The sequence below is a fragment of the Amblyomma americanum genome, chromosome 1 (genome assembly GCF_052857255.1).
Source record: "Amblyomma americanum isolate KBUSLIRL-KWMA chromosome 1, ASM5285725v1, whole genome shotgun sequence".
In the NCBI taxonomy this organism is placed as follows: domain Eukaryota; kingdom Metazoa; phylum Arthropoda; class Arachnida; order Ixodida; family Ixodidae; genus Amblyomma; species Amblyomma americanum.
This window is the reverse complement of record NC_135497.1, coordinates 179,472,412-179,533,359: the sequence shown is the minus strand read 5'-3', so window position 1 is coordinate 179,533,359 and position 60,948 is coordinate 179,472,412. Positions and strand designations below refer to the sequence as shown.

The window sequence follows — 60,948 nt, the reverse complement described above, 5'->3', positions numbered from 1 at the left end:
TGTTTTCCTTAAGATCACCTTGCGCTCGCTCTAAAAGTGGTTCGATGAGAAGATTTTAACAGATTTCAGAGTTTCGTCAAAATGCCGAAAACGCAAGTCACACGGCTATTTACAGATGTGCGCACATTGCAATACAGTAAGGTTTAGCTGCTCTGCGTGACCATCCTTGTGACGCAGTCCGGGCCTACGACATAACTAAAGTGCACAAGCACCTGGCTCAAAAAGAAGGATCCATGACAAACAAACACTTTATTGTAAACCAAAAAAAAGGCACTGCACACAAACTAGGCCTCTGCCTGGGTCTCCTCGAATTCCCCCTCGTCCTCATCTGGGGCCTCCTGGTACTGTTGGTATTCTGACACCAGTTCGTTCAAGTTGGACTCTGCCTCGGTGAACTCCAACTCGTCCATGCCCTCTCCGGTGTACCAGTGCAGAAAGGCCTTGCGGCGGAACATAGCTGAAAAAATAATAATATATCAAGCAGGCGGGGTCACACTCCTAGAACTGTCCCCGAAAATGCGCTGTTCCAGAAAATCGACAGCAATGGGTCCCTACAATGAAAGCATGTGCTTTTAAGAAGCACTTTCAAATCAAACACGATGGTCACCTGTAAACTGCTCGGAGATCCGCCTGAAAAGCTCTTGAATGGCTGTGCTGTTCCCAATGAAAGTAGCCGACATCTTCAGACCTCGAGGCGGTATGTCACAGACAGCTGTCTTTACATTGTCCGGGATCCATTCAACGAAGTGACTCGACTGCTTGTTCTGGATGTTGAGCATCTGGTCATCGACTTCCCGCATGCTCATTCGGCCTCTGAAGACTGCAGCAACTGTCAGGTAACGACCGTGGCGGGGGTCGCAAGCAGCCATCATGTTTTTGGCATCGAACATCTGTTGCGTCAGCTCCGGCACAGTCAGAGCCCGGTACTGCTGGCAGCCGCGGGACGTGAGTGGAGCAAAGCCAGTCATGAAGAAGTGGAGGCGAGGGAAGGGCACCATGTTAACGGCCAGCTTGCGAAGATCAGCATTCAGCTGCCCAGGAAATCTGTGAGGAATGGGACGGTGTTTGATTAGAAGCCCGCTTAATTCACAAGGGGAGAGAGAATTTATGTTGGGCGCTCTTGTTTGGGAGCAGTCAGAACAAGATTGTGGTAAGATTATGGAGCAGCTACAATGGTCAGTGGAGGCATCTTGTAGAATGTCGCGATTGTTGCCGCTGTTCATTCAAAGCTTTTGAATATCGGGTCATCAAATTTGAAATTCAGTTCTCTTCACGCCAGTGCAGACAACGAAGCCCAATGAAAGAACGAACTCATGGAAATTTCAGAAGTGACATAGTTTACACTTTGCCAGTCTGTTCTAGAGAACATTGAAACTGCATGCCTCTTATTTGCCTCAGCCAAATTACAACGGCGGAGAAGCAAACCAGCCCCAGTCAGATAACAAGATTTCTTCTGTTGCTGTTTCGATTCATTGGCAAAATCACAAAAAATAAAAATGGATTCTTCACATGGTCCCTGCTTCGTATCCAGCTTCAAAGGTTATACAAATTACTACATTAGGAAAACATCGATGGGTATTAACTTCACCGGTCTGCCGGTTGTCGTGGCACTTTAAAATTATGTGATCGTTCTGCAGGCCCTAAAACACCATCCCCCAACAATGGCAACCAGTATTCCATACTGACTGCTCAGCAGGCTAATGTGGCTCCCAACTTCCTCAGAAAGTGCCACTATTTATCGAAGAAAAAATTCCATACCAAAACGTGGGAATTTGTATTCCCTTTTCCCGAAGAGAAAACGGGGATAAATGATTTCACTGTACGTGAGGCTTTATATAAAGGTCCTGTACTCTAGGATTAAGGAGCTGAACGAGATAAATGTGCGCTTTATAAATGAGAAACAGTTCAATAAGCATTCTCCACTGACACACACCTAAATTATTTCCAAGAGATTTGAGATGTTTGCTTTGTGAACAGAGTAGTTTTTAATCATTTACAGCGCGAGGCCTTAATTTACCTTTTCGCCTCATGAGTTTCTGAGGTACAGTGGTTAAACACGGACATTTTATTCCCAATGTGTGCAATCGCATGCCATAGATTAGGCGCCACTCCATTATTCCCGACGACAGCCGCCTTCTCGTTATTGCTGCCGTTGCCAAATTCACTTTCCTTGAAGTGCTTTTCAAAGCTTCCTTGAGCAGCTGCTTGGCTGGCTATAGCAGTTGCGGTGTTTGTTAGTTTTTATGCGGACGGTGAGGGTGCTTTTATTTGCTTTCTTGCTCGTCATTGTGTTTTCTGAAAATATCGCCACCACATGCACTTTATACATGGAGATTAGCTGTAGTGTATTACTCTAAATATTTTGTAAAAGACCTTAGCGACCGCAGTCTTTGCAGTGCTTGTTCCATAATGAACCGATCACTACCGTCGGAACTAGCAATTCGGCGGATGCTGTCGACCTCTTTGGGCTCTTTATGAACATGCATGAGGCGCTTAAGTTACCCCTTGAACGAAGCTGCGAAATACTTACCTCAGGCATGTGGTCACACCCGACATCGTTGCAGAAACCAAGTGGTTAAGGTCTCCGTAGGTGGGAGTCGTGAGCTTAAGCGTCCGGAAGCAGATGTCGTAGAGTGCTTCGTTGTCGATGCAGTAGGTCTCGTCGGTGTTTTCCACAAGCTGATGCACTGACAAAGTAGCATTGTAGGGCTCGACGACAGTGTCCGAAACCTAGAGGTAGCCGCAGGAAGAGAATGAGAACTTTGTGCATAGCGACTAATCATCAAAATTCAAGGAAGACGCCTTATAAAGCAAGGCCAAAATGTCATGTTTGATTTGTTTCAAAGATGCTGAAATTGGGTCCTGCAGATAATGTCACACACCTTTGGAGAGGGCACTACATTGTAGGTGTTCATGATGCGATCGGGGTACTCTTCACGGATCTTCGAGATGAGCAGTGTGCCCATGCCAGATCCAGTACCACCGCCCAGGGAGTGGGTCAGCTGGAATCCCTGCAGGCAGTCACAGGATTCCGCTTCCTTGCGCACAACGTCGAGCACCGAGTCCACTAGTTCAGCACCCTCGGTGTAGTGGCCCTTGGCCCAATTGTTGCCAGCGCCATTCTGACCTGAAGGGGCGGGTTGTGAAAGGCGTATACTTGCACAAACTGTATCCTGAAGAAAATCAGTACTGGAATAGGCAATAAAGGCAAGCCACTCAGAGACAGAGATCTCCACCGAGGCACTCTTTGTAAACATAGAGGGTGATGGCTGCGTTGTGAGTAGACGCACGACCTGGACAACATTATCATTCGTCATCATCTGCAAAACGCGGCACCTACAAAGCCATAACCTTCATCGCCTTCTCGGTTTGGCGGAGATCCCGGAAGGTTATTTTGAAATAAGAGATGCTTTTCGGGATTTGATAAAAGAAATTAATGTTGTCGCACGAAGGAGTAGCATATCTGTATTGGACCACGAGATTCCGATTCGCATCTGTCTAGGGTCAGATTTGAAATTTTTGCTTGTTGTTCAGGGTCTGCAGTCTGCTGCATCACACTATCCTTGTCCATTTTGTCGAGCAAACCCACAGACAAGGTGCTCAGTTCTGACAAGTAACAGGAGCTTTAATGAGCCTCCTTTGATCCGCACTCTCGAGAACATGAAAGCTGATTGCTGCGCAGAGGCGAACGGGATGAAAAACGTGCCATTGTTTAACTTCGGCTCTAATTTAGTAATTCCTGATGTATTGCACATGAAGTTAAGAATAGTTAACTGCCTTGTAGATGGATTGCTTTCAGAAGCAGAAGACAGATTACCGTGAAAAAGTCCGCAACCCACGTTGTATGACCATACACGTTCAGGACATCGTTGACGCCATAAATAACTGTGGGATTAAATTTCACGTCTGGGAAACCAATGAAGGAAACAAGGGAAAAACATTCACGTCGGTATCGGGGGGCGATTGTGAGCGCCTGCTGAAAGCTTTGCCTGAAAAACTGGCCGGGAAATTGCACCCTCAGAGGAAAAAACTTTGCTCCTTTGGAAGCTTATGCGGAAAATTTTGTACCACCTGGAAAATGATATTGAAGGTCGCTGCATAGAAAGAGAAATCTCAGAATTATTTCACACGTTCTTAGAATTAGGGGCCCAAGGTTGCAAAGGCTATGGTGGCGATAGAGTTACGCCGTACATTCATATTCTGGCGCACCACGCTTCCGCAAAGCACGAAAGGTTCAATTGCCTTGGTTGAATTTCAAGACAAGGGTTAGAGGAAAAAACGACGTCCTAGAGCATCTACACCATGGGAAGTCTAACATGTGGAATGCAGCCGCTGACGCTCTCAAGCTGGCGAAAAGGCTTGAAGTGAGTGAGAATATCAGACTAAGCCGTGCATATAAAAAGCGGGACCAAGAGTACTGGTTTGAGGGACGTATTCAAGAGACACGGGCGAAGAGGCTACGCTGTGCAGATGAAAAAGTGAGCGAAGGAAACTGTCTACAAAATGTGGACGACATGAATGAAGGAGAATTGCGCACGGAGCTTCGGGCTATGGGAATGTCGACGAAAGTCAAATCAATAGAAAAACTTCGCAACCTTGTAAGGAAAGAAAGAGAAAAGCAATGATTGTAGTCATAGGAGGAGGTAACTGTTATGTGGTGAGATGTGCCTTTTAGTTTTGCGTGTTTCCTCCTGTATTTATAGTGCTGTGTTGTACCTCTAGTTTAGAAAGTGCATCACTGCTTGAAGATGAAGAGTAATGTTCCTGATGCCTTATGTAACCTGCTTCTAAAGGAGTGTTCGGTGTGTACTAAAAATAGTGTATTTGTATTATGTGACTGTTTACCTGCCATATATGCCCTGAGCAATTTTTTGGTGTAATATAAATGTGATATGTGTGTTTTGTAAGTATTCCCGTTGTCACTTTTAAACTGATCTTTTGGCTTGTCTTTTGCGTAAAAAAATTCTTTTATGTAAACAAACCATGGATAACAGATTTATAACGCAATCAGTACAGCTAGAAAAAGTACTTGGGGGGGTGTGCTTTGAAAATGAACATGCACACACGCCTTTAAGTTCTGCGGGGCAGCAGGAAAAAATTTTGCAGCGAATTTAAGAAAACTGATTGGTCGTATCGGGCGTAGATCATATGATACTGGCATCAAGTGCACAATGCGCACAAACAGGCTCGAGAAAAGTGACGACAGCAGTACTACGCACATTCAATGCCATCGTTTATGTTCATTTGTATGTCCTTCTTTGCTGACTCATTTTGTTTGGCAACCGATTAAAAGTTTGCCTTGTTCTTTATTCTTTTCGCAAAGTGTTGCTTCTTTTGTATGCCATGTTGCTGTGAAGTGTGTTTAGTTATATTCATATTCGTTACGTTTGGAGTGCATCGTTCTGGTTGTACATGTAACATGAACACAAGGTAATCACGCTATGTGATTCTGACTGTACACATTCTGTTTCCAAATGTTGTATAAAAAGTGTATAATAAAATATTTTATGTCGGCACTATAGCCCTTGTCCTTGCCTTTTTGCGGGGAAGTTATAACCCTTCCGCACCAGCTATCAGATAGTGTGACAAGTGCAAGTTTATTGACAGCGACGCCATGAAAATAGACCTATTACATTTGCTCGATTTCCTCCCCAAGGTGCAAAGGAGAAAAGAAATATAATCTCCAGTGCTTCGAATATTACTGTAAACGTAACAGATCACTTCCCATGAGTGTTATCGTTATGAAGGCTTCCCCTTCATTCATGGTAATTTGCTGACATTGTGCTTTCCGCTACGTGCTATAATGACATCCCCGCCTGCTATAATGACATCCCCGCCTATTTGATATTCTCATTAACTTTGTAACATAGAATACAATTCGTGACTTATATTATTGGTATACATTCCTTTTTAGCGTCTGGTTATTTTTGTTGCGCTCTACCTCTCTATTACAATTGTATTTGGTTTGATTTACCAAACGCTGCTGCTTCCAAAGTAAGCGATAGTATTGTTCAGTGCAGTATAATTAGTTTTTCACCTGACCACAGAAATCAAAGCTGCTGCAGGCAGAGTAACCTGGGAACTGGGAAAAGCTACAATGAAATTATACAAATTAGTTCCATTACAGGCTATGAGGCACAGCGCACTGGAGCGCTTCGAACTAATTCGACCCCCCGGGGGTAAACAGCCGGAGCGTTGTTGCATTTCGCGTACGCTGAAATGTGGGCATAGCGGCTGGGTCCTGAGCCGGCCTCACATCACCCGGCACCCTGTGCAAGACTTTGCCACCCCCCCACCCGCCCCTCTCTCTCTCTTTGAATGTATTTGTGGGGGTGTTTCTCTTGATTTTTATTGGCCGTCCTAACGGGGGGCACTTCTAGTTTTCATTCTTTTAACAGTCTCAATGTAGTATTTGTACTGGCGTGGGCAGGACACTTAGTTGTTTTTTATTTTTCTTCCCCCTCTAATTTATACCCCTTGACATCCTTTGATCTTGCTATTGGCGGTCAATTTTTTACACGTTTTCATAGCATTTTGAAGAAGATGAATCTTAAAAGCATGCTGCTTGCGATAACGCAACTCATCTATTATACTGGTGAAAAAGAAAAATTTATTGCTTAAAATTATTACAGCCCAGCCTCAAAGGACAGATGCAAACGTTCTTCAAAGGAGGCTGTCAAGACAGTCGCTTCAGACGATTGATATGACATCGCGACTAACCCTGTTAATCCGTGGTTAACACTCTTGCACCTGGCGGCCCCTTGCGATGTCACTCTGGGAGGTGCGGGAGAATTAAATGCGATATCATGACAATCGGCCGACGAAGCAGCGTAGCAGCGACTGGCAGCGTAGCGGCTGGCAGTGCCGCAAACTGCGACAGCCACCATATTTACCATTTATATATACCGTTATGAAATGCTTCCTTGATGACGTCCATGTAAAAGCGCTTTTACGTAGCCCAGAAGTGGACACAATTAAATTCACCAATTTGTTTGCAAAAATGAAAAAAAGTTGGCGGTATCTTGCGGTATCTTTAAAAGCGAAGTTTCGTACCTCAAAAGCGAAGCCTCACTTTTTCAGTTGTGTTACACAGGATGGATCCCGGCAATACATCATGCATGCATATTACAGAAGTCGGAATGAAAGAACAGCAAAAAAAAGTCGCCAATAGCTGCAGCAATAAAAGTATGAATAGTGATCATGCGTGAAATTTTTCATTCATACATTCATACAAATATATTTTCTATAGAAACGAGCACATTTATTAAAATTAGTTGACCAAAACAAAAGGTTCTGAACCCAGGTTAGAACTCTAAGTGCAAACTCGAGTCACCATATTCGGACAACGCTAGAGTAACTAATTTGAAAGCATTACAGGTGAACGTGACAGTAACAACCTGAACGTCTATCTAGACGCTATTTGCTTCTAGACTCCGAATTCTGTGTTCGGCCCGACAACAGCTGAACAGCTTCAGAATGTTTCTGAGTAAAGCTGTATCAAATTTTCTTAAATAAGTATTAAAAGAATAAACTTAAACATTTATATCCGCGAATACATTTTAATGTCGGCCGTTTGAATGCCGCTACGCTCTTTAAAAGTAACAAGAATAGCTAAAATTCAGGCGAGCTAGCTCTTATACCCTAATATATTATGATCACACGCCCCAATAAACATTTTAGATAATAGCAAAGGGCTGACAATTTGCAAAGTCTCTCCACGACAAGCATATATGAACAGCCACGAATATTTTATGTAGCTGCGTTAATGCATGGTCATCGTAACAACCTTCTTTATTTAAAGTTCCGGTCGAGACACTGGGTTTGAGCTCTGACATGTTTTCTTGTCTGCAAGGCAAAAGTCACCCGATAAAAAGGTAAGCGTCGAAATGGACGCAACTTCAGCAGTCCGAACCATTTCTGCAGCGTAGCACGGTGCCGGGCGCCATCTTTCATATTTTAGGCAATATCACGTTTCAATTAAAAGGCCTCAGGAAGCTTCTCGATCAAAGCTATGCCAGATCGTTGCACACCATTTTAAACACCATATATTTGGGTACCTAAAGCTGGGAAGCATTTTCGATATCTATCCGTGTTACGGTGCTATACAGTTTCAAAGTCTGGAAAAATGCCAAACTTTGGCCCCCTCCCGTAGGCAGCATCGTATAATATTCAAACGCGCTGGGAAGCTCGTGTATTAATAGCACAGGACAGAAACTTCGGCACATTCCTCAGCTAAATGTATATTACACAAATCCCCGAAGCATTTTTGTAGGTGATTTTGTTCACATTTTACGACTTTTTTGTACCCCTTCCCATTCAGTTACGCTCCCTGTTGCCGCCACTGCCGGTAGATGGCACAAGTAGTAGATGTCCCAGAAAGCTGGGCATGAAAGAAAGCCATGTCCTGGGCGGAAAAAACAATACCTATGCTGCGTGGTGGAGGTAGCGAGAAGAGAGATAAACAACGCTCAACACAGTTGAAGTTAACAGCTTGCGGAAGTTCCCGATAATGCGACGGGTGAAAGAAGTTGAAAATATATGTTCACGTCTGCAAACAATTCAACAAGTCATGACTCGCATTGTACTAGGCTACAGAACACAATCTCTCCAGCGAGTCCCTATGTAAAACGGGTGACAAATGACAATACCAGTTGTTGGGCGAGTTGGTGCTGACGATGATCCATAACAGCGCGACAGACGGGACAGAGAAGAGGAGACACAACACACAGCGCTGTGTGTTGTGTCTCCTCTTTGTCCCGTCTGTCGCGCTGTTATGGATCATGACAAATGACATGAACACAGGGGAGGGAGAACCGCCAGTTGTGCTCATATCCTGTGTTATATCTGTCTGTAATATTTTGTTTTATGCCGGATTGTCCCCGCAGACGGCCGCCTTCCTTCCTTGTGTAATGCGCCACCTATGCGTTTTGCTGAGTGATGTGGTGTTGTGTCAAATGCGGATGGAATTTTTTGTAGCGAGAGCTACGCTAGGCTATAGCCAGCGGCCCATTTCGGGTAAGCGTGTCTAGTCACTACTGCGCTTGAGCCACTAGTTGCACCGAGCAATAGGTGTTCCGCCGCTGCGTCGCGCCACACCTTTCCTTAAATTCGATTTTCATGTTTTCTTTTTTCTGGTTTCCATCCCGCCTTTATCCATTCGATCTAGTGTCCACCGAGACATATGAGACAGTTGCTGCTCCATTTCCTTTCCTAAAAAAAAAAATGAGCCGCCGGCGCTCATTTGGTGCATTGGTGTTGACAACGTAGAGGCCGTTCATTTTTACGAAAGGAAAGGCGCACAACTGGCTCCCTGGGTCAGTGGACACCTCACTTTCGCTTTCATGCAACATGGCGTTGGCATGCAACTGGAAAAAATTAATGTGGATTAGCTCAGTTAATCTAGGGTATACAAAGCGAAAGGTGTCGGCGTTCACTGTGTTCTTGGCGTTGACGATGTTCTAGACGACGATGGAGTTGTACAAAGGAAGGGCGCATAACTGGCTGCCTGGATATGCGGACGCCTCATTCGTGATTTGATGCACGTGGCAGTGGTGGGAGAGAGATGGGGCCTGAATGCAATAGCGCTGACAGCGTTGTGGCTGACATGCGGCACTGCAGCAATAGCTAGGCCGCTGCGTTCGTTTGCTGATCAATATCTCGCGATCAACCATTAACTGCGTGCCACCTCCAAGGGTGGCAGGGAGGGCACGCTGCCTATCCAGTGTGGGGAACCCACGTGCATGAATGCGAGATTTAGGTCTCCACTGACCCACGGAGCCGGTTTTGCGCCGCGGTGGCTCAGTGGTTAGGGCGCTCGGCTACTGATCCGGAGTTCCCGGGTTCGAACCCGACAGCGGCGGCTGCATTTTTATGGTGGAAAAACGCTAAGGCGCCCGCGTCTTGTGCCATGTCAGTGCACATGAAAGATCCCCAAGTGGTCGAAATTATTCCGGAGCCCTCCACTACGGCACCTCTTTCTTCTTTCACTCCCTCGTTTATCCTTTCCCTTACGACTCGGTTCAGGTGTCCAACGATATACGGGACAGATACTGCGCAATTTCCTTTCCCCAAAAACCAATTATTACATTTATTATTACGTCATTCCTTTCGTGAAAATGAACGGCCTTTTCAAAGTTGTCAACGCCAATGAACTATGAACACCGTCGGCTGACTAGTTTTGTTTGGTTTTTGAGGAAAGGAAATGACACAGTAACCGTCTCACATATCTCGGTGGACACCCGAACCGAGCCGTAAAGGAAGCGATAAAGGAGGGAGGGAAAGAAAAAAGAGAAAACTGAAAATTGAAAGTTGGATTTTGAGGAAAGGCGTGGCGCTGCGCAGCGGCGGACACATGTGGCTCGATGCTACTAGTGGCGCATGCTCAGTAGTGACTAGGGAGCGAGAACGAGAGAAATATGCGCGGTGAGCCGCGCGTTGTGACGTTATGTACTTCCTCGGAGCACCGCCACGGCGAAATCGCAAGTTTGCGGCCAGTAAAGCCATCACTTTCAAACCCCATTTGATTGCCTTCCGCACTTTGGATATGCAGCGCGTTCACCCTGCCTCTGTGGCAGGTTGCAGTTGATGATCGCGAGAGGTTGATCACCCAATGAACGCTGCGGCCTATTACTGCAGTGCCGCGTGTCTACCACGAAGTTATCAGGGCTAATGTATGCAGAGACCCACCGCGATGACTTAGTGGTTAGGGCGCTCAGCTACTGCTCCGGAGTTCCCGGGTTCGAACCCGACCGTGGCGGCTGCGTTTTTACTGAGGCAAAACGCTAAGGCGCCCGTAGGCTGTGCGATTTCAGAGCACGTTAAAGATTCCCAGGTGGTCGAAATTATTCCGGAGCCCTCCACTACGACACCTCTTTCTTCCTTTCTTCTTCACTCCCACCCTTATCCCTTCCCTTACAGCGCGGTTCAGGTGTCCAACGATATATGAGACAGATACTGCGCCATTTCCTTTCCCCAAAAACCAATTATTATTAATGTATGCAGCCCACATGTCTTCACCATCGTCACGTACCTCGAAGGGCGAGTGAAGCGTCCACTGACCCGGGGAGCCAGTTTACGCACTTCCTTAAGCGTCTAGAACGGTGTCCACGTCAATGAACACATTGAACGCCGACAGCTTTTGCCTTGTATATCCTCGATTCCAATTCATTTTATTTTCGAAATGGCCCATGTGTTCCCTCTCTCGTAATATGCTCTTTTCACGGCGCACTACATTCTTGATGAACCACCAAGCTTGCGTCTCAATCTTGGCGGCCTAGGTTTCGCAAGGAACTGATGAGAATGTTCATAGATCAAACTCAAATTACTTGATTGCGTGGCTTTATTAAACTGACTGCCACTCGGACTGGATTATACTGAGCGAGGATTCGCTGTGCGTACAGAGATGTGGGTACAAATTTAGCCAGTTGTGCGCTTTAAAGATTAGTCTATACTGTGCGCTCTTGTGGGAGTGTTTATGTAGTAGGTTTTAAGCCGAGAAGCCCCTTACCGAACACAAAGTTATCCGGCCGGAAGAGTTGTCCAAACTGTCCCGAGCGGACGGCGTCCATGGTTCCCGGCTCCAAGTCAACCAGGATGGCCCGAGGCACGTATTTACCTCCTCAAACAAAAAACAAATATCACTTAGCGGCAGCAAAGATACCGTGCAGTTATTACAAGTACCTGCGTCACAACAAAGCCAGTTAAAGAAATGAAAATGGAGCGCGCCAACTGTAGGCGTCATAGCAAATAAAAGCGGCACTACTAGGTCCTTGCGCCACCCTCCGGCCTTTAAACAGCAGATCCAGTTATATTTAATAATAAAATATTTAAATATCTTTCAGCAGAAAAACATAAGGTGAAATGTTGATAGATAAATTGAGATGGATCAAAATGATGTCACTACATTAACGTCCTGTTGCGACTCCTGTTTCGATTCTGTTCCGTATTACTAAAATTACAGTGTCCTATATGGGATTAACATTCCGAATTCTGTACATGGGCTGTCATCAACGCAGTAGTGCCGGCCTCTGGATAAATTTGCACCACCTCGGGTTACTTTACGCGCAATAAGAGCGCAGAACACACGGCTCTTTATGATCTCGCCTCCATAGAAATGCGTCCGCCGAATCATGGATGTCATGATCGAGCCCCTTCCAAATGAAGCACAGCGGCAGTATTAGCAAACATAGAGTTAAAAACTCCTTACAAACTCACTGCAGCAAGAGGAAACGTAGTAGAGGGGAGACGTACTATGTCTTCGTCAAACCTGACGAGGGAATTCAGAACCCGGGTTCGAACCCGACCGCGACGGCTGCGTTTTTATGGAGCGCCCGTGTGCTGTGCGATGTCAGTGCACGTTAAAGATCCCCAGGTGGTGGAAATTATTCCGGAGCCCTCCACTACGGCACCTCTCTCTCCCTTTCTTCTTTTACTCCCACCTTTATCCCTTCCCTTGCGGCGCGGTTCAAGTGTCCGCCGATATATGAGACCGACACTGCGCCATTTCCTTCCCCCAAAACCAATTATTATTATTATTATTAAAAACTCATTCGCGTTGTGAACATTCATTGCCTATGAGAAAAAAGCTTCTGGTCAAGAACCTTCAAGCTAATCCCTGCGGGACATGGGGCAATGCAACCTGAAAAGCTGCAATAGCCTAACATAACGTGCCGCAAGCAGAAGAGGTCACTAGACTTGCACTTCGACCTAACTAGGTTTGCGCGATCGGTTGTAGAATTTAAAGCTTGAAGAGCAAAGGCCTGCCGTTGAAGAAGCTCCATTGACAGGCCAGATGTCAGCTTAACAGCACAAACACCGCTATTAAGGCAGGACCGAGAATAAGGGACAACCATAGACACAGCGTTCGGTTTTGTCTTTCGTTTGCTGTTTCCGTTGAAGTCATGTGCCAAACGGCCCGGAAAATTTCCGTAATGCTTAGCAGTGCGAAACAGCCGCAAGGCAAGATCAACTCGACAGGGAAGCTTAAAAGTGAAATTATCAACCGCAATACAGCCAGATGCGTACCGGAGGCCTCATTGTAGTAGACATTGATGCGCTCCAACTGGAGGTCCGAATCGCCATGGTACGCCCCGCTTGGATCGATGCCATGCTCATCGGAAATCACCTCCCAAAACTGCAGACGGGAAAAGATTTCAGTAATCAGAGTGGCGTCACATCGTGCAGTGGCGGCAGTCAAAGCATATTTAGAGGCTGTAATTCACAGCGAAAGCAACATAACTGCTACAGTTCCACTTGTCAACTGGTTTTTGTAGTCAAATCTTCAACCGCCATCGATTCTCACCCGCCATGTGTCTTGCTGATGGCGGAAACCCGGCAGGGCCTAAGATCACTTGAGGCCTTTGAATTGCATCATACGCGAAAACTAGGTCGTGCGAAAAAAAATTCCGGCAAAGAATCCTCGCCCGTCGCTTTGCGGCAGTCATTTGCCATAAAACTGTTCCATGTCACCTCTCTGCCAAGACCTATTGTCTCGAATTTTTTACAACCGGGAATAAAGTATGAGCTATATGCCATAAAACAACAACAATATCTCAACGCTCTCAAAGCGCGAGCAGTAATTAAAAGGTCAGAGCGAAAGGAGTGGTCATGAACAAGAGATTCGATGAGCATTAGCTAGGGCTCAACATTGTCCAACGCAAAGAGGCCACAGCTTAGAACGAAAGCAGTACGTCTGGTAAAAGCCGCGACTGCTTTACAGGCGATTGCTTTCGCCCGTATCCTGAAACGAGATTCTAGTACGTGGCGTTTAGGACACAACGTAATCACCAACGTAAAACGCGCCGGGACCGGCACTGGGACAGAATGGCAACCGCGATCCCCTGAGCCGTGAAATAACCCGCGAGGTGGTAGAGGTGGCTTACCTTCGCCCCAATCTGGTTGCCACACTGGCCTGTCTGGATGTGTACTATCTCGCGCATGTTCGATGCCACTCCGAAACTCAGCTGTCAAGATGCCGACTGCCTGCCCGGGTCAAGGGTCCACGTATTTGTAGCCTTGCGCCGCATCAACGCTCACTTCTTCCTCAACTCTGTTCATATGTGTACGCGTGTCGACTAAATAGCGCATAAAGTAGTTCCGCAGCCTGTTCCTGCCATGGTAAATGCGTTTGAGAGCTTATATATAAGGCCTTCAGTTCACGTACAGGATGCCGTGTAAAGGATATGCGCCGTACAACGCGAACTATTTTTCGTTTCGCAAAGCTTCCGGCACAACGGGGTTCTCTCAACTGGCTGCAGGGGCAAACTCGGCCTCTTCAACTTTCTTTTCTCGGTGCTCGAAACTGGTTTCGCTCGAAAGAACAACGTGCATTCTGCAGCATAATTTTTTCAGTTTTCTAACCTTTCGATTTGTGCGCGTGCGGTCGGTTCTAAAGTTTGAATGTTACCGACCGATTGGAAAACTTTATTTTATCAACATCATCATCAGCAGCAGCAGCCTGACTGTAGCCCCAAGAGGTTAGAGACCTGACTCCAGGGCCTCATTATCTGTTCCAATCGGGGTTGCCTGGTCGATCAGTCTGCGCTGGTCATCCTGGTTTGTGCTCTCGAAACAGTGGCTTCCCATTGGGAGGAAGGGGTTGGGTGTGGGTATGGGAGGTTGGGTTGGGGGTTTGGGTGGGTCATTATCATCATCGTCGTCATCAGCCCAAACTACGCTCACTGCAGGACAAAGGCTTCTCCCATGGCTCTCCAATTATTCCTGTCCTTTGCCAGCTGCGCCCACCTTATGCCTGCAAACCTCTTAATCTCATCCGCCCACCTAACCTTCTGCCAAACGTTGCCAGGTTCAGATTGGGTGGCTATGTGCCAATATATGCATGGTGAACAGCAAGCTATTAACACAGACAATTTGCGCAGAAATTGTTCATCCGGGCAGTGATTTTACTAGGTATAATAATCGATACTTTTGATGGATCATGGAATTCTTTAGTAAATGTGGATTCACAATACGGGCCTCTTGCCGTTCCTTGGTCCGGGCGGCGTTCTGCTTTCGGTGCGTTAGGTATGCACACTGCCCGCGGACAATTGTCTGATGTTGGTGAACGTAGCACGGCGACTGGCCGTGCGTATGCCTAATCCACTTACAGCCGCTTGCTCCGACCTCCAGCACCACAGGTGCTGATAACAGGATTAGACATGCGCATCAAATTTCACTGTGCGACGTTCACCAACATGGCAGCCAAGGATCCGGGGTCCGCCGTAAGAAAAAAGGATATCGGAATTTCTGCTGGAACCCCTGGTGCGCAGATAACCGGGGCCAATGTACCCTGTCCAATCCCCCACCGTGGGTACGTACCATTCAACCAGAGGCCAAAATCATCATCATTATCATCATCATCATCAACCGGGGCCAGGCCAGATACGGGCCAGGCGCGAACTCAACGAACTGAAAGGAGAACGTCACGCGAAGCCTGTTTCGCGACACAAAAACTGGTCTCCAGATTTTCTTTTTTGTAATTGTCGAGTTTAACATCTCGAACCGACACATGGGGTATGAGGAACGCTGCAGTGGAGGGCTGCAGAATAATGTAGCCCAAATGGGGATCTTTAACATGCGCCACTTGTCGCTGCAGCACACGGGCATTTTTGTATTACGCCTCCATCGAAATATGGCCGCCGCGGCAGGAATCGAACTGGCGACCTTGGTATCAACAGACGACCGCCAAAGGCACTGCGGCGTCTCCGATATGGGGTTCATTGTGTAAACAGACCTTAACATAACGTAAGAGGAACAAAATTAGAGCCTTCCTCAATAGCCATGGATATCCGCATACCTAGTGTACAAAACTAAGAGAAAAATGCTTGCATTTGAGCCTTCTCCGTGCTGTGCATCAAAACAGGTGTTTAAAAACACTTCCTGTGAATTAAACATCAGGCCCCAGCAGCAAAACAGACAATTCCTTACCAGCATTTGTAACGGTGGCAAGCTGAGTGCGATTTGGTACGGGCCTCCTTACGCTCGAAATTGTTCATTAACTGGATTAAATATGCTGAGGATTTTTTGTGAGAGCATGACTGTGACCCCTATCTCGCGAAATTCAGTACATACAATTTTAACAGCTTTTCAGAGTATGTTGCACAGCTTGCGCGTTGCTTGCCGCGTTAAGGCTTCCAAGATGCCCGCAGCATCGAGCAGGCGTTTCCATTACGCTCGTTCAACCAGGATCTGTTGTAACGATACTCACGCATTGTAAAAACGAAGTGAGTACACAAAAAGAGACGCGACTACAGTGAGGAGAGCAATGGATTTGTCGTAATGTCTTCCCTTCTGCCGTAACATGGGCTTACGTTTTGCGCTTGTATATTTACAAATGCGACACCTACCCCAAACCCGATCTGCGCTGAATAATAATAATAATTGTTTTTTTGGGGAAAGGAAATGGCGCAGTATCTGTCTCATATATCGTTGGACACCTGAACCGCGCCGTAAGGGAAGGAATAAAGGAGGGAGTGAAAGAAGAAATGAATAGGTGCCGTAGTGGAGGGCTCCGGAATAATCTCGACCACCTGGGGTTCTTTAACGTGCACTGACATCGCACAACACACGGGCGCCTTAGCGTTTTTCCTCCATAAAAACGCAGCCGCCGCGGTCGGGTTCGAACCCGGGAACTCCGGATCAGTAGTCGAGCGCCCTAACCACTGAGCCACCGCGGCGGGCACCTGCACTGAAGGAGTAGGTGATTTGTAGTCAACCGTGTTTGGTTGTCGTTGGTCTCGCAAGGTTAATGACTAACTCCCATAAAGAGGGATCAGCTCAGAATCCGGCGAAGGCCAAGAAGTGCGTAAAAAGTGTGCCTTATATTATTTAAAGGAAATTTGAGTTTTTAGAGATGAACACATCGCGGAACGTCGCAAACCTCGTCTTCCTCATCTTTGGGTGAATCATGAGCTTGCCGTTAAAAAATATAAACACTGATCGAACTGTTCGTTTATGCGGTTGAATGTAAGTAAATAAATGTTATTTGACTCATTCATTCGTTGTGCTTACCCAAATGAAGCTTTAGAATTTGCATACGCTCGGAGTGCCTTGTGCTTGTAAGTAAATGGAACGAGGAAAACTCTACGGACGAGGATGATGAGCGCAGTGTAGGTCGTAATTTCTAATCTGTAGCATATTTCCTTGCCCCATGTGATGCCTAGCATTTCCTGTATACTGAGAAAGAATTTGATATATATATATATATATATATATATATATATATATATATATATATATATATATATAGCAAGCGGCTCTTTTAGGGGGAGGGGCAGAAATTCTGTAACATATACTATTGTTTCTGGTATACAGTCTGCGAGTTATACATGCTAAAAAATTTATATTTTGCGCTTTGCGGACCATCTGTATATATGCACTGCACAGCATTTTTTCTTTTTCAGCATCGCTGAATGTGGCACAAAGTTCGCGAAGCTTACTCTATTGCCACGTTTTGTGATACTTGAACTGCGCCAAATATAATTTTATGTGCTGTTCGCACGCCTGATTCTGATAGTGTATGTAACGAGTGCGGAAAGTCTAGTATTTTTTTTTTCTCATCAGCCTTCTCCAGACTCATACGTTCCAGAACCCAGGTATGTGTAGTCTTTATTATCCGTCACACTATTCAAATGTGTGCAAGCTATGTCACCACAACGCGGATCTCAACCATATATATTGGAAATGCCCTTTTGCCCCCCTGGAGGGAAAAAATTCTGTCGCTTGACCAATGGGAGGCTCTCCTATTCAGCACCGATCTGATGATTCAGACAAAGGTCGTACAACTGGCCGAAGACGCTGCCACAAGCCAGGACATTCTGGCTGTCGTTTAGGCGAGGGGCCTAAAGCCTCTCAAACTGTTGGAAATAAAAGTTTTACAATCCATATGCAGCCAAAATTGTGTGTTGCGGACTATACACTGCGTGCGGACTGTATACCGGATATTACGGTAAGGCGATAAAAATGCAACGAGTTCCACTCCAGTAGTGCACGAGTTGTCGCCGAATTTCGCGTTACACTGCCGCGACCTGGATGCTATTTGACCACGAAAATCCTCGCAGTCGCCGACGGCAACAGATGGCACAGATCCTTGACAGTAACCTCGACTCGCAGACAATCAGTCGTAATTACACCAGCGGTAGCCCCATCGAGAAGGCTTCCCAAATATTCCGCCATGGGGGTACCAGCTGAGAACCACTTACCATGACATGGGCTCTACACACCGGGAATCAAATCACGAACGCCACAGCTCGCGGTCATAAAACCAAGCGGTAGTCGACGAAATGGGAACCTATCCTGTAATGAAAACGTACTACGGAGACATACTTGAGCCCCTCGGGGACATCAGGAAGCGCTTTCCTACCTGCCATGCAAAACTTGGAATGATCACTTAAGCTCCGCCCTAAGGGTATAACGCGGTAATGCAATCGGTTAATTACCATATATGCAGACGGTCGTTCTCTACTTTGCATCCAAAAATACCTGGGCATTCTACCTGGGCAATCAAGAGCTTGCGATTTTTCACTCGCAACACCGAAAACACGAACATCGGTACTGGATTTTCGGGTGAACGGGGCCTTTACCGCTATCGCGTTAAGAGCTGGTGATGCTGACGCTAAACTGCTATAGAGACAAAAAGCTGTTTACCCCAGGCCCTAGCCGGAAAAATCGCTCCCGCCTCCAACCATAGGGCTTTCAGATCACGAAATCTCGCGTGGCTTCCAAAGCACCTACCCTCCGTTTCTGTGGACACCACGCTAAGGGATTCTGAATCAATAGCGCAGAATTCAACACGGACAATGTTCGTTGAGTGTTAAGGGTTGAGGGCTCCTCACAGTGGCGAATCGCCAAAGCCTTTGACGACGAACCTTTCTGCGCAGCGTCCCGGGTTAGGGCTATGCCGCTCACAGAAGGACGAGATATGGGCCTTGTGGTTCGATCGCTACAGGTTCAGCAGCCCCGAGGAGCTGGACTATTGCTGAACAATGAATTGGTCAAGCAGCCTCAAATGCCACTTGATGTCCTGTCGGCGTCTTCTCAACGTGTTTTCCTTCCAATTAGAAGAGCCTCTCAAGGAAAGTGATTCGATCGTCCTAGTATTGACGAAGATCCCGTCACTGAAATTTTTGTTCAAGATCGTAAAAATGTGAGACAAAAGATGATGGCTAGATAATACGCCAAAAACCTCAGTCAAGTAACACTGAGAATAAGCAAAATGTATTCTCCGTAGCGATGTTCTACAAACCGGCTCGTCTCATATCTGTTTCGACAGCACAGAGAATTTGCCACATCATCAGAGAGGAAGTATCCGAGAACAATAATAGCTCATCAAAACTTGTTTTCCTTAAGATCACCTTGCGCTCGCTCTAAAAGTGGTTCGATGAGAAGATTTTAACAGATTTTAGAGTTTCGTCAAAATGCCGAAAACGCAAGTCACACGGCTATTTACAGATGTGCGCACATTGCAATACAGTAAGGTTTAGCTGCTCTGCGTGACCATCCTTGTGACGCAGTCCGGGCCTACGACATAACTAAAGTGCACAAGCACCTGGCTCAAAAAGAAGGATCCATGACAAACAAACACTTTATTGTAAACCAAAAAAAAAGGCACTGCACACAAACTAGGCCTCTGCCTGGGTCTCCTCGAATTCCCCCTCGTCCTCATCTGGGGCCTCCTGGTACTGTTGGTATTCTGACACCAGTTCGTTCAAGTTGGACTCTGCCTCGGTGAACTCCAACTCGTCCATGCCCTCTCCGGTGTACCAGTGCAGAAAGGCCTTGCGGCGGAACATAGCTGAAAAAATAATAATATATCAAGCAGGCGGGGTCACACTCCTAGAACTGTCCCCGAAAATGCGCTGTTCCAGAAAATCGACAGCAATGGGTCCCTACAATGAAAGCATGTGCTTTTAAGAAGCACTTTCAAATCAAACACGATGGTCACCTGTAAACTGCTCGGAGATCCGCCTGAAAAGCTCTTGAATGGCTGTGCTGTTCCCAATGAAAGTAGCCGACATCTTCAGACCTCGAGGCGGTATGTCACAGACAGCTGTCTTTACATTGTCCGGGATCCATTCAACGAAGTGACTCGACTGCTTGTTCTGGATGTTGAGCATCTGGTCATCGACTTCCCGCATGCTCATTCGGCCTCTGAAGACTGCAGCAACTGTCAGGTAACGACCGTGGCGGGGGTCGCAAGCAGCCATCATGTTTTTGGCATCGAACATCTGTTGCGTCAGCTCCGGCACAGTCAGAGCCCGGTACTGCTGGCAGCCGCGGGACGTGAGTGGAGCAAAGCCAGTCATGAAGAAGTGGAGGCGAGGGAAGGGCACCATGTTAACGGCCAGCTTGCGAAGATCAGCATTCAGCTGCCCAGGAAATCTGTGAGGAATGGGACGGTGCTTGATTAGAAGCCCGCTTAATTCACAAGGGGAGAGAGAATTTATGTTGGGCGCTCTTGTTTGGGAGCAGTCAGAACAAGATTGTGGTAAGATTATGGAGCAGCTACAATGGTCAGTGGAGGCATCTTGTAGAATGTCGCGATTGTTGCCGCTGTTCATTCAAAGCTTTTGAATATCGGGTCATCAAATTTGAAATTCAGTTCTCTTCACGCCAGTGCAGACAACGAAGCCCAATGAAAGAACGAACTCATGGAAATTTCAGAAGTGACATAGTTTACACTTTGCCAGTCTGTTCTAGAGAACATTGAAACTGCATGCCTCTTATTTGCCTCAGCCAAATTACAACGGCGGAGAAGCAAACCAGCCCCAGTCAGATAACAAGATTTCTTCTGTTGCTGTTTCGATTCATTGGCAAAATCACAAAAAAATAAAAATGGATTCTTCACATGGTCACTGCTTCGTATCCAGCTTCAAAGGTTATACAAATTACTACATTAGGAAAACATCGATGGGTATTAACTTCACCGGTCTGCCAGTTGTCGTGGCACTTTAAAATTATGTGATCGTTCTGCAGGCCCTAAAACACCATCCCCCAACAATGGCAACCAGTATTCCATACTGACTGCTCAGCAGGCTAATGTGGCTCCCAACTTCCTCAGAAAGTGCCACTATTTATCGAAGAAAAAATTCCATACCAAAACGTGGGAATTTGTATTCCCTTTTCCCGAAGAGAAAACGGGGATAAATGATTTCACTGTACGTGAGGCTTTATATAAAGGTCCTGTACTCTAGGATTAAGGAGCTGAACGAGATAAATGTGCGCTTTATAAATGAGAAACAGTTCAATAAGCATTCTCCACTGACACACACCTAAATTATTTCCAAGAGATTTGAGATGTTTGCTTTGTGAACAGAGTAGTTTTTAATCATTTACAGCGCGAGGCCTTAATTTACCTTTTCGCCTCATGAGTTTCTGAGGTACAGTGGTTAAACACGGACATTTTATTCCCAATGTGTGCAATCGCATGCCATAGATTAGGCGCCACTCCATTATTCCCGACGACAGCCGCCTTCTCGTTATTGCTGCCGTTGCCAAATTCACTTTCCTTGAAGTGCTTTTCAAAGCTTCCTTGAGCAGCTGCTTGGCTGGCTATAGCAGTTGCGGTGTTTGTTAGTTTTTATGCGGACGGTGAGGGTGCTTTTATTTGCTTTCTTGCTCGTCATTGTGTTTTCTGAAAATATCGCCACCACATGCACTTTATACATGGAGATTAGCTGTAGTGTATTACTCTAAATATTTTGTAAAAGACCTTAGCGACCGCAGTCTTTGCAGTGCTTGTTCCATAATGAACCGATCACTACCGTCGGAACTAGCAATTCGGCGGATGCTGTCGACCTCTTTGGGCTCTTTATGAACATGCATGAGGCGCTTAAGTTACCCCTTGAACGAAGCTGCGAAATACTTACCTCAGGCATGTGGTCACACCCGACATCGTTGCAGAAACCAAGTGGTTAAGGTCTCCGTAGGTGGGAGTCGTGAGCTTAAGCGTCCGGAAGCAGATGTCGTAGAGTGCTTCGTTGTCGATGCAGTAGGTCTCGTCGGTGTTTTCCACAAGCTGATGCACTGACAAAGTAGCATTGTAGGGCTCGACGACAGTGTCCGAAACCTAGAGGTAGCCGCAGGAAGAGAATGAGAACTTTGTGCATAACGACTAATCATCAAAATTCAAGGAAGACGCCTTATAAAGCAAGGCCAAAATGTCATGTTTGATTTGTTTCAAAGATGCTGAAATTGGGTCCTGCAGATAATGTCACACACCTTTGGAGAGGGCACTACACTGTAGGTGTTCATGATGCGATCGGGGTACTCTTCACGGATCTTCGAGATGAGCAGTGTGCCCATGCCAGATCCAGTACCACCGCCCAGGGAGTGGGTCAGCTGGAATCCCTGCAAGCAGTCACAGGATTCCGCTTCCTTGCGCACAACGTCGAGCACCGAGTCCACTAGTTCAGCACCCTCGGTGTAGTGGCCCTTGGCCCAATTGTTGCCAGCGCCATTCTGACCTGAAGGGGCGGGTTGTGAAAGGCGTATACTTGCACAAACTGTATCCTGAAGAAAATCAGTACTGGAATAGGCAATAAAGGCAAGCCACTCAGAGACAGAGATCTCCACCGAGGCACTCTTTGTAAACATAGAGGGTGATGGCTGCGTTGTGAGTAGACGCACGACCTGGACAACATTATCATTCGTCATCATCTGCAAAACGCGGCACCTACAAAGCCATAACCTTCATCGCCTTCTCGGTTTGGCGGAGATCCCGGAAGGTTATTTTGAAATAAGAGATGCTTTTCGGGATTTGATAAAAGAAATTAATGTTGTCGCACGAAGGAGTAGCATATCTGTATTGGACCACGAGATTCCGATTCGCATCTGTCTAGGGTCAGATTTGAAATTTTTGCTTGTTGTTCAGGGTCTGCAGTCTGCTGCATCACACTATCCTTGTCCATTTTGTCGAGCAAACCCACAGACAAGGTGCTCAGTTCTGACAAGTAACAGGAGCTTTAATGAGCCTCCTTTGATCCGCACTCTCGAGAACATGAAAGCTGATTGCTGCGCAGAGGCGAACGGGATGAAAAACGTGCCATTGTTTAACTTCGGCTCTAATTTAGTAATTCCTGATGTATTGCACATGAAGTTAAGAATAGTTAACTGCCTTGTAGATGGATTGCTTTCAGAAGCAGAAGACAGATTACCGTAAAAAAGTCCGCAACCCACGTTGTATGACCATACACGTTCAGGACATCGTTGACGCCATAAATAACTGTGGGATTAAATTTCACGTCTGGGAAACCAATGAAGGAAACAAGGGAAAAACATTCACGTCGGTATCGGGGGGCGATTGTGAGCGCCTGCTGCAAGCTTTGCCTGAAAAACTGGCCGGGAAATTGCACCCTCAAACAGAGGAAAAAACTTTGCTCCTTTGGAAGCTTATGCGGAAAATTTTGTACCACCTGGAAAATGATATTGAAGGTCGCTGCATAGAAAGAGAAACCTCAGAATTATTTCACACGTTCTTAGAATTAGGGGCCCAAGGTTGCAAAGGCTATGGTGGCGATAGAGTTACGCCGTACATTCATATTCTGGCGCACCACGCTTCCGCAAAGCACGAAAGGTTCAATTGCCTTGGTTGAATTTCAAGCCAAGGGTTAGAGGAAAAAACGACGTCCTAGAGCATCTACACCATGGGAAGTCTAACATGTGGAATGCAGCCGCTGACGCTCTCAAGCTGGCGAAAAGGCTTGAAGTGAGTGAGAATATCAGACTAAGCCGTGCATATAAAAAGCGGGACCAAGAGTACTGGTTTGAGGGACGTATTCAAGAGAAACGGGCGAAGAGGCTACGCTGTGCAGATGAAAAAGTGAGCGAAGGAAACTGTCTACAAAATGTGGACGACATGAATGAAGGAGAATTGCGCACGGAGCTTCGGGCTATGGGAATGTCGACGAAAGTCAAATCAATAGAAAAACTTCGCAACCTTGTAAGGAAAGAAAGAGAAAAGCAATGATTGTAGTCATAGGAGGAGGTAACTGTTATGTGGTGAGATGTGCCTTTTAGTTTTGCGTGTTTCCTCCTGTATTTATAGTGCTGTGTTGTACCTCTAGTTTAGAAAGTGCATCACTGCTTGAAGATGAAGAGTAATGTTCCTGATGCCTTATGTAACCTGCTTCTAAAGGAGTGTTCGGTGTGTACTAAAAATAGTGTATTTGTATTATGTGACTGTTTACCTGCCATATATGCCCTGAGCAATTTTTTGGTGTAATATAAATGTGATATGTGTGTTTTGTAAGTATTCCCGTTGTCACTTTTAAACTGATCTTTTGGCTTGTCTTTTGCGTAAAAAAATTCTTTTATGTAAACAAACCATGGATAACAGATTTATAACGCAATCAGTACAGCTATAAAAAGTACTTGGGGGGGTGTGCTTTGAAAATGAACATGCACACACGCCTTTAAGCTCTGCGGGGCAGCAGGAAAAAATTTTGCAGCGAATTTAAGAAAACTGATTGGTCGTATCGGGCGTAGATCATATGATACTGGCATCAAGTGCACAATGCGCACAAACAGGCTCGAGAAAAGTGACGACAGCAGTACTACGCACATTCAATGCCATCGCTTATGTTCATTTGTATGTCCTTCTTTGCTGACTCATTTTGTTTGGCAACCGATTAAAAGCTTGCCTTGTTCTTTATTCCTTTCGCAAAGTGTTGCTTCTTTTGTATGCCATGTTGCTGTGAAGTGTGTTTAGTTATATTCATATTCGTTACGTTTGGAGTGCATCGTTCTGGTTGTACATGTAACATAAACACAAGGTAATCACGCTATGTGATTCTGACTGTACACATTCTGTTTCCAAATGTTGTATAAAAAGTGTATAATAAAATATTTTATGTCGGCACTATAGCCCTTGTCCTTGCCTTTTTGCGGGGAAGTTATAACCCTTCCGCACCAGCTATCAGATAGTGTGACAAGTGCAAGTTTATTGACAGCGACGCCATGAAAATAGACCTATTACATTTGCTCGATTTCCTCCCCAAGGTGCAAAGGAGAAAAGAAATATAATCTCCAGTGCTTCGAATATTACTGTAAACGTAACAGATCACTTCCCATGAGTGTTATCGTTATGAAGGCTTCCCCTTCATTCATGGTAATTTGCTGACATTGTGCTTTCCGCTACGTGCTATAATGACATCCCCGCCTGCTATAATGACATCCCCGCCTATTTGATATTCTCATTAACTTTGTAACATAGAATACAATTCGTGACTTATTTTATTGGTATACATTCCTTTTTAGCGTCTGGTTATTTTTGTTGCGCTCTACCTCTCTATTACAATTGTATTTGGTTTGATTTACCAAACGCTGCTGCTTCCAAAGTAAGCGATAGTATTGTTCAGTGCAGTATAATTAGTTTTTCACCTGACCACAGAAATCAAAGCTGCTGCAGGCAGAGTAACCTGGGAACTGGGAAAAGCTACAATGAAATTATACAAATTAGTTCCATTACAGGCTATGAGGGACAGCGCACTGGAGCGCTTCGAACTAATTCGACCCCCCGGGGGTAAACAGCCGGAGCGTTGTTGCATTTCGCGTACGCTGAAATGTGGGCATAGCGGCTGGGTCCTGAGCCGGCCTCACATCACCCGGCACCCTGTGCAAGACTTTGCCACCCCCCCACCCGCCCCTCTCTCTCTCTTTGAATGTATTTGTGGGGGTGTTTCTCTTGATTTTTATTGGCCGTCCTAACGGGGGGCACTTCTAGTTTTCATTCTTTTAACAGTCTCAATGTAGTATTTGTACTGGCGTGGGCAGGACACTTAGTTGTTTTTTATTTTTCTTCCCCCTCTAATTTATACCCCTTGACATCCTTTGATCTTGCTATTGGCGGTCAATTTTTTACACGTTTTCATAGCATTTTGAAGAAGATGAATCTTAAAAGCATGCTGCTTGCGATAACGCAACTCATCTATTATACTGGTGAAAAAGAAAAATTTATTGCTTAAAATTATTACAGCCCAGCCTCAAAGGACAGATGCAAACGTTCTTCAAAGGAGGCTGTCAAGACAGTCGCTTCAGACGATTGATATGACATCGCGACTAACCCTGTTAATCCGTGGTTAACCCTCTTGCACCTGGCGGCCCCTTGCGATGTCACTCTGGGAGGTGCGGGAGAATTAAATGCGATATCATGACAATCGGCCGACGAAGCAGCGTAGCAGCGACTGGCAGCGTAGCGGCTGGCAGTGCCGCAAACTGCGACAGCCACCATATTTACCATTTATATATACCGTTATGAAATGCTTCCTTGATGACGTCCATGTAAAAGCGCTTTTACGTAGCCCAGAAGTGGACACAATTAAATTCACCAATTTGTTTGCAAAAATGAAAAAAAGTTGGCGGTATCTTGCGGTATCTTTAAAAGCGAAGTTTCGTACCTCAAAAGCGAAGCCTCACTTTTTCAGTTGTGTTACACAGGATGGATCCCGGCAATACATCATGCATGCATATTACAGAAGTCGGAATGAAAGAACAGCAAAAAAAAGTCGCCAATAGCTGCAGCAATAAAAGTATGAATAGTTATCATGCGTGAAATTTTTCATTCATACATTCATACAAATATATTTTCTATAGAAACGAGCACATTTATTAAAATTAGTTGACCAAAACAAAAGGTTCTGAACCCAGGTTAGAACTCTAAGTGCAAACTCGAGTCACCATATTCGGACAACGCTAGAGTCACTAATTTGAAAGCATTACAGGTGAACGTGACAGTAACAACCTGAACGTCTATCTAGACGCTATTTGCTTCTAGACTCCGAATTCTGTGTTCGGCCCGACAACAGCTGAACAGCTTCAGAATGTTTCTGAGTAAAGCTGTATCAAATTTTCTTAAATAAGTATTAAAAGAATAAACTTAAACATTTATATCCGCGAATACATTTTAATGTCGGCCGTTTGAATGCCGCTACGCTCTTTAAAAGTAACAAGAATAGCTAAAATTCAGGCGAGCTAGCTCTTATACCCTAATATATTATGATCACACGCCCCAATAAACATTTTAGATAATAGCAAAGGGCTGACAATTTGCAAAGTCTCTCCACGACAAGCATATATGAACAGCCACGAATATTTTATGTAGCTGCGTTAATGCATGGTCATCGTAACAACCTTCTTTATTTAAAGTTCCGGTCGAGACACTGGGTTTGAGCTCTGACATGTTTTCTTGTCTGCAAGGCAAAAGTCACCCGATAAAAAGGTAAGCGTCGAAATGGACGCAACTTCAGCAGTCCGAACCATTTCTGCAGCGTAGCACGGTGCCGGGCGCCATCTTTCATATTTTAGGCAATATCACGTTTCAATTAAAAGGCCTCAGGAAGCTTCTCGATCAAAGCTATGCCAGATCGTTGCACACCATTTTAAACACCATATATTTGGGTACCTAAAGCTGGGAAGCATTTTCGATATCTATCCGTGTTACGGTGCTATACAGTTTCAAAGTCTGGAAAAATGCCAAACTTTGGCCCCCTCCCGTAGGCAGCATCGTATAATATTCAAACGCGCTGGGAAGCTCGTGTATTAATAGCACAGGACAGAAACTTCGGCACATTCCTCAGCTAAATGTATATTACACAAATCCCCGAAGCATTTTTGTAGGTGATTTTGTTCACATTTTACGACTTTTTTCTACCCTTTCCCATTCAGTTACGCTCCCTGTTGCCGCCACTGCCGGTAGATGGCACAAGTAGTAGATGTCCCAGAAAGCTGGGCATGAAAGAAAGCCATGTCCTGGGCGGAAAAAAACAATACCTATGCTGCGTGGTGGAGGTAGCGAGAAGAGAGATAAACAACGCTCAACACAGTTGAAGTTAACAGCTTGCGGAAGTTCCCGATAATGCGACGGGTGAAAGAAGTTGAAAATATATGTTCACGTCTGCAAACAATTCAACAAGTCATGACTCGCATTGTACTAGGCTACAGAACACAATCTCTCCAGCGAGTCCCTATGTAAAACGGGTGACAAATGACAATACCAGTTGTTGGGCGAGTTGGTGCTGACGATGATCCATAACAGCGCGACAGACGGGACAGAGAAGAGGAGACACAACACACAGCGCTGTGTGTTGTGTCTCCTCTTCTTTGTCCCGTCTGTCGCGCTGTTATGGATCATGACAAATGACATGAACACAGGGGAGGGAGAACCGCCAGTTGTGCTCATATCCTGTGTTATATCTGTCTGTAATATTTTGTTTTATGCCGGATTGTCCCCGCAGACGGCCGCCTTCCTTCCTTGTGTAATGCGCCACCTATGCGTTTTGCTGAGTGATGTGGTGTTGTGTCAAATGCGGATGGAATTTTTTGTAGCGAGAGCTACGCTAGGCTATAGCCAGCGGCCCATTTCGGGTAAGCGTGTCTAGTCACTACTGCGCTTGAGCCACTAGTTGCACCGAGCAATAGGTGTTCCGCCGCTGCGTCGCGCCACACCTTTCCTTAAATTCGATTTTCATGTTTTCTTTTTTCTGGTTTCCATCCCGCCTTTATCCATTCGATCTAGTGTCCACCGAGACATATGAGACAGTTGCTGCTCCATTTCCTTTCCTCAAAAAAAAAATGAGCCGCCGGCGCTCATTTGGTGCATTGGTGTTGACAACGTTGAGGCCGTTCATTTTTACGAAAGGAAAGGCGCACAACTGGCTCCCTGGGTCAGTGGACACCTCACTTTCGCTTTCATGCAACATGGCGTTGGCATGCAACTGGAAAAAATTAATGTGGATTAGCTCAGTTAATCTAGGGTATACAAAGCGAAAGGTGTCGGCGTTCACTGTGTTCTTGGCGTTGACGATGTTCTAGACGACGATGGAGTTGTACAAAGGAAGGGCGCATAACTGGCTGCCTGGATATGCGGACGCCTCATTCGTGATTTGATGCACGTGGCAGTGGTGGGAGAGAGATGGGGCCTGAATGCAATAGCGCTGACAGCGTTGTGGCTGACATGCGGCACTGCAGCAGTAGCTAGGCCGCTGCGTTCGTTTGCTGATCAATATCTCGCGATCAACCATTAACTGCGTGCCACCTCCAAGGGTGGCAGGGAGGGCACGCTGCCTATCCAGTGTGGGGAACCCACGTGCATGAATGCGAGATTTAGGTCTCCACTGACCCACGGAGCCGGTTTTGCGCCGCGGTGGCTCAGTGGTTAGGGCGCTCGGCTACTGATCCGGAGTTCCCGGGTTCGAACCCGACAGCGGCGGCTGCATTTTTATGGTGGAAAAACGCTAAGGCGCCCGCGTCTTGTGCCATGTCAGTGCACGTGAAAGATCCCCAAGTGGTCGAAATTATTCCGGAGCCCTCCACTACGGCACCTCTTTCTTCTTTCACTCCCTCGTTTATCCTTTCCCTTACGACTCGGTTCAGGTGTCCAACGATATACGGGACAGATACTGCGCAATTTCCTTTCCCCAAATACCAATTAATACATTTATTATTACGTCATTCCTTTCGTGAAAATGAACGGCCTTTTCAAAGTTGTCAACGCCAATGAACTATGAACACCGTCGGCTGACTAGTTTTGTTTGGTTTTTGAGGAAAGGAAATGACACAGTAACCGTCTCACATATCTCGGTGGACACCCGAACCGAGCCGTAAAGGAAGCGATAAAGGAGGGAGGGAAAGAAAAAAGAGAAAACTGAAAATTGAAAGTTGGATTTTGAGGAAAGGCGTGGCGCTGCGCAGCGGCGGACACATGTGGCTCGATGCTACTAGTGGCGCATGCTCAGTAGTGACTAGGGAGCGAGAACGAGAGAAATATGCGCGGTGAGCCGCGCGTTGTGACGTTATGTACTTCCTCGGAGCACCGCCACGGCGAAATCGCAAGTTTGCGGCCAGTAAAGCCATCACTTTCAAACCCCATTTGATTGCCTTCCGCACTTTGGATATGCAGCGCGTTCACCCTGCCTCTGTGGCAGGTTGCAGTTGATGATCGCGAGAGGTTGATCACCCAATGAACGCTGCGGCCTATTACTGCAGTGCCGCGTGTCTACCACGAAGTTATCAGGGCTAATGTATGCAGAGACCCACCGCGATGACTCAGTGGTTAGGGCGCTCAGCTACTGCTCCGGAGTTCCCGGGTTCGAACCCGACCGTGGCGGCTGCGTTTTTACTGAGGCAAAACGCTAAGGCGCCCGTAGGCTGTGCGATTTCAGAGCACGTTAAAGATTCCCAGGTGGTCGAAATTATTCCGGAGCCCTCCACTACGACACCTCTTTCTTCCTTTCTTCTTCACTCCCACCCTTATCCCTTCCCTTACAGCGCGGTTCAGGTGTCCAACGATATATGAGACAGATACTGCGCCATTTCCTTTCCCCAAAAACCAATTATTATTAATGTATGCAGCCCACATGTCTTCACCATCGTCACGTACCTCGAAGGGCGAGTGAAGCGTCCACTGACACGGGGAGCCAGTTTACGCACTTCCTTAAGCGTCTAGAACGGTGTCCACGTCAATGAACACATTGAACGCCGACAGCTTTTGCCTTGTATATCCTCGATTCCAATTCATTTTATTTTCGAAATGGCCCATGTGTTCCCTCTCTCGTAATATGCTCTTTTCACGGCGCACTACATTCTTGATGAACCACCAAGCTTGCGTCTCAATCTTGGCGGCCTAGGTTTCGCAAGGAACTGATGAGAATGTTCATAGATCAAACTCAAATTACTTGATTGCGTGGCTTTATTGAACTGACTGCCACTCGGACTGGATTATACTGAGCGAGGATTCGCTGTGCGTACAGAGATGTGGGTACAAATTTAGCCAGTTGTGCGCTTTAAAGATTAGTCTATACTGTGCGCTCTTGTGGGAGTGTTTATGTAGTAGGTTTTAAGCCGAGAAGCCCCTTACCGAACACAAAGTTATCCGGCCGGAAGAGTTGTCCAAACTGTCCCGAGCGGACGGCGTCCATGGTTCCCGGCTCCAAGTCAACCAGGATGGCCCGAGGCACGTATTTACCTCCACAAACAAAAAACAAATATCACTTAGCGGCAGCAAAGATACCGTGCAGTTATTACAAGTACCTGCGTCACAACAAAGCCAGTTAAAGAAATGAAAATGGAGCGCGCCAACTGTAGGCGTCATAGCAAATCAAAGCGGCTCTACTAGGTCCTTGCGCCACCCTCCGGCCTTTAAACAGCAGATCCAGTTATATTTAATAATAAAATATTTAAATATCATTCAGCAGAAAAACATAAGGTGAAATGTTGATAGATAAATTGAGATGGATCAAAATGATGTCACTACATTAACGTCCTGTTGCGACTCCTGTTTCGATTCTGTTCCGTATTACTAAAATTACAGTGTCCTATATGAGATTAACATTCCGAATTCTGTACATGGGCTGTCATCAACGCAGTAGTGCCGGCCTCTGGATAAATTTGCACCACCTCGGGTTACTTTACGCGCAATAAGAGCGCAGAACACACGGCTCTTTATGATCTGGCCTCCATAGAAATGCGTCCGCCGAATCATGGATGTCATGATCGAGCCCCTTCCAAATGAAGCACAGCGGCAGTATTAGCAAACATAGAGTTAAAAACTCTTTACAAACTCACTGCAGCAAGAGGAAACGTAGTAGAGGGGAGACGTACTATGTCTTCGTCAAACCTGACGAGGGAATTCAGAACCCGGGTTCGAACCCGACCGCGACGGCTGCGTTTTTATAGAGCGCCCGTGTGCTGTGCGATGTCAGTGCACGTTAAAGATCCCCAGGTGGTGAAAATTATTCCGGAGCCTTCCACTACGGCACCTCTCTCTCCCTTTCTTCTTTTACTCCCACCTTTATCCCTTCCCTTGCGGCGCGGTTCAAGTGTCCGCCGATATATGAGACCGACACTGCGCCATTTTCTTCCCCCAAAACCAATTATTATTATTATTATTAAAAACTCATTCGCGTTGTGAACATTCATTGCCTATGAGAAAAAAGCTTCTGGTCAAGAACCTTCAAGCTAATCCCTGCGGGACATGGGGCAATGCAACCTGAAAAGCTGCAATAGCCTAACATAACGTGCCGCAAGCAGAAGAGGTCACTAGACTTGCACTTCGACCTAACTAGGTTTGCGCGATCGGTTGTAGAATTTAAAGCTTCAAGAGCAAAGGCCTGCCGTTGAAGAAGCTCCATTGACAGGCCAGATGTCAGCTTAACAGCACAAACACCGCTATTAAGGCAGGACCGAGAATAAGGGACAACCATAGACACAGCGTTCGGTTTTGTCTTTCGTTTGCTGTTTCCGTTGAAGTCATGTGCCAAACGGCCCGGAAAATTTCCGTAATGCTTAGCAGTGCGAAACAGTCGCAAGGCAAGATCAACTCGACAGGGAAGCTTAAAAGTGAAATTATCAACCGCAATACAGCCAGATGCGTACCGGAGGCCTCATTGTAGTAGACATTGATGCGCTCCAACTGGAGGTCTGAATCGCCATGGTACGCCCCGCTTGGATCGATGCCATGCTCATCGGAAATCACCTCCCAAAACTGCAGACGGGAAAAGATTTCAGTAATCAGAGTGGCGTCACATCGTGCAGTGGCGGCAGTCAAAGCATATTTAGAGGCTGTAATTCACAGCGAAAGCAACATAACTGCTACAGTTCCACTTGTCAACTGGTTTTTGTAGTCAAATCTTCAATCGCCATCGATTCTTACCCGCCATGTGTCTTGCTGATGGCGGAAACCCGGCAGGCCCTAAGATCACTTGAGGCCTTTGAATTGCATCATACGCGAAAACTAGGTCGTGCGAAAAAAAATTCCGGCAAAGAATCCTCGCCCGTCGCTTTGCGGCAGTCATTTGCCATAAAACTGTTTCATGTCACCTCTCCGCCAAGACCTATTGTCTCGAATTTTTTACAACCGGGAATAAAGTATGAGCTATATGCCATAAAACAACAACAATATCTCAACGCTCTCAAAGCGCGAGCAGTAATTAAAAGGTCAGAGCGAAAGGAGTGGTCATGAACAAGAGATTCGATGAGCATTAGCTAGGGCTCAACATTGTCCAACGCAAAGAGGCCACAACTTAGAACGAAAGCAGTACGTCTGGTAAAAGCCGCGACTGCTTTACAGGCGATTGCTTTCGCCCGTATCCTGAAACGAGATTCTAGTACGTGGCGTTTAGGACACAACGTAATCACCAACGTAAAACGCGCCGGGACCGGCACTGGGACAGAATGGCAACCGCGATTCCCTGAGCCGTGAAATAACCCGCGAGGTGGTAGAGGTGGCTTACCTTCGCCCCAATCTGGTTGCCACACTGGCCTGTCTGGATGTGTACTATCTCGCGCATGTTCGATGCCACTCCGAAACTCAGCTGTCAAGATGCCGACTGCCTGCCCGGGTCAAGGGTCCACGTATTTGTAGCCTTGCGCCGCATCAACGCTCACTTCTTCCTCAACTCTGTTCATATGTGTACGCGTGTCGACTAAATAGCGCATAAAGTAGTTCCGCAGCCTGTTCCTGCCATGGTAAATGCGTTTCAGAGCTTATATATAAGGCCTTCAGTTCACGTACAGGATGCCGTGTAAAGGATATGCGCCGTACAACGCGAACTATTTTTCGTTTCGCAAAGCTTCCGGCACAACGGGGTTCTCTCAACTGGCTGCAGGGGCAAACTCGGCCTCTTCAACTTTCTTTTCTCGGTGCTCGAAATTGGTTTCGCTCGAAAGAACAACGTGCATTCTGCAGCATAATTTTTTCAGTTTTCTAACCTTTCGATTTGTGCGCGTGCGGTCGGTTCTAAAGTTTGAATGTTACCGACCGATTGGAAAACTTTATTTTATCATCATCATCATCAGCAGCAGCAGCCTGACTGTAGCCCCAAGAGGTTAGAGACCTGACTCCAGGGCCTCATTATCTGTTCCAATCGGGGTTGCCTGGTCGATCAGTCTGCGCTGGTCATCCTGGTTTGTGCTCTCGAAACAGTGGCTTCCCATTGGGAGGAAGGGGTTGGGTGTGGGTATGGGAGGTTGGGTTGGGGGTTTGGGTGGGTCATTATCGTCATCGTCGTCATCAGCCCAAACTACGCTCACTGCAAGACAAAGGCTTCTCCCATGGCTCTCCAATTATTCCTGTCCTTTGCCAGCTGCGCCCACCTTATGCCTGCAAACCTCTTAATCTCATCCGCCCAACTAACCTTCTGCCAAACGTTGCCAGGTTCAGATTGGGTGGCTATGTGCCAATATATGCATGGTGAACAGCAAGCTATTAACACAGACAATTTGCGCAGAAATTGTTCATCCGGGCAGTGATTTTACTAGGTATAATAATCGATACTTTTGATGGATCATGGAATTCTTTAGTAAATGTGGATTCACAATACGGGCCTCTTGCCGTTCCTTGGTCCGGGCGGCGTTCTGCTTTCGGTGCGTTAGGTATGCACACTGCCCGCGGACAATTGTCTGATGTTGGTGAACGTAGCACGGCGACTGGCCGTGCGTATGCCTAATCCACTTACAGCCGCTTGCTCCGACCTCCAGCACCACAGGTGCTGATAACAGGATTAGACATGCGCATCAAATTTCACTGTGCGACGTTCACCAACATGGCAGCCAAGGATCCGGGGTCCGCCGTCAGAAAAAAGGATATCGGAATTTCTGCTGGAACCCCTGGTGCGCAGATAACCGGGGCCAATGTACCCTGTCCAATCCCCCACCGTGGGTACGTACCATTCAACCAGAGGCCAAAATCATCATCATTATCATCATCATCATCAACCGGGGCCATGCCAGATACGGGCCAGGCGCGAACTCAACGAACTGAAAGGAGAACGTCACGCGAAGCCTGTTTCGCGACACAAAAACTGGTCTCCAGATTTTCTTTTTTGTAATTGTCGAGTTTAACATCTCGAACCTACACATGGGGTATGAGGAACACTGCAGTGGAGGGCTGCAGAATAATGTAGCCCAAATGGGGATCTTTAACATGCGCCACTTGTCGCTGCAGCACACGGGCATTTTTGTATTACGCCTCCATCGAAATATGGCCGCCGCGGCAGGAATCGAACTGGCGACCTTGGTATCAACAGACGACCGCCAAAGGCACTGCGGCGTCTCCGATATGGGGTTCATTGTGTAAACAGACCTTAACATAACGTAAGAGGAACAAAATTAGAGCCTTCTCAATAGCCATGGATATCCGCATACCTAGTGTACAAAATTAAGAAAAAAATGCTTGCATTTGAGCCTTCTCCGTGCTGTGCATCAAAACAGGTGTTTAAAAACACTTCCTGTGAATTAAACATCAGGCCCCAGCAGCAAAACAGACAATTCCTTACCAGCATTTGTAACGGTGGCAAGCTGAGTGCGATTTGGTACGGGCCTCCTTACGCTCGAAATTGTTCATTAACTGGATTAAATATGCTGAGGATGTTTTGTGAGAGCATGACTGTGACCGTTATCTCGCGAAATTCAGTACATACAATTTTAACAGCTTTTCAGAGTATGTTGCACAGCTTGCGCGTTGCTTCCCGCGTTAAGGCTTCCAAGATGCCCGCAGCATCGAGCAGGCGTTTCCATTACGCTCGTTCAACCAGGATCTGTTGTAACGATACTCACGCATTGTAAAAACGAAGTGAGTACACAAAAAGAGACGCGACTACAGTGAGGAGAGCAATGGATTTGTCGTAATGTCTTCCCTTCTGCCGTAACATGGGCTTATGTTTTGCGCTTGTATATTTACAAATGCGACACCTACCCCAAACCCGATCTGCGCTGAATAATAATAATAATTGTTTTTTTGGGGGGAAAGGAAATGGCGCAGTATCTGTCTCATATATCGTTGGACACCTGAACCGCGCCGTAAGGGAAGGAATAAAGGAGGGAGTGAAAGAAGAAATGAATAGGTGCCGTAGTGGAGGGCTCCGGAATAATCTCGACCATCTGGGGTTCTTTAACGTGCACTGACATCGCACAGCACACGGGCGCCTTAGCGTTTTTCCTCCATAAAAACGCAGCCGCCGCGGTCGGGTTCGAACCCGGGAACTCCGGATCAGTAGTCGAGCGCCCTAACCACTGAGCCACCGCGGCGGGCACCTGCACTGAAGGAGTAGGTGATTTGTAGTCAACCGTGTTTGGTTGTCGTTGGTCTCGCAAGGTTAATGACTAACTCCCATAAAGAGGGATCAGCTCAGAATCCGGCGAAGGCCAAGAAGTGTGTAAAAAGTGTGCCTTATATTATTTAAAGGAAATTTGAGTTTTTAGAGATGAACACATCGCGGAACGTCGCAAACCTCGTCTTCCTCATCTTTGGGTGAATCATGAGCTTGCCGTTAAAAAATATAAACACTGATCGAACTGTTCGTTTATGCGGTTGAATGTAAGTAAATAAATGTTATTTGACTCATTCATTCGTTGTGCTTACCCAAATGAAGCTTTAGAATTTGCATACGCTCGGAGTGCCTTGGGCATGTAAGTAAATGGAACGAGGAAAACTCTACGGACGAGGATGATGAGCGCAGTGTAGGTCGTAATTTCTAATCTGTAGCATATTTCCTTGCCCTATGTGATGCCTAGCATTTCCTGTATACTTAGAAAGAATTTGATATATATATATATATATATATATATATATATATATATATATATATATATATATATATATATATATATATATATATAGCAAGCGGCTCTTTTAGGGCGAGGGCTGGCGTAAGCCCCGTAGCTTCGTGGGGGACTGTTCGTAAAGCGAAAAGTGTGGCCGGAAGACAATCCTCCCAGTCTGCTTTATGCTCATAACAAAGAGCGCGTAGCACCCGCTTCAGCACCGAATGCCATTTCTCTACACTGTTGGACTGCGGATGGTACATCGAGCTGTGTAACAGTTTTATTCCGCATCTTTCTAGGAATGTGGTCGTCAACGCGCTTGTAAAGACCGTCGCCTGATCGGCTTGGTTTTCTGCCGGAAATCCTATTCTCGCGAACACTGACAAAAGGGCGTCAACTATTTCTGTGGAGCTCAAATCCTTCAACGGAATTGCTTCGGGAAATTTTGTGGCGGGACATAGCATAGTAAGCAAGTACTTATAGCCTGATTTCGTTTTGGCAAAGGGCCTACTGTGTCTATTACAAGCCGGCGGAAGGGTTCCGAGATCAATGGTACAATTTTCAGTGGAGCCTTCCATGTCTCTCCAGGCTTGCCCACGCGCTGGCACGCATCGCATGATTTTACGTAGCGTTCTGCATCTTTGAAACAACCCGGCCAATAATATTCCATTAATAACCGCTCCTTTGTTTTATTGGTTCCCAGATGTCCTGCCCAGCCATTTCCGTGGCAGAGACTCAGAATGTCCGCTCTGTATTTTTCGGGCACGACCAGCTGATCAAATGTTTTACCTTTTCTGTCCTGGTAGTGTCGGTACAGTAAGCCTCCCTTCTCATGCATCGTTATGTTGCGTCTCGCGATGCCCTCTTTAGCTATAAGGTGCAGTCTTTTTAAAGTGGGACCCTGCTTCTGTTCTTTTATTAGGGACTCCCTGTTCACCTGCAGAAGGCGATCAAAACTACGCGATGTTGGAGATAAAATGGATCCTTCAGCGTTTTCTTCCTCCTCTACCGACTTAGTGGTTGAAGTCCCTGGTCGCTCATCTGCTCGGTCAGCTGTCTGGCTTTCATTCCTCGTTGGTTCCCTTCCCTTCTCATTTGTTTGCAACGATATGCTGGCTGGTGCGTCTCTGGCTACCTGAGGTTCGGGGATCTGACTTAGTTGAGACGCGAGCTGACGAGTTTTCGACCTTGTCAAAGCTTGTATCACCCCGCTTCCGAGCTTCTGGCCTCTGTCGCGTAGCAATTGGTCTGATCGATTCGAGAAGAGGTAAAGATATTGAAGTGACACAGCCTTCGAAACTGCGGCTTCAGTCATTATCTCTCCAAACGGTAAACAAATTCTCACTCTAGCTATGGGAAGGCATACACTGTGTTCTTCTACTGCCTGTTTTATCCACGAGACTTCTCCCGTAAAATCGTCCACTGAAACGTAAGACGGGTGGACAACGTCCATCGTCGCGGCGCTATCACGAAGCACCCTGAACGGTTTCCCATTAACGTGCAGCTCGTAAAGGTATGGCTTAAGAAGCTCTAGATTCTCGGCGTTATCCTCTTCGCACGAGAACACCAAACGTTGCTTTGTACACTTGGCTGCAAAGTGCCCGACACCATTGCAGTTGTAGCAACGAAATGGCCTACTAGCCTTAAACTCTTTTTTTCGCGGCTTTGTCTGCTCCCTGTCTCTTTGCCTGTTCTGCACGCTTTTCTGGCGCTACCTTCGTTGCCTCCGATTGCTCCGAACTTCTAGCACTTCGCGTCTTTATGCTAGGCCCTTTATCTCGCATCGCGTTTCGAGCGTGTGACGCACCCTCTTCAGTGCTCCACCTTCTGCGCGAAATGTACTCCTCTGCTAGCTCAGCGGCCCTTTCAACTGTGTCGAGCTTTTCCCTGTCTCGAACCCACAGTTTCACCACTTGGGGAATGCTTCGGTAAAATTGCTCAAGGCAATAACACTCGATGATTTTGTCTCGGCTTTCATAAACCTCGGCTTCTTTTAGCCACTCTAGCAGATTCGTCTTTAAGCCATACGCGAAATCCGGATAGCCCTCGCTATCGTTTTTCATTGTGTTCCTGAAGCGCTGGCGGAAAGCTTCGGCTGGCAGCCGGTACATTTTTAGCAGGCTGGCTTTGACTTTTTCGTAGTCACCTGCGTCTTGTGTGCTAAGTCTCGATATGACTTCAGCTACTTCACATGGCAAGAGTGTCAGAAGCCGTTGCGGCCATGTACTGCGAGCAAATTTCTCCCTTTCGCAAGTTCTCTCAAAATTTCTCAGGTACAATCCTATGTCCCTTCCACTTTCATAGGGCTGCATGAATCTGTTCATTCTATATGATTGTACATCGCTTGCTCTTTCTGGAGACCCGGCTCTCGTACTGTCGCCTTTTTTCGATTTTCGCTTTCAAGCTGCAATCGCTTTAGATTTCTTTCTTCTTTTTCAGCTTCCCACTTTTGCCGTTCTTTCTCTTTTTCCCATTCCGCTTCCCTTTTTCTTTCTTCTTCCTGTACCAAATTCCACGTATCTACCAGCTGATCGTCCTCTACGGGTTTTTTAATTGTCTTGCATATTTCAAGTTTTGTAATTTTGCCCTGTACTTCTATTGACAGTTCCTCGCATAACAACAGCAAGTCCGACTTTGACAATTTCATAAGGTCCATGACAACGCTTTCTCCGCTTTGGCAATGCTATCTTCAAAATGTCGTGAGATTACCCTTTCTCAATTGACATACACTTCCCAGTGACTCTAGATTATTCTCTCAAAATCTGAAGCCTGGCGAATCCTATAGCAAAATGCCGAAACGCTTACCGGTTGAGAAACCACGATGTGCACGGTCCATCCCAGCTGCTGCCAACCAGTCGTTAGAGATGAGGGGTCCTTTAGTGAGCTGACACTTTCAGCGCCGCAGGTCCCTTCTCCGGATGACGTTGTCGGACTTGGTTATGAAGGAAACTGTACAGGGGGTTATTTTACATTATTGACAAGATTTAGGAACCCATTGAAGGGTGATGGGTGATTGTCGGAAGATCTGAGAAGATCTAAGGATGATCGAGGATTTCTTCTCATGTCACTCGTCGTCCGGTTTAAAAAGGGTCCGGTCCCTAGGATTCCCCAGGTTCGCGGAGGTCTTCGCCAGGTTGGGCGTGGCCTAACTTGCGTTGTCGTACACACACACCACTTCACATAGGGACACGCCCCCGTCACAAGCCTCGCCGGAGAGAGAGGGTGCCGCTTGACCATCTCCCCCACCAGAGAGAGCGTTGTCTTAGCGTCCGAACGACAGTTCTCACGCTGTCAAGCCGGACACGTCTTCCGGGAAGTCCGAATGGGCGAGGCGCCAGCGAGCAGGTACAGTTGAAGGGGTGAGCCACCCCTGCTCGGTTTTGGCGGTCGCTAACTGCCTCCGTACCGCACGGTCGATCTGCCGGGAACAGTGTTGTTTACAAACGGCAGCGGAGTCCCCCGTCTCGAATCCAATAAACCAAGCGGGGACCGGCCGTGGGAACAAAGATGCCTATCGCCGTGCAGTGACCCCGGCTGCAGGCGTCCCGGGCCTACTACGCAGCTGAGCCAGACGGGCTGTCGCCAGAAACCTTACAACGGGACCCATATTCTTCCCTAGCCTGGAGATCACGACGAGCTGGTCTTCCAGGGCGGGGCCGATTAGCAAAGTCCACCATTGCTCGGTAAGGGAGGATAAGGGATCGGGCGGGGTAGTGGGGCAGGTAAGAGGTGGGTGGATGGCCTTGATGAAATCGCATACTCCAAGGACGTGTTGGAGCGTGCCCATTAAGTCTTTCAGAAATTACATTACTTCTCGTACCTTTCCTGGTACATCTTGTTTTGAAGGTAAGGGTGCGGGAAGGGTCTTGCCTGTATCTGCCTCTAGATCGCTTGCTGTTCTCTGCTAAGCGATTTGTGAGGATCGCGGTAACGTCGCCTCTCCGTCTTGTAATGGCTCGTTATGTCCCTATAACTAATTATGGACTATGGCTCACCTTCCTCTACCCGGTGTTCCATTCTCGGGCGAACTGGCGGGCAAGCTCGTTTCCCGCGTTTTACTCTTGAGAATATCAAGTGCCGCAATAGAAACCCACCCCTTTCTGCAGCTGTTATACGCCTTTTGCGAGTCAGTGACAATTCTTCCCACTTTGGACTGCGCGAGTGCTAGCGCTATCGTTTCCTCTTTTTCCACCTCCTGAAAAGACAGGCGCAGGTTACGAGCACATCCCTCGCCGTAACTCACAGCGTGGCTTTCGATGAAAACTTGTGTAACGAAATGTCTGTGAAGAAAGTGACCCCCTCTTCCTGTTCTTCTATTTGATCTAAAGTCTCCTTCTAGGCCGCAATACGAGGTGAGTCCAAGCGGCTTCTTGGAGGTGAAATACATAAGCACTTGTGTACTTTGCAAGTCAGTTTGCACGTTAAATAACCAGAGGTAGTCTAAGCTAACCTAGAGCCGTCCATTGCTGCATCGCACACAGCCGAAATGCAGAACCACAGTTTATCCAAACTAATCAGAAGCCCTCATGCAGCTTCGGGGCATTAAACTCCATTTGCCGTTCATCTTACTCACAAGAGGCCACTTCAATGGCCAGATTCCTCCAGAGGCTGCGCATGTCCATACTGCTACTTTTTTTCACAGTGGAAAAGGTGCTCGGGAATATCAAGAAGCAAAAAGGGCAGACCTTCAGGAGCAAAAACATGAAGGAAACTATGAGTAATTCCGTACGTTGGCGCCACTTCGCTGATTTTGAAAAAGAAAGGGGATAAGGAGCCATATTTAGATCACAATTTTCCGCTCCACAGGGCCTTGCCAATGAGTGTGTAGAATAGTGAGGGTTACCATCACACAATCTGTCTGACAAGCAGCACCATTACAGGTTTTTACAACTTGTTGAGATTTATCCTGTTTAGTTATCCTGTGGCATGTCCGGTGCCGACAAAGAGCGGGCTGTAAAACTATTTTTGCTGATCATTGACATAGCAAAAGAAAAGAATTAATGGTCATCTTGGCTTCCACTCAGAAGCTGCACAGAGCTGTTGACTCGAAAGTTTTCAGAATCGTTGGAGATTGAACATGTGGGCACTCCTATGTCAGCTTTCCCGCTGTTTTCGATTGTCCGAAGAGCATTCCCACCTTGCTACAACGGTGTGCAATGTGCGAAGCATCTCTGCAGAGAAGTTTTGGTGGTTTAACTGGCTTTATTTCTATACATAACATAATTGCTCCCACTATTATGCTCCAGACAAGATATAAACTAGGTCGGCGCGTTCGCTTGTGCCTGCTCCTTCCCCTTGTTCTGTCTGGCTTTCTATGTTAATGTACAAAGAAAGTCGAATTCTTTTTGTGCGGTGTGAGATGAGGGGGGAGGGGAGGGGGGAGGGAGGGGGGGGGGGGGGGGGCTGAGATGTTGTAGTGATGAGAGTGGGAGGGTTGCTGCCGATAATGAAGTGCATACCTGCACAAATAAAGGATTGCACAAGTGATGTATTCTTCGTGCAATAAGACTTTTTAGTAGGTTAGGTGTTCTCCTGCGTGGTTCTTGCTTTTTGCCAGCCTATGCATTGAAACAAGTGATGTAGATTCGCGGTGATAATTAAGCAGTTGCTAACTGCCTCCAGTGCTGCTTCCAGCTGGCTCATGGATTGGGATTGATTTGATTTAATTGGATTGAGGCATGTTTGGCTGATGCATTAGAATGCATGGGAGTGAGGCGCGAGTGTGTGAAGGGGGGCTGGTTAATATTCCCCGCGAAACTCTCAGGTTTACAAGAGTAAGAAGGAGAGGGATCCAAGACAAAGCCGCATTAATACAGCTTGCCATCGGTTACCGGGGCAATGTCGGTGGATGGTTGGACAGAGGTCTCAAAGCGATTGGTTCTTACTTGGGCTTGCATTCGCACATAATATCGGGCCGCACACCAAACAATTCAAATTCGGTCTCGGTTGTGCATAGGCTCCTGCTTGGCCCCACGTCGGGAAGAAAAACACCTGTGGCTGCGGAGCACTTCCAAAAGCGACGTGACCGCGGCATCCGATGACCCAGGTTCTACTGTCCACGTTTGAAGCTGATGCCGAAAATAGCTATGTCCTCGTCATCGCTGTCGTGATCGGCTTGACAATCAGAAAAGTGTACAACACCTGTATTTCACCGGTACTAAACTACGGGGCAGAAACGTAGAGAAGTGTCCCTGCTAAGGTGGCTGCACATTGCTCCAGTGAAAAATCTCGCCACCCACATAAATACGTTTCTTATATCAAGAGAACTTACTTCGCATCATCTGAAGAAGCTCCCGAGGCTCATGCGCCGTCTGTCTGGGTGGTAGTAAGCAAATGTCCTTCAGTCATCCCGGCAGCTGGGCTGGGCTCCGAGGGTAGGCCTAGAGCCACCGGTGACGCGCTGGCAGAGATGGCTTCACCGGCGTCGGTCCCTGCACCCGGTCCATCAGCGGCAGCGCACATCCCGCCTTCTTCAAATGCACCTCAGCCCGTGAGCGATCTGCCCTCTGGGCGGAACTCGGCAATGGCTGCCCAGCCTCCACTGCTGGATGGGGCTTCAACCGTGCAGCGTGAGGAGGAGAGCTCTCCAATGGACCTGTCTTCAGCACCTCCATCCGTGCCATCGGCTTCCCGCAGTTCTCAAAAGCGCCCATTAGGAGACACTGCGCAGGATTCGTCTTCTGCCAACTCCAGCTCAAAAGGCAAGCGTTCCTGCCCAGCGTATGCCAACCAGGTGGCTATGCCGACATCGGGATCGGTATCGTATAAAGTGGCCATTAAAGCTCTGGCAGCCAAAAACTTGACAGACATTCCGAACAGGATTCTTCAGGCGAACCTGGGCGAGTGTCTTGGGACCAAAGGTTTTCGTGGCTTCACGTCTAGAACGAAATCTAATACCATCGCTGTGTGGCTCCCGACTTTGACTGCTGTCGAGCGTCCGAAGTGCATATCGATTACAAGCGAGGTCTCGGTGCCGGTCCAGGTGTACCTAGTAGAAGGTTCGGACCTACAACGCTGTGTTGTTTACAACGTCGACGTTGCCGAAGACCAGACGACCCTCCAGCGTGAGCTGTACTGTCCAACCCACCGTGTCATCCAAGCGCGGTATATGGGAAAGGGGCGCTCGTGCATCGTCACACTACAGGGCCCACCAACTCTCCCAGAACGACTTTACTATTATGGCTGTATTCTGCGGCCTCGCCCTTACAAACCGAGTGCCGTCTATTACTACAGCTGTTTCAGACCTGGCCACATGCGCCGATCATGCCCTTTTGCAACGCAAGATGAGGCTCGGCAACAAGTCACACCGTCTTACAGGTGCGGACTTTGCAAGACTGACGACCACGAGATCACCTCTCCGACTTGCCGAACAAAACAGAAAGCAACTGAGAAGGTTCGGCGTGGGATCCGTAAGCAAGTGCCTCCGATTGAAAACAGAGCCCCGATAAAGACATCCAACAGGTTTGCGGCTCTTCAGTTGGATGAAGACGACTGGCCGGAGCTTTCTGAACCCAATACACCTGCAGCCCCTGCCCAACAGTCGTACAGCAATAAAGGGCTCAAGAATCGCCGTCACCTTCAAACTAAACGAAAGCACAGCATACTGGAACCTCTGCGGGAGGACATGGCAGCAGTTGACGACCAAATTGCACGCCTTTTAGCCGAGGTCTCTAAGCAACGGCAACGCCGTGAACTGCTTGCTCGCCGTAGACAACCAGCGGAATCCCACTCCACGCCAATCAATGCTGCAGCGCCTTCGAGTACGTCCAGCCCTCATGCGTTTTTCACAGACTACCAGGTCTTCTGCAGCACTGCAGAATAACTCAACAACATCCCTCCTCCGATTTATGGTAAACCAGTTATCTAACCTGACATCAGTTCTATTACAACGCTTGGAAGCCTAATCGAAAATGGCGAGTACACGTTGTTATGGTGTGCTCCAGTGGAACTGCAGAGGCCTCTCCACAAAGCTGGGAGAGCTCAAAATCTCGACTTCGCATAAACAAGCTCCTGGTGTGGGCCCTGCTACTGCAGGAGACCAAATATATGCCTTGCCATCCATTCCGGGCTTTAATGGATATATGTCTCCTTCAATGAACGACCGTCGTGTGCACACTGTTGCCCCTCCGGGAAGGACCGCGGTGTACGCTGATGCGCGTTTTCCTCAAGTTCGCCTCTCTCTAGAGAACTGGTGCACCTCATATCAAGAGGTAGTCGCAGTGGCTGTGAAGTTTCCCAAGGCAACTGCTGGGGTCGTGTCATACTATGCAAGACCCGCCGGTGGAGCTCCCTCCCGCATTAATCTGGGGTGGTTTTTAACTCTACGACGACAGCACCCAGGGTGGCCTGTTTTAGTCGGTGGTGACTTTAACGCCCCTCATCCGGACTAGGGTACCCCACTTCAAGCCCCCGTGGTAGGCGTGTGCGGGACGCATTCGCAGATGCGCTGTTTGTTTTACTCAACCATCCAGATTCAGCAACGCGGACTGTGCGCCATGCTTGCATTCCAACATATGCACCGGACCTTACGTGGTGGTCAGGACCCGGGACTCCATCGTGGCACCTGGAGCCAGACTGCTGGGGTAGTGACCACCATCCTATCATAATCGGTCTCCATACATCAAGGGCCCGCCGATTACGCTGTAGGTGTTCTGTGGTCAATTGGGACAAGTTTCGCACCACCGTCGAAGATCTCTCTCTGCAATCATCTACACTACTTGTGGACTGCTTACAAACTGCGCTGAATAAGGCTACTGCTGTCAACTGGACGGACGTGAATCGCCCGGCGCGGGATGTTGGTCTGCTTAACCTGTGGGCTGCTCGCCGACAAGCGGAGATGGCAGCTTCCCGAGACCCGACTTCTGCGCAAGCACGGACAAGGCTGAATTACCTTACTGCCAAGGCTCGCAGATATGAACGCGATCTCTCGCGACCGGTCAGCAAGGCGGAAATTTGGGCGAGTTGGTAAGTGTTCATTTTCGCTCTCAGCGCAACACGAACGGGGCACAAGACGGACTAGCACGAAGGACTAGCGCCTGTTTGTGCTAGTCCTTCGTCTTGTGTCCCGTTCGTGTTGCGCTGAGAGCGAAAATGAACATCTCTCGCGACGGCAGTGGCATGCGTGGTGTGAGCAGTTCTCGACAAAGTCATCGAATGCTGCTCTCTGGCGAACGTTTCGTGCAATGGAACATGGTTACCGTCGTCCTGACGCAGCGGCCACAGCATTCTTCGCAGCTAACTTAGCTCCGGTTGATTTCTCCAGAGAGGCAGCGCGGAAGTTCTTCCCCAAGTATGATGTGTTGCCTCCAAGGGTCATAGGAGCCCCCTTGGCTGCCATTCCAGCATGTGTCGATAAGCTCCCATCTACAGCCGACGCCGAGGGAATTGCACGCCCATTTTCAAAGCCCGAGTTGCTTGCAGCAATAGACGAAGCCCTTCGGAAGACTGCGCCCGGTCCGGACTCCATTCCGTACGAGGTTTACAAGAACTTAAATTCCGCTGTACTGCCTCAACTCCTCACCACCATTAAAAAGGTATGGATAGAAGGCGTCGTACCAGAAACTTGGAAATCGGCTATTGTGATCCCCATACCAAAGCAGGGGAAGCCGCCGACAGACCTCGGAAATTTCTGGCCTGTTGGGGACGAGGGGTCCTTGAGTGAGCTGACTCTTTCAGCGCCGCAGGTCCCTTCTTCGAATGACGTTGTCGGACTTGGTTATGAAGGAAACTGTACAGTGGGTTTATTTTACATTATTTACAAGATTTAAGAACCCATTGGTCGGTGATGGGGGAAGATCGGAGGATCTGAGAAGATCTGAGGATGATCGAAGATTCCTTCCTCACGGCACTCGTCGTCCGGTTTAAAAAGGGTCCGGTCCCTAGGATTCCCCAGGTTCGAGGAGGTCTTCGCCAGGTTGGGTGTGGCCTAACTTGCGTTGTCGTACACACACACACACACATAGGGACACGCCCCCGTCACATGCCTCGCCGGTGAGAGAGGGTGCCGCTGGACAATCGCCCCCACCAGAGAGAGCGTTGTCTTCGCGTCCGAACGACAGTTCTCACGCTGTCAAGTCGGACACGTCTTCCGGGAAGTCCGAATGGGCGAGGCGCCGGCGAGCAGGCACAGTTGAAGGGGTGAGCCACCCCTGCTCGGTTCTGGCAGTCGCTAACTGCCTCCGTGCCGCACGGTCGATCTTCCGGGAACAATGTTGTTTACAAACGGAGTGGAATCCTCCGTCTCGAATCCAATAAACCACACGAGGACCGGCCGTGGGAACCAAGATGCCTATCGCCGTGCAGTGACCCCGGTTGCAGGTGTCCGGGCCGAATACGCAGCTGAAACAGACCACCGGCTGTCGCCAGAAACCTTACAGCTCCTCCGCGGCCCGAAAAATCTCGAATGTCCAGCGTTGACGACCGCTGGGCAGGAAGAGATAAGATGGCGTCCGTGTTGGTCCCCTGGATTGCAATATCATCGCCCCCAAGGCAGAACCCAAAGCACCACCAACAAAGGAAAGCGCAGGTGGGACGTTCCAAACGGCAAAGCACTGCCCCACCCGCAAGCGCTCGGACTTCGCCAAAGAATCACCAGGCTTCTTCCATTGACAACAATACACTTTTAAAAAATTGTGTTCAAATTTGGGTTAATTTTGTGCCGACTGAGCGCGAAACATCCCCTTTTGAAACTGGCACAGCCGGATTACTCGGAACAAAGTAAAAAAAAAAAACTCACACAGGAGGAGATTTCTCTTAGTTCTCCCGCTCACATCAGTCTGCTCAAGCCATCAGCATTTCCGTGCAGTTTCCCCTTCTTATAACGCACCGAGAAATTGTACTGTTGGAGAGCCAGACTCCATCTGAGCAAGCGACAATTTTTGGGGGACATCTGTCGCAGCCACGTTAAAGGACAATGGTCAGTCTCAAATACAAACTTTGCTCCGTACAGGTAACACTTCAACTTCTGCGCTGCCCAAAGTAAACACGCGCACTCTTTTTCGGAAGCGCTGTACGCTTCCTCTTTACTGGTCAGTTTGCGGCTGATGTACAGAACTGGGTGTTCATCATGGTCGTAGCCAACTTGGCTTAAGACAGCACCCAGCCCTCTATCGCTGGCATCACACTGGACTATAAACTGTTTCCCATAGTCAGGGGTCCTGAGCAAGGGTCGGGACACGAGTGCTTCCTTCAGGCTTTTGAAGGCGTTTTCTTTTTGGTTATCCCAACTTACTTTAGTAGGTGCTCCCTTTCGCAAGGCGTCAGTTAAGGGACTAGCCCGCTGTGAGTAGTTAGGAATATATCGCTGGTAGTACCCAACTAATCCCAAAAATGAGCGAATGTCCGTTTTCGTCCGTGGTTGCAGAAATGCTGCGATCGTGGCAATCTTTAACTCGGATGGTCCCCTAGTTCCCTGGCCTACAACGTGGCCCAAGTACGTCACCTGTGCGCAACCAAATCTACACTTTTCTGCCTTCAGTGTCAGTCCAGCCTGTCGTAAACTGGAAAACACGGTCCTTAGGTGTTCTAGATGATCTTGCTTGGTTTCCGAAAAAATTGCCACATCGTCTAAATAAAGGAGTGCAAAGCACTGCATGTCCTTCAGTACGATGTCCATGAGTTTCGAGAAGCTGTAGGGGCATTTTTAAATACAAAACTAAGCATTAAGGGTCGAAAGGTGCCCGCTGGGGAGATGAAAGCGGCATACCTGCTCGCGCTTTCTGAGAGGGGAACTTGCCAATATCCCTGTACGAGATCGAGGGTGGAAATGAATTTCGCGCCGCTCACCCTTTCTATACTTTCCTCTATGTTGGGAATCGGGTATAGCTGATCCCTGGTAATTGCATTCAGCTTTCTATAATGCACGCAGGGACGAGGATCTTTCCCTGGGGCCTCAACAAGAATTAGCGGTGAGGTATAGTCACTTTCCGCTGGCTCTACAACCCCTAACTCCAACATGCGCTGAATTTCCGCGTCCTTTATTTCTTTTTGCCGCGGTGATACCCTGTAGGGTTTCGACCGTACCGGCTCATCAGACGTGAGCTCGATTTCGTGTGTCATGAGGTGTGTCTTTCCCGGGCGACTGCTAAATAGGTCAGCGAATTCACTCAACTGCTTTAGCGTGTCGACCTGGGTCCCGCTTAGGAAATCTGCATTCATGGAGTGAGCCAGAATGTTCTCCACGTTGTCACTAGCGTCCGCACCTCCCTTCCAACCCTGACTCTCGCTGTCCAGCTCTTCTGGTTCATTTAGAGTCAGATTGACGATCCCGCTGCGTTCCACGAACGGCTTCATCAGATTGCAATGATAGATTCTCACCTGGTTTCCCCTGCCTGGAACCCTTAGCGCGTAATTCGCGTCCGAAAGTTTTTGCAACACTTCCACTGGACCATATCCCAGTGAACTTCCAGCATGTTTTTCTCGATGGTCGGAGGATCATCACGCGATCGCCCGCGGTGAATCCTCGAAGGCGCGCGTTTTTGTCATAATAGACCTTGGCGGCCTCCTGAGCAGCTTTCATATTTCGGTTTACTAATTCCCTCGTATTGTTAAGGCGGTCCATTAGCTGAAGCACGTACTCAACCACTGTCTGGTTCTCTCCTGTCCCTTCCCAAGTTTCTCTCAGCATTCGGAGGGGAGAGCGGAGGGCTCTTCCGTACACGAGTTCTGCTGGCGTAAGCCCCGTAGCTTCGTGGGGGACTGTTCGTAAAGCGAAAAGTGTGGCCGGTAGACAATCCTCCCAGTCTGCTTTATGCTCATAACAAAGAGCGCGTAGCACCCGCTTCAGCACCGAATGCCATTTCTCTACACTGTTGGACTGCGGATGGTACATCGAGCTGTGTAACAGTTTTATTCCGCATCTTTCTAGGAATGTGGTCGTCAACGCGCTTGTAAAGACCGTCGCCTGATCGGCTTGGTTTTCTGCCGGAAATCCTATTCTCGCGAACACTGACAAAAGGGCGTCAACTATTTCTGTGGAGCTCAAGTCCTTCAACGGAATTGCTTCGGGAAATTTTGTGGCGGGACATAGCATAGTAAGCAAGTACTTATAGCCTGATTTCGTTTTGGCAAAGGGCCTACTGTGTCTATTACAAGCCGGCGGAAGGGTTCCGAGATCAATGGTACAATTTTCAGTGGAGCCTTCCATGTCTCTCCAGGCTTGCCCACGCGCTGGCACGCATCGCATGATTTTACGTAGCGTTCTGCATCTTTGAAACAACCCGGCCAATAATATTCCATTAATAGTCGCTCCTTTGTTTTATTGATTCCCAGATGTCCTGCCCAGCCATTTCCGTGGCAGAGACTCAGAATGTCCGCTCTGTATTTTTCGGGCACGACCAGCTGATCAAATGTTTTGCCTTTTTTGTCCTGGTAGTGTCGGTATAGTAAGCCTCCCTTCTCATGCATTGTTATGTTGCGTCTCGCGATGCCCTCTTTAGCTGTAAGGTGCAGTCTTTTTAAAGTGGGATCCTGCTTCTGTTCTTTTATTAGGGACTCCCTGTTCACCTGCAGAATGCAATCAAAACTACGCGATGTTGGAGATAAAACGGATACTTCAGCGTTTTCTGATTCCTCTACCGACTTAGTGGTTGAAGTCCCTGGTCGCTCATTTGCTCGGTCAGCTGTCTGTCTTTCATTCCTCGTTGGTTCCCTTCCCTCCTCATTTGATTGCAACGATATGCTGGCTGGTGCGTCTCTGGCTACCTGAGGTTCGGGGATCTGACTTAGTTGAGACGCGAGCTGACGAGTTTTCGACCTTGTCAAAGCTTGTATCACCCCGCTTCCGAGCTTCTGGCTTCTCTCGCGTAGCAATTGGTCTGATCGATTCGAGAAGAGGTAAGGATATTGAAGTGGCACGGCCTTCGAAACTGCGGCTTCAGTGATTAGCTCTCCAAACGGTCCACAAATTCTCACTCTAGCTATGGGAAGGCATACACTGTGTTCTTCTACTGCCTGTTTTATCCACGAGACTTCTCCCGTAAAATCGTCCGTGGAAACGTAAGACGGATGGACAACGTCCATCGTCGCGGCGCTATCACGAAGCACCCTGCACGGTTTCCCGTTAACGTGCAGCTCGTGCAGGTATGGCTTAAGGAGCTCTAGATTCTCGGCGTTATCCTCGACGCACGAGAACACCAAACGTTGCTTTGTACACCTGGCTGCATAGTGCCCGACACCATTGCAGTTGTAGCAACGAAATGGCCTACTGGCCTCAAACTCTTTTTTTCGCGGCTTTGTCTGCTCCCTGTCTTTTTGCCTGTTCTTCACGCTTTTCTGGCGCTACCTTCGCTGCCTCCGATTGCTCCGAACTTCTAGCACTTCGCGTCTTTCTGCTAGGCCCTTTATCTCGCATCGCGTTTCGAGCGTGTGACGCACCCTCTTCAGTGCTCAACCTTGTGCGCGAAACGTACTCCTCTGCTAGCTCAGCGGCCCTTTCAACTGTGTCGACTTTTTCCCTGTCTTGAACCCACAGTTTCACCACTTGGGGAATGCTTCGGTAAAATTGCTCAAGGCAAAAACACTCGATGATTTTGTCTCGACTTTCATAAACCTCGGCTCCTTTTAGCCACTCTAGCAGATTCGTCTTTAGGCCATACGCGAAATCCGGATAGCCCTCGCTATCGTTTTTCATTGTGTTCCTGAAGCGCTGTCGGAAAGCTTCGGCTGACAGCCGGTACCTTTTTAGCAGGCTGGCTTTGACTTTTTCGTAGTCAGCTGCGTCTTGTGTGCTAAGTCTCGCTATGACTTCAGCTACTTCACATGGCAAGAGTGTCAGAAGCCATTGCGGCCATGTACTGCGAGCAAAGTTCTCCCTTTCGCAAGTTCTCTCAAAGTTTCCCAGGTACAATCCTATGTGCCTTCCACTTTCATAGGGCTGCATGAATCTGTTCATTCAATATGATTGTACATCGCTTGCTCTTTCAGGAGAACCGGCTCTCGTACTGTCGCCTTTTTCCGATTTTCGCTTTCAAGCTGCAATCGCTTTAGATTTCTTTCTTCTTTTTCAGCTTCCCACTTTTTCCGTTCTTTCTCTTTTTCCCATTCCGCTTCCCTTTATCTTTTTTCTTCCTGTACCAAATACCACGTATCTACCAGCTGATCGTCCTCTACGTGTTTTTGAATTGTTTTGCATATTTCAAGTTTTGTAATCTTGCCCTGTACTTCTATTGACAGTTCCTCGCATAACAACAGCAAGTCCGACATTGACAATTTCATAAGGTCCATGACAACGGTTTCTCCGCTTTGGCAATGCTATCTGCAAAGTGTCGTGAGATTACTCTTTCTCAATTGACATACACTTCCCAGTGATTCTAGATTATTCTCTCAAAATCTGAAGCCTGGCGAATCCTATAGCAAAATGCCGAAACGCTTACCGGTTGAGAAAGCACGATGTCGCACGGTCCATCCCATCGCTGCCACCAGTTGTTGGGGACGAGAGGTCCTTGAGTGAGCTGACTTTCAGCACCGCAGGTCCCTTCTCCGAATGACGTTGTCGGACTTAGTTATGAAGGAAACTGTACAGGGGGTTTATTTTGCATTATTTACAAGATTTAAGAACCCATTGGTGGGTGATGGGGGAAGATCGGAGGATCTGAGAAGATCTGAGGATGATCGAGGATTCCTTCCTCACGGCACTCGTCGTCCAGTTTAAAAAGGGTCCGGTCCCTAGGATTACCCAGGTTCGAGGAGGTCTTCGCCAGGTTGGGTGTGGCCTAACTTGCGTTGTCGTACACACACACACACACAAACACACACACACACACACACACACATAGGGACACGCCCCCGTCACATGCCTCGCCGGAGAGAGAGGGTGCCGCTGGAAAATCGCCCCCACCAGAGAGAGCATTGTCTTCGCGTCCGAACGACAGTTCTCACGCTGTCAAGTCGGACACGTCTTCCGGGAAGTCCGAATTGGCGAGGCGCCGGCGAGCAGGCACAGTTGAAGGGGTGAGTCACCCCTGCTCGGTTCTGGCGGTCGCTAACTACCTTCGTGCCACATGGTCGATCTTCCGGGAACAATGTTGTTTACAAACGGCAGTGGAATCCTCCGTCTCGAAACCAATAAACCACGCGAGGACCGGCCGTGGGAACCAAGATGCCTATCGCCGTGCAGTGACCCCGGTTGCAGGTGTCCGGGCCGAATACGCAACTGAAACAGACCACCGGCTGTCGCCAGAAACCTTACAGGCCTATATCTCTTTATCTCTTACGCCAACATTATGCAAGCTTACCGAAAAAGTGCTTGCCACACGACTGTCGTGGTGGCTTGAGCACCACGGTTTCTACTATCCCGCCCAAATTGGTTTTCGCGCGTCTATAGGTACAGAAGATGGACTGGCTGTCTTGGCGTCAGCAGTTCTGTCCTCAACTCACAGCCGCAATGTACGTACTGTACCTTCCATCATCATTTTGGCTTTCCTGTCTCACATGATTCTCAGAATTGTTTTTAACTGAAAAACTTCTTAATCGCTTTTTGATTGTATTTATTTTGTTTTTTGAGGTCGAGCAGCCGACCTCAACATCACAATTTGAGGTCGAGGTGAGGTTGAGAGAGGTCAGCAGTGGCCTCAGGAAAAGTGAGGTGAGGGCTTCAAAGGAGACCTGAACCTCAACTGATGAGGTTGAGGTAGAGTGAGGTCGGCAAATTCTTTTTGAGTATGAGGTGGGGTCCAGATTTTTTAGGTCAAATGCCCACCTCTGGTTAACGATGCCCAGTGGTGTTGTAACGAAAGATTTAAGCGCTTATATACTAATTTCAGACGTTAGGTCCGATCAGTTAGGTCACGCATTGGATGTTCCATTTCTGTATATGCATTACACAAAACAACTGTGCAGTGAACCTTTCGCCTTGCCTGCATGCTACTTTTCACTGGAAGTTGTGTGGATGCTAATGTCAGGCGTTCAATTGAGCTTCACGTTGTACAGTGCCACAGTAAAATCGTATTATCATTGCTTCTGATAGAGAAACGACCCGAATGTGTCAGTTTTGATTGCTTCGATTTAGAAACTCGTGGAAAAAGCCGTGCCTACGATTGTTGCGATGAAGGTAGGCAGAAATTGTAATTAAAACTTCAGGCAAAGATTTCACGACCCTTATGGCTCTTCACTGGCTCTTGTGGCCTTAGGTCTGCGAGCAAGTAGGCAAGGTCAAAGATCATGTTAGGGTATCGCCGGGAGTTTCGGACGTTGGTTGAGGTTCTATTTTTTCGCTTTTAAATGAAGGTATTTCTTGTTTGATTTCTTTCGAATCTTGCACACAGCATGGTATTCAACAACCATGCCATATGCAAGAAGCCTGGGCCTAAAAGTCTCCACCACTCATGTAATTCTTGGCAGAAAATAAGAGAAAAGTGCAGGTATATATTACCTTGTGCCCATGATATCTGTCTGCACGTACAACGGCACAGCTTTCTATCTAAAAATTTCCGTCATGTCATGGTCTTTAACATGGATTTGCTAAGACACATTAATGGGCCATATTGTGCCACTGTTTATGAGGTGCCAATATTTAGCGTGTGCCAAGAAACTTCTATTCTCATATCGACCATACAATGTAGTTTTCACTGTTTCATGAATTGCTATGCTTGATGATCATGTACTTTGTAACTTGAAAAATGCATGGGTGATTCCACGAGAGACCAAACTGGCTAAATATTTAAAATTTTTAATTTTCTCGATTATTTTATATATTATGCACACATTCAGTGGGCCAACAGTGAATTTCGTTTTGTGGAAATGCTAATATTTCAGGATAAAAAAAAAATTGTGAACGATGTCATGGTGATCCATGGTATGAGAGCGTAGCTTCATGTGACGCCATGGCCGAGGCAGCGTTTTCACGCAGAGCTCAATTTCGCAAATTTGAAATTATGTAAGAATCTAGATATTAAAGCCATGATGAATATATTTTTCGTGCTAAATGTGCAGGTGAGTAGTATTCTAGGCTTATTTCCGCTATCTTGAGGAAGTTGTCGCTTACTGGAAATGAAATATTTCGAAAACAGCACGTGTCAAATGAGGCTATTTTCAAGCATTTTTTTCTCCGCAAATATAAAACATATCTTCAAATTTGCACAATAGGTAAGCATTGAGGTGCTAAAATAGTGCACCGACTTTCATTTTTATATAATATAGAGACGTGCAGGAAGTATTGCCCTAAAACCGGGATTTTTGATATAGTAGTGTTTTTCAAAAATAAAAAGAAAAAATCTCCAATTTTTGTAATAAATCCTGAAATAAGCCTCTAGAAGGTGGTTAAAAGAATGCGAAAGAACATGTTGCATTATTTTGTTTCCAGCAATGTTATCCAAGCTCAAACTTGAAGCTTATTGAGCATCAGCAAGAGCGCCCAATTGAGAGGGCGGAAGCAGTGAACATGCCCTCCGCTGCTCTAAATTTTCCCCAAATCCAAAGACTGAGACCTTTTCCAACAAGAGAGAGCGTATCTAATTACTCTATGTGCACAAACACCGACCTGTTGCATAAGCAGGATTCCGTGGGGCAAGCTAGGGCATCTATGGTCAAAGAGTGCCATGGCACAAGGCATTTTCGACTTCTCAAGGTGGGGTCAGAGATCCATGTACCAAGCATTTCACCCTAAGCTGAGCACGATACGAGGGGAAAGCTTGTACCCATTCTATCACCGGTGGGTACCCGGCGGCACTGGGGATCTCACACCGCACCTCCCGCATGTGAGGCAGATGCTCAACCACTTGGCTGGACATGCGCTTGTAGCTGTCCCGTCGTTCTATTCTGTGTGCTGTCTTTGTTGTGCTTCAATTCTAGGAACAGAGTTATGTTCCTGTCCTATTGTGGACACCCAAGCCTGTATTTGTGCAAATAAATAATAGAACAGAAATACGTGTTCATGTCCTGCTTTATTTGATACTACCATAAACAAGTCCTTGAAAAGGCCCTGGCAAGGAAGTCATGCTGCAAGCACCCTGCAAAGAAAAAGGCAGAATAGGCTATCACTATGTATTGAGCATTAATAATTGCCTACAATGAAACAAAAATTAGGTTAAAAGGAAGCAATATATACAGGAACGCATAATTTGCCTACAGAACAGGAAAAAATGAAGCGGTTACAAATACTGAGTAGCTACAAAATGCCATGCAAGAACAAGTATATGCAAAACAAAATTACCACGGCAGAAAAGAGGGAAGAATGAAAAGGTAAGACTGATGAGTAACAAATTTTAGATTCCTCTAAAACAAGAAGGCAACAAACAAACAAAAAAACAAGGCTGTGAAAGATGTAATAAATATGGGGATAATTGAAGAACCGGAAGAAATTGTGAAATGATCTGGCTGAGCCATTAATTCAGGGCCGAGCCATACCTCTCTGGCCTGAAGGGTAGCCATGACTACACAACTACAAAAAAAAAACTTCAAAGGAGGAGAAGAACCTGAGAAAGAATCAGGAAATTAAGAAAAACTTTTGGAATGACTGATGCCAGGGACTGAAAATCAGGTTATTAGAAGCAGGCTGGCACACACTACAGATTAATCCCAAATTGCTTTGTAATTAGATGAAGCAAAAGGAATTGAGCATACTGATTTGCAGCCGAGAACAGTAAGCAGCAGATAGAAGGCATAGCCAAAGGTATTGAGAAATAACCTGACTTCCACTTGGGCAAGCAGATGTAGAGGAAAGCCTAATTTGCTTTCTGCACCCAGACTTGAGGAATGTCTACGCAGTCGCGGCATTGCACAAGTTCACATCATGCAAGTGCCAACAACACTGGAGGCGCCGATCGCTCAAGTACTACCTAGGTTCTATGTACAAACGTTAGCACAAAATACGAGACATTCACAAGAAAGGTGGACAAGACAATCCGCAACGATGGCTGACACTTGTGAAGAAGGTGATGAAACACATAGAAAAGGGCCCACAGTATTAGAAAGGCACTCACTAACACTTGTTGCTGGGCTAGTCTTTGCATAGTTCTATGTACAAACAATAGCGCAAAACACGAAACATTCACAAAAAAGGTGGATACTTGTGAAGTAATGAAACACATAGAAAAGGGCCCACAGTATTGGAAGGACACTCGAGTAACACTTGTTGCTGGGTTAGTCTGTGCATAGCTCTATGTACAAACGTTAGCGCAAACTACGAGACATTCACAAGAAAGATGGTGAATATCCCTTGTGAACGATACACCCGCTGCTGGGGCTCAGTGGTCAGGCCACTCGGCTACTTAACTGGAGGACCCGGGTTCAATCCCGGCCACATTGCGCCTCCACCTAGACGCAAAAGGCGCCTGTGTTCTGTGTGATTTGGGCACAGGTTACAAGAACCTGAGGTGACCTAAATTATTCCGGAGCACTACACTATGGCTCACTCATAGCCCATGCGTCGTTTCAGGACGTTAAACTCCACAATTCAATTACCACAACGATGCGCTTACATACAATCAGGCTAGGTTTGGGGAAAGCAACATGAAAAGCAAGGGCACTACGACGGTCAGTCGTCGCAGCGCTTCTCCGCAGTGCAGATGTCCAAGAGGGTGAAGCATCTGAAGATTACCGAGATTACAGCTGTTTCCGCTACTGATATTGACAGACTGGTTGTGTTGCAAAGCTCCTGCGCTTAAAGGGAAACTGCATTACTTTTTGAGAACTCTGTGATATTCAAAGAGTCAAATATTTATCGGCTGTAGGTCAAGAATGCGGCATTTTTTGCTTTAGTATTTAAAATGATTACGTAATCAGCAATTAAATTTTAGGCTTCTTCCCACAGCACTAGAGCAGCACGGAGAAGTTTAGTGTGACATCAGGGACGGTGCATTTCAAATTTACACTGCCGTCAACCACACCAATATGTGCGTCATTGGGCGTTGCCAGCGAGTTTTGCCCTCAAAGCAAGCGTTTATGCGTTGGAAATGTACTGGTACCGTGCATCACATCATCATGAGCTCCCTACTTGGTGCTGTGTACTGTGGAGAAGCTTGAAAGCTGTCCCGATTTTAAGTGGCGATTACATCACCATTTCAAGTGGTACCGCCCTTAGCGCGCTCTATGTGCAAGATTCGCATATCCGATCCCTTTAAGCTTGTCGAATTTTAAAACTTGCGCAGTTGCCCTGGGAATAGGGTAGGCAAGATTAAAAAAACGATTTTTCTTTTGTGCAATTTAAAATCCCTGTTCTTTCCTCAACATGGTCCAGTGTTTCATTTACGTGCACGTGAAATATTTACCTCGAAACCGACATTTTTTGAAACCTAAGCGGCAACCAGCACGCCCCCTCTGACACCTGCTCGGGACCTGCGCCTCTCCTAAACTGAAGATTTTTTTTTTCTCAACGCCTATTTTGTTCACGTTTAGCGGGATGGCTGTCACTCATCTGGCAACAGTGAAATCTAGCTAACTTATTTTATTTAGCCAAACTAGTATATTCTAGGCACTACAGCCAAACTAGCCAAACCAATCCTCAGACGCAGCCGGGTTACTTGCAGCGCGCGGCATTTTGCTCGTGCTTCGGCGCGTTTTCGCGGACAATCGAATTTGTTTTTACTTTGGTACGGATTATTAAGCGGTAATTTAATGACGAAGACAAAGAAGTGCTTTAAAAAACATCATTTCCACGGGAAGCAGCATAAGTCGCTCTCCAATGACGCCAAATCTCCTCAACGCAATCCAGGGGTGGGCGCCGCGGCCACCACGCTGCGTCTGCATTGAAGCTTTCACCCTCGGCAGAACGCTTCAAGAACAAGGATTCCATCCCGGCAGCGGTCCTTGATGCAGTGAAGTCAGTGTTTCAGCAGCTCTCAAATCCTGAGCTTCTCCAAAAATGCCTCCATGGAAAGACAGAACGCTGAGTTGTCGGGGGGCGCGCTCCGAAGAATGTCTTTCTTGGTCTCAAGACGCTGAAAATAGCGACAATGGATGCTGTGCTAACATTTATGAAGGCAGCATTGCTCGAGCCGACATTGTGAGGTCATCTGGAATTTCTCCAGGACGATTCACAGTCCAGTGGTTGCGCGAAGCTGACCGGCAGCGACTGTACTTTGCAGGGAGGGCTACGCGACTGGCCACTAAGGTGGCCCGGAAAGCAAGGCAGCTAGCACAGAAAAGAAGCGCTGATGACGGAGGAGACTAGCAGGCTGGTGGCTACTGGAAAAAATGCATCAGCATTTATTTCTAGAGTTCTGTATTGTAATAAAGCTGTTTCTTCCACTTCAAATCCAATTATCTCAGAACATCAAAGTTAGTTTGCTGCATTAGACCCCTTTTTTTCAAAGAAACTACAAGCGCTAGGGAGATATTTTCAAAATATTGAGCAAACATTACAGAGAGTGTACTGAACTAGGATTAGGATTATTATTGCAGAGAATTTTCATTTACAGGCTACTTACTGCAGATTTCGGCTTTAAAATTTGGTGGGTTCAGTAAAATAGGAAAACAAAAACTAAACAATAGTCCTAGTTCAGTAGCACTACCTTAAATTGCTGATTACAGTGCTGCCAAGATTAATGCTCTAACCCCAGCAGATCATGAGATAAAGGGTCACAAACATAGCTTGAAATGCATGGGAAAAACAGGACCTACCCTGTCCCCTTAAAGGCCAAACACCGGGGGCTTTTTGAGAATTTTGAGTTAATAATCACATCAAATTCCATAGAGTCCCTAATACAGTACAAAAAAATGTTTTTCAAAAGACCAAGTAGAACTATTTAAAAAGAGCAAAACCAGGAAAACAAAACAAACTGGGTTTTGACCAAACAATGACGTCACGGCAGACCGTCCTATGACGTCAAGGGTACTGTCACAAAACCCATGCTGTGCGTGTTGATTGGCCAAACTTGTGACAGTGAGTGAGAGCTTGGGTCGCTTGGGTCATTATTTGTCTGAAATGACCAAAAGCCAGCTCTAAATTCTGTCCTTCAGAAAACGCACAATGGATGCAAACTTCCATGCGTCCGGTGACGTCAAACATGCAAGGTTGCCCATCGAAATCTCCCCAATTCAGGCAATGAAACCGAAAATTTTAAAATTAGTTTGCGCAGCAACAAAACAGTGCCCTGCTGCAAAATTTGACACAAAGGAACAAAAACTGCAGAGAACATACCGTGAAAGGTAGACGCTTGGGCTTGTTGGTTCATATTTCAAAGGTAAAAACGTAGCGCGGAAAAGATGAGTGCGCTGCGTGTGTCTTTTTTTCTCAGTCCTCGTTTTTTTGCACTACGTTTTTACCTTTGAAATACCATGAAATTGTCAATAAAATCAGAGGGTGTAGAAAAAACGATGGAGTTGGCTTTTAAGACAGCGCACATGCGGACTAATTTCTGCAAGTACTAGAATAGAATCTGTTTATACTTTGTGGCAAAAAATACTAGTTGACATTTTAATAAAGCGAAATCGTCCAAAATGCCTTTGTACCTCAGTCGCCAGTTATATTTCAAAATTGAGCACTTTAGATCTGATGTCTTCCAGGATAATACGTTTTGTGCATAGTTTTTTTAAACTGCATCATTGAGATTTTACTGTATATAGTCTATAAGCACACTATTACCGGACAGCGCCAAAAGTAGCGAGAAATTCTTTCATCCTGAACTCCACTCGGGCAAGTAGGTGTAGAGGAAAACCCAATTTGTTTTTCTATTAAGTGCGATGGCCCTGCCACCACTCGCAGTGCGCAGTCACTGCACGCAGCATTGCCCCAGAGTACACCACGCAAGTGGCAACAGCACTGGGAGCACCTCTGGCATACCACCAAGGCCAGTCAGTGACGCTTGGCTGCAGACTACAACTTTATACACTGTGTGAACACACTATCACTGGAAACTAGGACCACCACTGCAAATTTTACAATGGAGAACCCGAAAATACGTTTTCACAAGGCACAGACACTGCTGGCTCCAGAGAGTGAACTAATGCACTCAAAAAGACTGTCACCCTGTTGGACTGTACCTGTTCATGCTACGCAAAAGCAACATGAGCACAAGTAGCCACAGCTTTGGGGGCAATTCTCATGCACCACCCGGGCCAGTTAGTGCCACTTGGCTGCAGTCTGGATCATCCTGTATCATCTGGTGCGAGCAGGTGTACCCAGGCACAACACCACTACGCATGTCCGGCATTTTCTTGGCCGCAAGCGCGGTGAGCATGTGCATGACTTCGCCAGCATCTAGATAACAGCCAGGCAAGCAGCGAATGGAGGAGACCAGTGTGGAAGCGCTGCTGTACAGTCGAGCGCGAGTTGAAGGTTATCGCGCGAGCGTCGGCCGATAACATGAACAGCGCCATGGCCCAGAATTCTCTGCCGAGGCGAGGGAGGTATCAGGCCAGCTTCCCTTACTCTTTTTGCTGTTCCTTCAGCAGCTGTCACTCCCTCCTGGGCTATCACTTTTTCTTATTTTCTTTTCGAAGGCTCCAAACAAGATAAACGTGGAAGCAGGCGGCAAGTAAAAG

General features: G+C 47.1%; 2 protein-coding genes across 2 annotated transcripts; both read right to left on the bottom strand.

The window, feature by feature from the left end:
* Positions 1-230: 230 nt before the first annotated feature.
* On the bottom strand, positions 231-14,039 carry LOC144093828 (tubulin beta-4 chain-like). The gene is made up of 7 exons (XM_077627548.1): positions 13,881-14,039; positions 13,024-13,132; positions 11,507-11,617; positions 2,883-3,127; positions 2,531-2,730; positions 608-1,044; positions 231-457 (listed from the first exon to the last, which is right to left on the bottom strand). Exons 1-7 carry the CDS (start codon positions 13,935-13,937, stop codon positions 285-287), a joined length of 1,332 nt encoding a protein of 443 aa, XP_077483674.1. The 5' UTR covers positions 13,938-14,039; the 3' UTR covers positions 231-284.
* A 5,576-nt stretch (positions 14,040-19,615) lies between these two features.
* LOC144093820 (tubulin beta-4 chain-like) lies at positions 19,616-33,404 on the bottom strand. The gene is made up of 7 exons (XM_077627536.1): positions 33,222-33,404; positions 32,365-32,473; positions 30,848-30,955; positions 22,216-22,460; positions 21,864-22,063; positions 19,940-20,376; positions 19,616-19,789 (listed from the first exon to the last, which is right to left on the bottom strand). Exons 1-7 carry the CDS (start codon positions 33,276-33,278, stop codon positions 19,617-19,619), a joined length of 1,329 nt encoding a protein of 442 aa, XP_077483662.1. The 5' UTR covers positions 33,279-33,404; the 3' UTR covers position 19,616.
* Between the last annotated feature and the right edge of the window lie 27,544 nt (positions 33,405-60,948).

Coding starts and splice junctions, on each gene's coding strand:
- LOC144093828 (XM_077627548.1), bottom strand. CDS start 13,937: ATGCGCGAGATAGTACACATCCAGACAGGCCAGTGTGGCAACCAGATT. Junction 3,128..11,506: donor GCCGGATAACTTTGTGTTCG/GTAAGGGGCTTC, acceptor CCGCCCCTTCAG/GTCAGAATGGCGCTGGCAAC. Junction 458..607: donor GATCTCCGAGCAGTTTACAG/GTGACCATCGTG, acceptor TTATTTTTTCAG/CTATGTTCCGCCGCAAGGCC.
- LOC144093820 (XM_077627536.1), bottom strand. CDS start 33,278: ATGCGCGAGATAGTACACATCCAGACAGGCCAGTGTGGCAACCAGATT. Junction 22,461..30,847: donor GCCGGATAACTTTGTGTTCG/GTAAGGGGCTTC, acceptor CCGCCCCTTCAG/GTCAGAATGGCGCTGGCAAC. Junction 20,377..21,863: donor GGTGTGACCACATGCCTGAG/GTAAGTATTTCG, acceptor CATTCCTCACAG/ATTTCCTGGGCAGCTGAATG.